The following is a 71,880-nucleotide window of genomic DNA, read 5'->3' as shown; positions in this document are numbered from 1 at the left end:
ATTTACAGACCTCTCTAAGTGATTTACAGAGTCAGCACATTGCCTCCAATATTTTACGCACCCTGGAATGTTGGAAGTGTCAGGCCAAAGCCAGAACCCTGGGATGTTTTCGCCTACCACATTATGCTATCTTCTTTTGAAATGTTTCTTGCTGTGGGAAGACGGGAGGGACGGTTGCATGAGGAGTTAGAGGTAGACAAAATAAATTCCTTTAAGAGTTTCAAGGTCATCTTTTGTCAGCACCAGGCTGGAAGAAGATGGGCCTGTATGGACCTGGTGGCAGAAGATTAGTGGTCCATGTGACAAACTTGTGCGTGTGGGACATGAGAATGAACTGTAACCTGGAAGTAGAAATCCTGGGGAAATCAGATCCGGGTTTCCCCAGATACATGCCAAGATAGCTCTGCAAATAAATGGGAACTTGGAGGAAGTATTTGCCTTGGCTCTGATTTAAACTTGGATGTTAGTTGGAATGCTGACATTCTAACGCTAAATTAACTTTGAACCTGGTGAGATTTGAACTGCCAAATTCTAGGCAGATGGCAGGCAACAGAAGTACTCTGCAGTATTATATTTTAACCACTATGTCACCGCAGCTCTTTAATTCTGACAAATCAGCTATCAATACACACATAAATATTAATATGTATAAACTATGCAAAAGAAACTTTCACCAAGCTCAAAAAGGAAGAAAATGACCCAGATCAGCATAGATTAACTTCAAGGTTGACATCAAGTAAACAATGCCCTAATCAAGAAATGGCCAAGAAGCCAACAGGAAATAGCCCAACCAAAGAATCGCTTAAGACTTTCCCGATCAACCTTGACAGGCAAGCCACCAGAATATAAACTGACAGCAAACTGCACTCCTTACCAGCACTGATGATGTTACCTAGTTTGGGTGATGAAACGTCTGCAAGACAACAAGCTCCGAGAACCCCAAGGACCCTTCATGTCACATGGAAGGTGTTGTGGTTAGCACTGGCCCAGTTCCTGCCCCAAGCAATGTGGAGGTGGAGGTGGGGGAGACATCCACATGCCGCAGGCCTGTTTTGCTTCCAGTAGAATCTGTATCCTCTGACCAAGGAAGTGTGAGTGACAGGGAAGAGGGGAGTTTGGCAGACAGCCCAGGAGGAGATCAGTCATCTGTATCACCCCTGGATTCTGAACAAGAATTAATGACACATCCATGCATGCGTAGAGTGATGCATAGGAGACAACAACTGAAGGATTATTACAAGAGAAAATGAGGCCACCTGTGGTTGGGTGGGGCTGCTGTAATTAGTGCTACAGATAAAAGTGCAGCCTGGTGTGTTAGCCTCATGGCAGTTTATCTGATTCATTGTTTCATCAAGATCGTGTTTTTTTGCTGTTCAGGATTGTGTGTGTGGACTCTCTGGACTTTAGAATTGGACTCAATTCCCCAGTTATTGGGTGAGCAATTGGACTGCATTTAACCTGTGCCTTGTGTGTACCAAAAAATCCCTTTGACATTTAAAAAGGGAGCTGTTTCTGTTTTTCTGTTTATAAAAACTTTTGGGTTTTTCTTTTATCGTGTGGTGTGTGTCTTCCTGGACTAATTACCCTGTAATTACGGGCGGTTGAAACACGCCAGCAGAACAGAATGTACATGGGTAGCATTTACGATAGAAATGAGCATCACAGATTCTACAGGTTACAATGCATATTTTTTTGTCCCACATTAAAGACAAAGACAACAAAATTGGAAAACAATATTTGTAAGCTGTTATTAACTCAGATATCACCTAGGACAGTGATGGTGAACCTTTTTTGGAGGGGGGGGCTAGCATGCATGCATGTGCCCACACCCCTTCCCTCTCCTCCCCAGCATGTGCACCCCTGCACTGCTCCCCATGCATGCGCACAGGCCTTTGTCAAGCCTGGTAGGCAGTGGTGGATTCATACCACTGTAGTCCTGAGAGCTGTACCGGTATGAACCCACTGCCCCCCCTTGTCTTAATGCTGACTTTTAAACTTCGTCTAAAGCACAGCTGAGGGCTTCTTTCACACAGAGACGCCAGGGAAAAAAATCACCAAAACCCAGTGGGTTAATACCATTACGGCTCTACTCCACCCACCACCACCACTGCAGTTAGGTTAAAAAAAATGCCCAAATGGACAAATCAGAAGTGCGTTTTTCCGAATTTCCGGTTTGTCCATTGAGGGATTTTTTTTCCCTCTGGAGCTTCAAGGAAGCTTCCCTGAAGCATCCAAAGGAGGAAATGGCCTTTCCAAAGGCCAAAAACCAGCTGGCCAATGCATGCATGCACGTTGGAGCTGAAACTTAGAAAAGTCTTGCGTGCCCTCCCATATGACTCCGTGTGCCACCTGTGGCATGTGTGTCATAGGTTTGCCATCATGGATCTAGGAAAAACGTGTTATTCACACCCGTTCAACTTGCACACTTTCAGCAGAATGTTAAATGTATCTGTTGGCATGGGTGCCAAGATAAGAGTGTTTATGCATATGCTTTGGGAATGCCCAGTGGTGCAGAACTTTTGGCAAAAAGTGCAAGAGGATATTAATAGGATATTAAATATAAGATGGACGATTACTAAGGAAATGGCAGTATTAGGTAAAAGTAGTGAGATGGGAGAATACAGAGAAATGAAACAAGCAGCAATAGAAAGCACTCAGGCGGTAATAGTCTTGGGGTGGAAAGACGTGACAAAATGGACAATGCAAAATTGGTATAGGTATATGGTGGACCACATTCAATTCGAGATTATGGATAAAAGGATGAATTCAACTAATGAAACTGATTTGCAACAGCTGATGGGGCGATGGGACAAGGTAAGACGATATATGGCGAGTAGGATCTGAGACCAAGCTATAAGAAACAAGTTGGAATCACTCTATAATATGTAAAGAAATATTTCACTCTTGGGTTTAAATGATTTATACAAGAAATACCCTCAACTGGTGGTGGGGTATGATTGATTGTCTGGTAGTGGGCACAATCACTGAGCACATGTTATATGATATATGTTGTGTGTGTGCTTTATATTATAAAAATCAATAAAAATATTAATTTTTTAAAAAGGAAAAAACATGTGTTATTGAGAGAGGTAGGGAGAAGAATAGCCAACAATAGCAGAAACAAATGAAAGCATTGCTGTTAAGAAAGCACTGATTATAGACAGAGCACCTGGAAAGATCACGGCAGAAGAAGTTTGAATAAATAGGTGGACAAGAGATTATATAAAAATATGTGGCTGCAGAAGAAGTAAATACAGAACAGGAAAAATGAAACAGGAGGAAGAAATACTTCTAATTTTGGTTACAGAAAACGTCCAGACACAACAGTAGAAAATCAATGGTAAGAAAATTAATGCAAGTTTTAGTTGAAGTTCATTGACATACTTTATTCTTATATCTTTTCTTCTGTCCTTTCTTTGATATATATTACTACATGTTTATTCCCTTTAACCTTCATTGTGTATTGGGCTAAATAAATAAGTAAGTAAGTAAGTAAGTAAGTAAGTAAGTAAGTAAGTAAGTAAGTAAGTAAGTAAGTAAGTAGTGGAAGAAAAAATGTATATTATTATATTAATATATTATATTATATATTATATATATTATTATATTATCATCTTAGTCATATAAAGTAGAATACCAGCCATAGTTATTGTTGAGAATATAGAGATGACCACACAATAACAGATTATAAATTTTAAATAAAAGGATTTTTTTCTTGGTTTATTTTTATGAATTGCTTACAGTTCCAAAATAACTAATTTCTCAAAAGGATATTGAGAAATCACTTGAAGTAAAAACAGATAAAAAAGATGAAGTTGCTACTAAATCAAGAAAGAAGGAAGATAAAGATGATGAGACAGAAATATTAAGTAAAATCCTTACATTAAGGAAGAAGAGAGGCATGAAAAACTAACTCAGGATATGCTAAGAATTGGGAAAAGCAATATGGACAGGACCCAGATTGTGGGGGCAATATGCTGGCTCTGTTAAAAAAAGTGCTGTTGCTAACATGTTGTAAGCCGCCCTGAGTCTAAGGAGAAGGGTGGCATAAAAATTGAATAAATAAATAAATTGAATAAATAAATATTTAAAAAGTTAAACTTTATCTTGCTTAAGCAAGATAAAATTACTGAGTCACAAACCTGAGAACTACATCCAAGTTTTTAGTCTGTACTTTGGATTTCATGGGACAAAGCTATGCATGTGGGCAGATACAATATGTCACAGAAGTGAGTAAACCCCTTCACATTTTGTAAATATTTAAGTATCTCTTTTCATGTGACAACACTGAAGAAATAACATTTGTCTACAATGTAAAGTAATGAGTATGCAGCTTGTATAACAGTATAAATGTGCTGTCCCGTCAAAATAACGCAACACACAGCTATTAATGTCTAAACTGCTAGCAAGAAAGGTACACCCCGAAGTGATAATGAACAAATGGGGCCCAAAGTGTCAATATTTTGTGTGGCCACCATTTTCCAGTACTGCCTTAACCCTCTTGGGCATAGTTCAACAGAGCTTCATAGTTGCTGTTCTGTCGGGCTCTCTGGTAGAATCCTCCCAAAAATTCACAGGTACAAATTTCAGACACACACACGTTTGAAAATTCAAAACAATGTTCTTTATAATGAAAATCCAAGCCCTCTTTTGGTATAGCAAAGAGCACTTGTCTCCAAACAAACTGGTAATTTATACAAGTCCCTTATCAGTCCTGTGATACTTATCTTGCAGCTGTGAGGCAATTCACAGTCCTTCTTCTTTCACAAAGTGAAACACACTTTGCTCTGGTTTAGTTTCAAAGCAGGGAAAAATCAGCACACAAGTCAGTCAGTAAAGCAGTCATGAAACACAACGATCAGATAATCCTCCACAATGGCCAAACCCACAGGCTGCTATTTATAGCAGCCTCGCTAATTACCACAGCCCCACCCAACCACAGGTGGCCTCATTTTCTTTGATAATAATCTCTCAGTTGTTGTTGCCTATGCATCGCTCTCCGCATGCGTGGTTGTATCATTAACTCTTGTTCTGAATCCAAGGAGGAGCTAGATAATTGATCTCCTTCTGAGCTGTCTGCCACACTCTCCTCCTCCCTGTCACTCGTGTCTTCTTGGTCAGAGGAGCCTTCATCATCAGATTCCACTGGGGGCAAAACAGGCCTGCAGCATGTGGATGTCTCCCCCACATCCACAGTCCTTGGGGCAGGAGCTGGGCCAGAGCTAACCACAACAGTTGCCACTGGAGTACTCTTCCAATCCTCCATGAGGACGTCATGGGTATTCAACAACACCTGTCCTCGGAGAGGGGCGACATATAAATCCAATTTAAATAAATAAATAAATAAAATCATTCAATTTCTTTGGTTGGCTATGACGAGGCCTGTTCTGAGTGGTTCTGTTAAACCACTGAATGGTCTTGGCCACCGGGCTACAGCTCAGTTTCAGGGTCTTGGTAATCTTCTTATAGCCTAGGCCAGTGATGGCGAACCTTTTTTCCTGCCAAAAAACCGTGGGTGTGTGCCAGAATACCTACGGGACCATCTTCTTGTCTTCCTTTTCTCTCACCCCAAAACGATCTCTTCCAAACAGTTTCCTTTACTTTATGAGCTCAATGTGTCCTTGCCTTCCTTTTCCCTAACCCCAAAACAATCTCTTCCAGATTTCTTTGTACACATGCACACTCTTTCAGCACCTGAGGAAAAAAAGGTTGGCCCTGACTGTTATAGGGGAAGAGCCTTCTCTGTGGTGGCCCTGGCCCTCTGGAATCAACTCCCCCCAGAGATTAGAACGGCCCCCACCCTCCTTGTCTTTCGCAAACTACTCAAAACCCACCTTTGTTGCCAGGCATGGGGGAGTTAAGATATTCCTTCCCCTAGGCCATTACAAGTTATGCATGGTATGTTTGTGTGTATGTCTGGTTTTTTATAATTAGGGCTTTTAGTTGTTTTATTAAATTGGATTGTTACATATTGTCTTTTACTATTGTTGTTAGCCGCCCCGAGTCTGCGGAGAGGGGCGGCATACAAATCCAATAAATAATAATAATAATAAAATAATAATAATAATAAAATAATAAAATAATAATAATAATAATAATAATAATAATAATAATAATAATAATAATAATAATAATAATACTAGCTCAAGATCACAATCAACCCGAGCCCTACACCAAGTTAAGTTATCCTTAGCAGTGCCGGTGTTAAAGTAGTGTTCTTACCTTTGGCCTGACAAGATTTTAATATAATCGGATACATCCAAACCTTCTGGCTCAAGATAATCCACTCACTATTGAGGACGTGGCTTCATAGTGGGGCCTCCTCCTTGTGGAAAGCAAACAGCTGAGATGCATAAAGAGGGATTACCCCAGTATATGTTGAACACTTTAGACTAGTACAGAAATATTTTACTTTCCTATCCTTGAGCTGTTCTTCCAAAGCTACTCTGCTTCCAACAGTAAGGCTTTCTGATTCTTTCAAATCATATCTGCCAGATCCCTAAACTGCTTCTTGGTTTAAAGACCTGGATCATCGGGGAAGCAAATAACCAACATAATAATAATAATAATAATAATAATAATAATAATAATAATAATAATAATAATTTATTATATTTGTATGCCGGCCCTCTCTGAAGACTCGGGGCGGCTCACAACAAGCGATAAAACAATATTGTACAGGCACAAATCTAATATTAAGAAAAAACTAAAAACCCTATCAATTTAAAAAACCAAACAACACATACATACCAAACATAAATTATAATAAGCCTGGGGGAAAGGTGTCTCAAATCCCCCATGCCTGGCGGTATAGATGGGTCTTAAGTAGTTTACGGAAGACAAGGAGGGTGGGAGCAGTTCTAATCTCCGGGGGGAGTTGATTCCAGAGGGCCGGGGCCGCCACAGAGAAGGCTCTTCCCCTGGGGCCCGCCAGACGACATTGTTTAATCGACGGGACCCGGAGAAGGCCGACTCTGTGGGACCTTATCGGCCGCTGGGATTTGTGCGGTAGTAGGCGGTTCCGGAGGTATTCTGGTCCAATGCCATGTAGGGCTTTAAAGGTCATGACCAACACTTTGAATTGTGACCGGAAACTGATCGGCAGCCAATGCAGGCCACGGAGTGTTGTAGAAACGTGGGCGAATCTGGGAAGCCCCACGATGGCTCTCGCGGCTGCGTTCTGCACGATCTGAAGTTTCCGAACACTTTTCAAAGGTAGCCCCATGTAGAGAGCGTTGCAGTAATCGAACCTCGAGGTGATAAGGGCATGAGTGACTGTGAGTAACGACTCCCTGTCCAAATAGGGCCGCAACTGGTGCACCAGGCGAACCTGGGCAAACGCCCTCCTCGCCACAGCCGAAAGATGATGTTCCAATGTCAGCTGTGGGTCGAGGAGGACGCCCAAGTTGCGCACCCTCTCTGAGGGGGTCAGTAGTTCCCCCCCCAGGGTAATGGATGGACAGATGGAATTGTCCTTGGGAGGCAACACCCACAGCCACTCCGTCTTGTCTGGATTGAGTTTGAGTTTGTTGACACCCATCCAGTCCCCAACAGCCTCCAGGCACCGGCACATCACTTCCACTGCTTCGCTGACTGGACATGGGGTGGAGATGTACAACTGGGTATCATCCGCATATTGATGATACCTCACCCCATGCCCTTGGATGAATAGGAGTAATAGGAGAAGTGGAAAAGAAGGAGAGTACTGTCAATACCACCTGTCACCTGTTGTTTAGACTGCTTTTGAACATAGGTTTTGTGCTTTTCTTAGAATAATAATAAACCAGTATTGAGAAGCAGCCCAACTATCAATGGGATGCTTTGAACAGCAGTAGCAATAGCATTTAGACTTTTATATTTAACTTCACAATGCTTTACAATTCTCTCTATGCGCTTTACAGAGTCCTCATAGTGCATATAATTGCATATATAAACCATAGCAGAAGAAAAGTGAGCACTCCACACAAAGCCAACATTGCAAATACTGTGACAATGGTGCCCACATGTGTCTGCCCAACATGTGGCAGAACATTTTGTGCCCGTGCAAGCCTTACCAGCCACCTGCGGACACATCGAGGGCAGCCCACAACCTGTTAGATGTCAAGGTCCTCTTCAAACTTGATGGACAATCATCAATATTATCACCAAGAATCTGGATTCTCAATCTGAATCCTCACATAAAAACAAAACTGGAGTGAATTCTGACATTTTTAAACTTCCCAAGCTGGACCTCAATCCAAATCATCACCTGCTCCATCTTCATCCCAAATTCAGGGTTAGAATATAGATGAGGGGTGGATGTTAGGGAGGAAAGAAAAGGGGAGAAACAAAATTGAGGAATCTATTTACTTATGAAGTGTTATGGGTAATAAGGTATTAGTGGTATTATTCATGACAAGAAACCCTAAATATCCACTTATGAACCACTTAATTTAAGAGATTTTGTGTCGCATATTTTAAAAGAAGATAAGGTCTTTCTTATTATATGCAAATTGTGTTAGCTTGGAATATTGTTGCGGGTTTTTTTAAGCAGCAAGAAATAGCAGAACAAATGTATATTATGTTCCACAATGTTTACCTTTAGAGAATATTATGCATAGAATATGGTACTGTATACTTTAACCAGAGATCAGAGGAATAAAAAAAATTCCAACTTCCCTTTCCTTTTAAAAACTATAGTAAACTGCCAGCAGAGGGAGCTCCAGTGCCACAGTGCCATATAATCTGTCCTGCATCATTAGATGTGATACTGAAATGATAATCCTAAAATTAATGTAACTTTCATGGAAAAGAAAAAGGAAGAGTATAAACAAATGGGGGCAGTTATTATTACTGCTAAAAAAAATCACATATAGATAGATAGATAGATAGATAGATAGATAGATAGATAGATAGATAGATAGATAGATAGACAGTATAGATAGATAGATAGACAGTATAGATAGATAGATAGATAGATATTGATAGATATTGATAGATATATATTGATAGATAGATAGATAGATATATGTAGATTGTTCTGAGTTCGGGTTTTGCCCCGTGTAATATTTTGAATGTCTATGTGACGTTTCGGTGAAATCACATTCACCATAATCAAGCTGAAGTTGTTAGCTTCATGCTGCTGTAAATATATATTGGATTATCCTGATCATTATAACATTAGGACCAGTGATGGGCTACCAAAATTTTTACTACCACACTGTGGGTGTAGCTTATGCATTTTGTTTCAACAACTTTCAGTGCAAATTGGGTGCTCTGGGGTGGAGCTCCAAATTTTGTTACCGGAACTGCGTTCCTGACTGTTCCCGTAGGAGCCCATCACTGACTAGGACAATAGGATGATGATCTGGTCAGCAAAAGAAGTAGAGATAGAACCTGTTTATTTCTCTTTATTAAGTGATTAATATTGATTTTTGATATGTATAAACAATTTTTTATGCTTTTTAAAGAATAAAAATGCTAGGTTTTGCTGAAGAAATACTATGTATTAGATTCTAATTCATTTCTGAATTTGCAGGTACTTGTGCTTATTCTACCTAACTAAAATCTCTATTAACACCTTCTACTCAATTATTGTAGCCTTGAATCTGCAAAGACCAAAAAGAATTGTCTTTTAAAGTCAATAAATGGTCTTGCTTGTTCTGCTTCAACAAATTCTGTGTACAAACATTGAGGACATAACAAGCATGGGTGGGCTACTAGCTGGAACGCCTAGTCGGGCTCGCTTCCGTGGGTCTGGAGGTCCCATGAATTTCAGCAGAGTTATGCTGCTGCACCCATGCAGATAGCAAAACCATGCACAGAGACGCAGGTGCGCCTGTGTTCCGGCAATGTTTTCTGCTTCTGTGCATGTGCATGTGCAGAAATTTAAAAAACTCACCGGAACATGGGTGGACCTACGTCTCCGTGCACGATTTCGCTACCTGCACTGGCACAGCAGCATAACTCTGTTGAAACTCATGGGACCTTCAGAGCCGCGGAGGTGAGCCCGATTAGGCGTTCTGGCTAGTAGCCCACCACTGATAACAATGAATTGTTATCCCATTAATTTGCCATTATGTGCACACATATTTGGGCATAAAAATAAAAATGTAAAAATATTTTTTTAGCAGCACTAATTTCCTGCTAGCATTCTGGAAATGTCTGTGTAAAGCTTTTTAACAACAATACAGAGTGATTTTCTGGGCTGCTCCTACAGCGTTAGAGTTTAATACAGTATATAACTATAGCATTCTTTAGTGAATTCCTATCTGAGTATTAACCAGGCCCAACTCCACTTAGTTTCTAAGCCCAGTCTCAGTGGTCTGAGCTCCAGACCTAAACCAGGATGAAAGCGCCACATGCTTGTACATTTAATTCACTTTATGCAGCCAGACTCTGGCACACGTTGAATTCTAGCAGCAGCAAAATAGCAGTCTGTAAGGATGCTAAGTTAGCACTGGGAGCTTTTGCTTTATTTATTTATTTATTTATTTATTTATGTATGTATGTATGTATGTATGTATGTATGTATGTATGTATGTATATATGTACCCTGTTTCCCCGATAGTAAGACACCCCCAATTGTAAGACGTATCGGGGGTCTCAGGGGGGTCGGCTAATATAAGCCGTACCCCGAAAGTAAAACATATGTCTTACTTTCGGGGAAACACGGGGGTATTGGCGGGGGGGAGCCCGATGACGTCGCTTCCAAGCTCCCCGCGCACCCCTGGCCTTCGCCTCGCCGCGACGCCACCACCTCTTCCCCGGCTTTGCAAAGCGAAGGACGGCGCTGGTCCGAAGCGAGCCGAGCGGGCGGCGGCTTGCAGCGAAGGCGCTCGTCCCAGCAACCGAGTCCTGCCGAGGCTCGGCTGCAAGCGGCCAGTGAGGCCGACCGGCTCCGAGGCGAGCGGCCGGAGCTGCGCCCTCCTTCGCCCGCCTCCTTTCCGGCAGGCAGGTGGGGCTGCCCAACTGCGCAGAGCGGCTCCTCCCGTCCAGACACATGCTTCCCCGACACGCGTCTGCGGCTCCACGCGTGCACGCCGCTTGGAGCCCTGAGGTTCAACTTGGAAAAGGGCTCACGAGGCTCCTGTCCCGCGGCTGCCCTTCTGGACTCTGGGGAGATGCCTTCGGGAACGCGACCCTTTCAATTTTTTTCCAATGTAAGACATACCCCGAAAGTAAGACGTAGTGGGGCTTTTGGGGGTAAAAAGAAAGTAAGACACTGTCTTACTTTCGGGGAAACATGGTATGTATGTATGTATGTATGTATGTATGTATGTATTTATTTATTGGATTTGTATGCCGCCCCTCTCCGTAGACTCGGGGCGGCTAACAACAATGATAAAAACAACATGTAACAATCCAATAATAAAACAACTAAAAACCCTTATTATAAAACCAAACATACACACAAACATACCATGCATAACTTGTAATGGCCTAGGGGGAAGGAATATCTCAACTCCTCCATGCCTGGCGGTATAAGTGAGTCTTGAGTAGTTTATTGAGGCAACCCATGCCCTCTCCTCCATGGCTTCCCTATATGGGTTTTTGTGGTCAGGCAAAGTCAGGCAGGTTTTAATATAGTTTTCTATGCCATGTGGCATTCTGGGCCACCAGAATTGTCATGGCACCTCTTTAACACTTCTGGTGCCAGGGAGCCGGATACATACAATTTACTATCTTTCCATGCCACCCTGTCCTGGTGGGTAAGCAGGGTTTGGTGTTCCCGGAACCAAGGATCCATTATGAATTTGGTTTGTAAACAACAGGTCAATTCCTCTGCACTTACAACCAGTCGCTGGGCGGGAAACCACACAGCTTGTTGCTATGAGGGAGGAAATGATGGCATGTACCACTTTCCCCCTGCGAGTGTGTTATTGCAGCATCTTAGACAATGTGTCAGCCAGGAAGTTCCTTGTTGAAAGTACTCCACCCACCACACCTGTTTTGCGCAACAACTCCCAGTTATCCATTGGGGTTTGGTGAAAATCACACTTTGACAACTTAACATATAGGTTGGTGCCCAACAGCTTCTTCAATAACTGCTGAACCAGCTTGGTGTGCTCATCCATAGTCTAAATGTAAATGAGGATGTCAAGATAGATGAGCACCCCATGATACAAGTGCTCATATGACATCTCATTGATCAGCTGCATCACCAAGAATTGGAAACTGCCTAGGGGACAGTTGAAAACGGTCTTCCACTCAACCCCCTCCTTGATTATTACATGGTAGTACATTTCCCACAAATCTAATTTTGTGAATATCCTCCCTTTAGCCAGATGAGACAGCAGGTCTTTCATAAGGGGTAAAAGGTACATATTCTCCACACACACCATTGATGTCTCTGAAATCTACGCATAAGTGGGCCTCTCCGGGTCCCATCAACTAAACAATGCTGCTTAGCGGGACCCAGGGGAAGAGCCTTCTCTGTGGCGGCCCCGGCCCTCTGGAACCAACTCCCCCCAGAGATTAGAATTGCCCCCACCCTCCTTGCCTTTCATAAGCTACTTAAAAACCACCTCTGCCGCCAGGCATGGGGGAATTAAGATTCCTTCTCCCCCTAGGCCTTTACAATTGTATGCATGGTATGTTTGTATGTATGTTTGGTTTTTTATATTAAGGGGTTTTTAATTCGCTTTTAGTATTGGATTATTATTGTATACTGTTTATGATTGCTGTTAGCCGCCCCGAGTTTTCGGAGAGGGGTGGCATATAAATCCAATAAAGAAATAAATAATAAATAAATAAATTAAAACATTGTTCTGTCCTTCTCTTTAAAGATGATGGGGCCGCAATCCATGAACAAGCAGGTTGACTGAACCCTTAGGTCAAGTTCTTATCAATGTACTTCCACTGCTCTTCCATCTGTTTCAGCATCGTTGGGTACCATTCTGGGCTTCAGCAACTTTGCCCTGGGAAGGATCTCAATACCACAGTCAGTTAGGTGATGTGGTGGCAACATGTTTCTCCCCTTCTCGCTAAGTACCTCTGCTAAGTCCTTGTAGACCCATGGGAAGGAGGCTCAGGATGGGGTTTGGACTGAAGCGGATCCAAACCGCTCCCACAGTATCTCCATAATGTGGCTGCTGGGTGCAGTTGAGTAGCTGACATCATCGCTGTCATCACCAGTCAACTTTTGCTCCTGCTCCAGAGTCTCCTGCACCTTTTCGCAAGAGTCTATCAGGCTTGGAGCTATTAAGTACTTGCCCGTTGGCAATGAATGAAATGTATGGTTGTTGTGTGAATGGGAGAGAGTGATTGGAAATAAAAGGGGGTTCTTAAACTAGTTAATTTTAAGCTAATTGGATTTACGATGTTTTTATTGTCTTTTTCATATGTTGTAAGCCGCCCTGAGCATAGTTCCCTCTAAGCTGAGCAGTGAGCAATCGCTCACTTAAAAATCATCATCAACTCAGAGTTTTCCAAACCTGCCCAGAAGCTGAGAGGGAAAGAGTGAGAGGGAAGGAGAGAGAGAGGAAGAGAGGAAGAGAGAGAAACAGATAGAAAAAAGAGAGGAAGGAAAAGAGAAAGAAAAAGAATGGGAGTAAGGAAGAGAGAAAGAAAATCAAAATCTAGTTTGAAACTAGCTCAACTATTTATGTGGCATTTTGATATTGATAGAGTTGCCCTATTATGAGCTCACTATTATAGACACACAGTACAGTATTTTATTTTGAAATTCTCTGAGGCAAAACAGGGTGGGTTTTTTATTTGTTTGTTTATTTATTTATTTATTTATTTATTTATTATTTCTGTGCCCCCCAGTCCCGAAGGGACTGCCGCTCAGACACTATACTTTTCTGCCAACCCCCCCAAAAAAAATTAGAGGGAACACTGGCCCTGAGTCCTTGGAGAGTGGTGGCATATAGACCCAATAAATAAATAAATAAAATTTAATTCTTATTGCATCAGAACAATTAGTTATAGATTTTTAGCGATATTATAATGGCATATTATTTTTTTAAAAATGGTTTAGAAGTGACTACTCCTTATAGTAAGTTTCTATACTGATCTTAATATTTATTGAATAGCTGTACCAGAAATACTTAATTGACAATAATTCCACAAGAGTAGGACTAATAAAAATGGACCCTTTAAAGCTATTTATGAATGAGAAAAGTGCTGTAAGAGTAATCTTAGAAGCTATCGTATTTTTTGGAGTATAAGACACACTCCCCCCCCCCATGCACACAAAAGAGGGTGAAAATTTGGATGCATCTAATACACCAAATGTTGCCAAAGCCCCATCCACCTGCCAGCCCCTACCCTTCGCCCGTTTTTGAGCTTCACATGTCATATATTTGGCCTCCGCATGCTCTGTTTTTAAAACAGCACATTACTGCCTCAGTGCTTTGCATTTTTGGCCTCCATGCGTCATGTTTTCAGCTGCTGCCTGGAACAGCCCAAAAAATGCAATGCACAGCAGAGACCAAAATTGGGGCATCTGGAGGCCACAAATGTGATGTGTGGAGGCTGAAGATGCATCATGCAGAAGTGGCAATTGGAAGTGATGTGCTGTGGCGATTCCCACAGCCTGGGACAGTTCTAAAATGGAATGTTCAGTGGCCAAAAATGTGACACATGTAGGCCAGAAATGTGAGGCACAAAGGCCAAAAATGCGAGGCACGGAGATGGCGATGGTCTGTGGCAATCCCTGCAGCCTGGAACAACTGATTGGGGGTATTCTGGGAGGCCAACCCACCCACCAATTGGCTGCTTGGGCTGAATGAAGCTGAATCAGGATGTTAGATGAATACTGATGGATTCTGGCAGATTTTTTTCTTTCTTTCTTTCTTTCTTTCTTTCTTTCTTTAATTTGTATGCCGCCCCTCTCCGCAGACTCGGGGCGGCTCACAACAGCAGCAGAAAAACAGTGTAAAATACAAATTCAATAATTAGAAAGCTAAAAACCCATAATTTAAAAAACATTCACACAACATGCCATACATAAACAGTATAGGCCTGGGGAAGATATTTCAATTCCCCCATGCCTGATGATAGAGGTGGGTCTTAAGGAGTTTGCGAAAGGCAAGGAGGGTGGGGGCTGTTCTAATCTCAAGGGGGAGCTGGTTCCAGAGGGTCGGGGCCACCACAGAGAAGGCTCTTCCCTTGGGACCCGCCAAACGACATTGTTTGATCGATGGGACCCGGAGAAGGCCAACTCTGTGGGACCTAATCGGTCGCTGGGATTCCTTCCTTATTTTCCTTCCCCAAAACTAATCTTATACTCCAGAGTGTCTTATACTCCGAAAAATACAGTATGTATTTTCTGTCTTCAAATAAGAATTATTTTTAATGCTTTCATTTCAATGAAGGATGCATTATCCTAATTCATCTTTTGATTATTTTTAATGAAGTGTTACTATATAAGAAACAGTTGTCTTATAAAGAGTGGCAGCCTTATCTTGTTCTCATTCAATGTTTTCTAGTTTCTTGAACTTGTTTGATATTAAATAATGGCAACCCTTAAAATAGGAAAGTTCATAAATAGATGAGAACCTCCAAGGTTCAAACTGAAATAGTTATTTTGTTTGTTCAGCTGCATGTATCATGGTAGGTCTGAGCTCATTGCATATTTGGTATATTTATAAGCCACTCCATTTAAAACTTATCTTTCATGTCTGTGCATTATTTAATATTGGTGATCTTTAACCATTGAGAGTGCCTGATTTTTATCAGTGTCAGAATGGTACAAAGGAAATTTCTGTAATTATTCTGATAGGAAAAGCACTTCAAAGGAAGACTTCACCAACATTATGATTTCACTGGTTCCAGTGTAATTTATCTTGAAACTGTTTCACAGATGTAGGACTCTTCATCACCCATGTGAATACAAATCCTTCCTTCCTTCCTTCCTTTCTTCTTTCCTTCCTTCCTTCCTTCTGTCCTTCCTTCCTTCTTTCCTTCTTTCTTTCCTTCCTTCCTTCCTTCTGTCCTTCCTTCCTTCCTTCTTTCCTTCCCTCCTTCCTTCCTTCCTTCTGTCCTTCCTTCCTTCTTTCATTCTTTCCTTCCTTCCTTCTGTCCTTCCTTCCTTCTTTCCTTCTTTCCTTCTTTCCTTCCTTCCTTCTTTCCTTCCTTCCTTCTGTCCTTCCTTCTGTCCTTCCTTCTGTCCTTCCTTCTGTCCTTCCTTCTTTCTTTCCTTCCTTCCTTCCTTCTTTCCTTCCTTCCTTCTTTCCTTCCTTCCTTCCTTCCCTCCCTCCTTCCTTCCTTCCCTCCCTCCCTCCCTCTCTCCCTCCCTCCTTCTCACTCTCCTTTGGCAAGAACTGTAGTTCTTGCTTTCATTTTCAAAGATCTAGGTCAATGGTGGCTAACCTTTTCCAGACCAACTGCCCAAAGTGTGCATGCGCACCCTCAAAATGCAATGCACGTGCAGCCCCCTGTATGCATGCGTGGGCCCCTAAATGTACATTCCACCCCCACACATACAGGGGCAGAGACGCAAGGACCAGCTGGCCGGTGGGAGGTGCATGCACCTGTGTGGCAGAGCTGAACTGGATTGTCAGCTTGCGCGCCCATAGAGAGGGCTCTGTGTGCCACCTCTGGCATACCATAGGTTCGTCACCACGGATCTAAGTCATTTTGATTTCATGTGGATGTCAAAAAGGAGTGGAGAGAGTACTGAGCTCTGTGGTAGGCCAAGAGTTGGACTTCCCCTATCAGCACTGATTTGTATAGACCTTAGAATAAGGAGCCAAACCATAGGCCTTGAAATAAGGAGCTTTTGAGACATAACACGGAAGATGGAATATAAATCCATATGAATTGGTCTTATTCTGTTATTGTTGCATTTTAGACATATAAACAAAATGATTCACATGATTCTGGACTAAATATGTTAAAGATGAATATGTTCTCTAGGGCAGTGTTTCCCAACCTTGGCCACTTGAATATATTTGGACTTCAACTCCCAGAATTCCCCAGCCAGCGAATGCTGGCTGGGGAATTCTGGGAGTTGAAGTCCAGATATCCTCAAGTGGCCAAGGTTGGGAAACACTGCTCTAGGGTACTTAAACTCTATGGAGATACCAAAGATTATGCATTTGGAGGACAAAGGACTGACTAAAACAGTTATTATGCAGTGGTAGAAAAAGGCTATAAATATCTCTGTTAAGCAATTAATTGCTGATATATGTAATTTAGCAACATTAAGGTTTTTAAGATTGTATCTTTAATACTATGTACAGTACGCATCAGTGCTTTTATTTTGTTAATATTTAATATAGTCAAATAACAATTAAAAAACCATAATATAGGTTGGCATCAAATCATTTGAAACAATAATAGAGCTTAGTGCAATCTCATCTGATTTATTTTAAAAAACACTTCTTATTGCAATACATTAAGCCAACCGAATTTAAATGCTGGCGTAATCAAAAAAATATGTTCATTTTTATCAATTTTATTTAATATTTATTACAATGTTATAAGCAAACTATAAGGTTCAATTGGCTCTAGTTGCATCGACAAGACTAACTAACTTGATTGCAACAGTATTAGAAAGGCACTTTATCTGATGGCTATGTGGGCCCAGCTTTGGTAAGATTTATGAATTTGTGTTCCATACAGCTAAATTTGATGTTTTTCATTGTGGAGAACAGATAGGTTGGTGGGGGTAGTGAGGAATTTTTAAAGTCTGTGGTAATAAAAAAGATACAGGCCTGATATAACTTTGATGTGTTTTCTTATTATGAAGTGGATGCTTGCTTATAAAAAAGATAGCTAGTTCTGAAGATGTTACCAATGTGTAACATCTTGGCTAGTTCTGAAGATGTGTCTATCTAAAACCCGCTATTAGTAGTTCAATATTTTAGGCAGTGTAATGAAATTCAGGAATAAGATTGTTTTTTAAAATTGTTTTTAATGAAAAAAATATTGTGCGAATAGAACAGCAATATAACAAACACATTTTAGCTGATTCATGGAAAACAAGTTTGTGGAGAAAAAGAAGGAAACATTTAAAATATTTTTCTAAGATTAGCCATTTCTTCTAGAAAGTTCACCAAAATATGAATGTAAGACTTAACTATTTTTTTTATCACAAACCTAAACAAATTACCAAAAAGCAAATCCCAACCTGAATTTACTTTCAAGTCATATGTGTAGGATTGAAATTCCAACGGACAATCATATAATAAAATAATTCACCTCATATCTCTGTGTTACTTTTCCGTTGTTTTTTTTACAAATAATTTCTAGATTCTTGATCCTAGCTTCATGTGTTTAGAAGTAAGGCTAATTTCATGCTACTGAATTTATTTTAAAGTTATGTATACAGTAGTACCTCTAGATACGAGCTGCTCCACATGTGAGTATTTCAAGATACGAGCCACGAGGGGAGAGAAATTTCTGTTCCAGTCCCAAGCTCAAATTCGGGATACGAGCCGAGCATCCCCTAGGTGGCGCAAGAATCCTTGCTTTTGGTTATCTCGGAGGGGAAAAACAAAGTCTAAAGCAATTTGTTCCAGATATGAGTTGCTCGACATACAAGCTCCCTTCTGGAACGAATTATGCTCGTATCTAGGGGTACTACTGTATTTAGAATCATATACATTTCAATACAAATTCTGGTTTGGACTAATCCTCAGCCTATAATTCTGGAAGGATATGATGATGGCATCATTTTTCTGTACCTGACATACATATATATGTATCATATTACATTTCTTCAGTTTCTGAAGTCTCAGAACAATAGATTTTTATAAAGTAAAACAAACTTTATTAAGTTTGTTATTTGACAGCAACACAAGTTTTAACAACACCATGAACAAAACTGGCAAAAAGATTTTCCTTAGTGGCAATTTTTGCAATTATTGCAATTATGATGGTAATGCTACTTTGTGTAAACCACATTGATAATTCAGTTTATGACCAAGTCAGAAAGAAAACAGTTCATAGACTGTGTTGACATACAATTGTCATTGGTGGAATAGAATCATGGCAGTTTGGCTGGTGAGGAAAGGCAGGGGAGAATTTTGAGAATTCCTCTTTAAGAAGCTAATCTTTAGCCTTATTTGACTGTATGGGGAGGGAAGATGGAACAAAATTACTGATAAAATTTGCTTTTGAAGATCTTATTAATTTACTTGCATGGAAATGTATAATAATTCTTTTTATTATACTGTTGAAATAATTGTGTCTTTTTCCTAGTCTGAAAAATAGTTTCAGAGCACAAGTTAGATGAATGATCCCTATTCCTTCCTTCTGATTATTTTGTGGTATTGAAGATCCTTTACAAAAAAGAGAAAAGGAAACAAACTGATCCAATGTGGTTTGGAAACAGGCTGATTGTCTCAACACATTTAGCACTGCTTTTATAAAATCACAGCTGAAAGACTACTTATGCTATACACAAAAGGGTAACAATTTCAATTTCTTTCTAAAAATGTATAATAGTTAATTTTGTTACATTTTGAATTTGATGTCAAATATTAAATCCTCAAGGCTTCATTTGGGAATAATGCCTAGCTAAATTTCAAACCAAAAATGCCATTAAAATCAACAGGATTTACTTTGAAGAAGTTTAATGCCATTGTACAACATAGCCCTGTCTCTTTATTGTTTACAATGTACATATTACCTTGTCAATTTATACTGACATTCTAAGAGAATCTATTCAGAATTGAAATATTATTAAATATCTTGGAGGTTACTATCAAATAATTTGTTTATAGATTTTTAGCTGTAGCATGATAAAGAAAATGATTTAGGTAGTACGTTGCTAACTTTTAAATATTCTTCCATATTTGAGTACCTTTCTATCTCTCTTGCTGGGTTTTCCTCCCAGTTTTCTTAGTTCAAATTTAGAAGACAGCATTGCTACAGCCTGCCCCATTTTAACATTCCTCCTGCCATACATCTTAGTGTAATGCACCCTCCAACAGAGATGACTCATACCAGTTTCTAATGCACTTAAACCTTCTTAAAACTGAAAGAAATATCTTTAGAACAGAAACCTGATCCATTTGCATATATAATAGGGACTGATAAGCCTCTAACTATGCTACTTGAAATAAAATATCTAATATCCATATTTAGCTAGTGGCTGGAAAGCATTACATTAAATATAGATGCCTGTATAGTCTGCAAGTTTAAGTGCTCCAACTCTTTAGAAGGAATCTTTGAGACAGAGAAAGAAAAAAAATCCATTTACCCAGCAGACTCAAGATTTGCATTTTTTATTGGCCCAGATATGTTGATTCAGGCTATGATGATCCCTGTCTCTTTTGATACTGTATTCTAAGCTTCTCCAGCTGTTCGACACATTGTGTCTGGGTCAACGTCAGTGTCCGGTTCTCTTCCGTCAGATCTGCGTACTCCTTCGTTAATTGTGCAGCATCCCTGTTCTCTTTTTCAGCTTCATCTAGCCTGGTGATCAATTCTTTTCTGAAAAGGAAAACAAAAATTAAATGTCTTTTATTTTAAAAGATTATATTAAAGGTGAACACAGATATCGTGGCTTGGATGCAAAGCCCCATGAATAAAAGAAGAAAAAGGATAATTGCTTTCTGAAAACATCAGTTAGTGGAAAATGTATGAGGGTTTTTTTCCTGGGAAAACTCAGGTTGGTGTGTGAGTTCAATATGGCAATCAACATGCTCATCATTATAACGGATCCGTTGTGTATGATTTCACTAACAGCTGTAGCTAAATTTGAATTAAAAGGAAATAATAGTTGTCTCATAATGTACGTACATACGAATTTACGTATGTATGCATGCAAGTATGTATAGTATTTATACACATTCTTTGCATAACCCCTTGATTTCCCCCCCCCTTTCAGATACCCCTGCTGCAGTTGTTATTAATGGAAAGCAACTATGGATAGGACTGAAGGCTCTTTTAATCATTAGTTCTGGGTTCTGTTTTTAATTAACAACAGTGATAGTATGGCAAATATTGGTAAAAAATCACTCATTTGAAACTTAAGCACGTAACCTAACATATAATATTATATATAATATTAAGTTATAACGGTCTTGGTATATTCGGGTTTCTTCCCGTGTAGGATTTGGAAATTTCTGGCGACGTTTCGATGAGGTCCCACTCATCATCTTCAGGCTGGTGTTTCTGTCCTTGTTCTAAGGCAAACACTGCGAGACCTAAGCTGCCTTCCTTCTATAAATACTGGTGGCTGGGTGTGGTTTGATGGCTCAGCAATTGCCTGCTGTGTAGAAACTTCCTGGTGAGTCAGTGGGGTAACATCTGGGGTCGTTGATGTAGCTGAAGTATGCTGATTAGTTAATGGTTGTTGATTAGGCGTGATATCCTGAGTAGTTGGAGCTTGTAGGCTACTTGATTGTTTTGCAATATGTGTTCTGAGTCTAGTTTCTGTTTTTATGGCTGGGTTATATTAAGTTATATTATACATAACATATAATAATATATACTAAAGGATAAAATTAAACATCTAATACTGAGTTTACCCAAACTCTCATTAACAGACACAATGACATTTTTTAAACATTATTTTTCAGTGTTCATTGTGAGAAATTGGATTGTATCCATTGTTCAGGTAGTTATTTTTCAGTCTATATCCATATGCCAGTGGTGTTCAAATTAGGCAACTTTAAGGCTTGTGGACTTTGACTCCCAGAATTCTCCAGCCAGCATAGCTTGACTCCTTTGAAGTAGATAAGTATAAGGCCATAGTTTCTCTCATTCAATAACTCTTTACAATTAAATACAGTAATTACAATAACTGTTTTCCTCCCTTGTAATTGTACACTTTCAGGAATAAATAAAACAGGAGCTGAATTTTATTAACAACACCCACCATGAAAAAGGGGAGAGGCGCTGAAGCCAGGCAATTCTGTGTTACATCTCTCTCAGTTGCTTGCACTCTTGCTCCTTGATATAGGAAACTACTGAGAAAATTTAAGTGCCATGACTTCTTTTTTGTGTTGTCCTGCAAATGGGTTCACCTGTTTCGTATGCTTGCAGGTGTCCACGTGAATAAATGGAAGATGCTGTGTGTATTTGGATTTGTGGTACTGTACTTGAGAACAAAAGGAAAGAAGCATGCTGAACCATGTCCCACCACCATCTGACTAGGATTCAGAGGTGGGTTCCTACCAGCGCTGTTCTGATAGTTGTTGCCGATGATGCAATTTTGGCACGACGGCTCCAGTGCTATCTTTGCCAGTCCATGCGCACCGCCATTTTTCCCTAATTTGTGGACAATTTTCATCTCTCTGAGCATGTGCAGAAGTAAAATTGTCCCTCTGCGCATTCATGGAAGTAAAATTGTACCAGGGGATGCGTGCGCACAAGCGTAGCAAATGTGCACACACAAAACTTCATGATGCACACTGGTAGGAGGGAGGTAAGAGGAACCCACGCCTGCTAAGATTGTCTGTTCAATGGGACCTTCACTACACAAGAATGGAGTGGGAGGAGATTTCTAGTCCTCTGAACCTAAAACAATATTTGAAGTCAACCTATGTAAACTACCTCCAGAGCACTACTGGTTCCATCCAACTACAATGATGAGTAGTACTAGTAGGTTAAGTATATTTTATACAGTGGTGGGTTGCTCCCAATTTGGACTGGTTCCTGTAGCAGTGCCGGTGGGAAGCTCTGCTTAACCGCCTGGGATGCTTCTGCATATGTACACAAGCATCACATGCACACGAACCAGTAGCAAACTAATTCTCTACATGGGGCTACCTTTGAAAAGTGTTCGGAAACTTCAGATCGTGCAGAATGCAGCTGCGAGAGCAATCATTGGCTTCCCAAGGCATGCCCATGTTACACCAACACTCCGCAGTCTGCATTGGTTGCTGATCAATTTCCGGTCACAATTCAAAGAGTTGGTTATGACCTATAAAGCCCTTCATGGCATCGGACCAGAATATCTCCGGGACCGCCTTCTGCCGCACAAATCCCAGCGACCAGTTAGGTCCCACAGAGTTGGCCTTCTCTGGGTCCGGTCGACTAAACAATGTCATTTGGCGGGACCCAGGAGAAGAGCCTTCTCTGTGGCGGCCCCGACCCTCTGGAACCAGCTCCCCCCAGATATCAGAGTTGCCCCCACCCTCCTTGCCTTTTGCAAGCTCCTTAAAACCCACCTCTGTCGTAAGGCATGGGGGAATTGAAATTTTCCCTTCCTCCTAGGCTTATAGAATTTATACATGGTATGCTTGTTTGTATGATTGGTTTCTTAAATTGGGGTTTTTTAGATTATTTTTTAATATTAGATTTGTTACATTGTTTTCTTTATTGTTGTTAGCCGCCCCGAGTCTTCGGAGAGGGGCGGCATATAAATCTAATAAATAGATAGATAGATAGATAGATAGATAGATAGATAGATAGATAGATAGATAGATAGATAGATAGATAAATAATTCAGAATCCACTACTGATTTTATCACATAGGTCTTACTGTTTTCAAATTTACTGCATTGTGAATCAGTTCATATAGCACGCAAATTCACATCTGGTTATCAAAAAGAAACACATTTTCATTAAGACTTTATTCCAGATGTATCCTCTCCCATGGGAGATTACCACATTGAACATCATATTTTGTTTTAAATGGTTTCTTTTAGATTTTTACAACCGAAAACCATCTAACAGTCCTAGACGCTATAGAATCAGGTTGAAGAAAGCTGATTTCTCCATTCGTTAATTAAAGCCATGAAAACTTGCTCTTTTGCAAAAGCCAGTCTAAGTTATTGGATGCAACATTTCAATGTATTCTTAATGCTTTGAATGCCAGTATTTCTCTGGGTTTCTATAGCACTTTCAAAATTATTGCTCTGTAAGTAAAATCAGACCAGGTGCTGTCTTGGCAGAGAAACATGAAACATTGTGAAAGTATATATTCTATGTTTATTGTTACTTTATTTATTTCATTTCTACAGCTGTCAACCTCAACAAATAACTCTTGCTACTTTCAATGCAAGTCACATGTTTTACCTATTCACAGAGATAAATGCACTGAATTTTTATTTCACTTTAGTTAAATCGCTAAACCAGTTTATGACTCCATGACAAACTGAGTATTTGTGAGATGGAGGAGGGCAGGGAAACAAACTTACCTTCTTTCTTCAAGCAGTGCAATTTCTTTTTTGACTTCATAGTATTCTTCTGCTATTTGGCAATGCTGTTTGAACACCTGCATAGATTCCTTTGAGTCATGGCAGGGAGGCAGGGGCTTTATGAACAAAGAAAAAAAAGGTATTAAAATTTAAGTAGAATTTAAATAGAGATGTCACTTGAACTATAAAGAAGAGATGCTTTATTTGAAAAGGTTGTGAAAACCTTTACCTTTCTCCTCCTCCCTGGGAAAAAAGATATATGATCTGGCTTTTTATTTAAAGAAAAAGTAATTAAACTTCATTCTGAATAGCATTTTGTACCTCATTAAACAAAACAGAACAAATATTAATTAAGAAGCAATGCAATAACCAAAACAGAAAAAAGAGGAAAAACTGAATAAAATAATGCATTACTAGAATCACACTTGACGCTATCGCATAGAATTTTTATTTCAAAGGTATTACTTAATAATTTAGCATGTCAAATTAGGTGAAGAATTGTGAATACAAGTTCACCATGTGTGTGTGCATGTGTATGTGGGTGTGTGTAACATATTTTTGCTGATAATGAAAATTACGGGATATATATATAATTGGAGCTGTGATGTTCCTTCAATACACCAGGGTGATTCGACACAAAAATATGTAACCCTTCCCTGGTGCAGAGCTGAAGGGATTGGATACTGTAGCCTAGAGGTTAATTCTCTGCCTTACAAGGCAAAGGTTGCAGGCTCAAGTCCCAGTGAGGGTATGGCTAGCTGATGAGGCCAAAATAAGGCCGAAATAGATCTATCCTAGTCTCCCTTAATTTTCAAATTCAGCAAAAAAACATGTGACCCATACAGATAGAATTGTCAGCTATCAATAAAATTAACTGCCTTGGAAATGGCCCTAGGTTGGGCAGAGAGGCAAAAATAGGAGCTGTGATGTTCATTCAATACACCAGGGTGATTCGACACAAAAATATGTAACCCTTCCCTGGTGTAGAGCTGAAGGGATTGGATACTGTAGCCTAGAGGTTAATTCTCTGCCTTACAAGGCAAAGGTTGCAGGCTCAAGTCCCAGTGAGGGTATGGCTAGCTGATGAGGCCAAAATAAGGCCGAAATAGATCTATTCTAGTCTCCCTTAATTTTCAAATTCAGCAAAAAAACATGTGACACACACACACACACACACATATATATATATAGGCAACAGCCATCATTGCAATCTCCGGAATGGTTAAAATTTATTAAAAATTACTAAAATTAACTAAGCTTTTGTTAGTCCTCTACTAACGTTGTCAGAGTGTTAAAATCCCCATTGAAGACAGTCGATTTTATATAATGCTGCTCAATTTGCTCATTGCCTGCATCACAGGCCCACACTCTTTCTTACCTCCTGTAATTAGCTTTGTTGTTGCTAGTTTAGTCATGTAAACAGGTGGAATTGCTCTTGCTTCTTTATCTTTTGTGTATTGCCTCTTTCTCTTTCCTCAGGGTAGAGTAGGGTTATGAGTCACTACTTTGGGTGTACTAATCATTATTTTTCCCCCTTGTTGTTATTCCTCCCTTCCTTAGCTATCCACATTGTCTCCTCTAACATCTTTTTTTGCCCATGAGCGTGTATTGGGTCTGCATTGTTCTACATGCCCCCTGTCTCTATGCTCTTCCAGCATGCTCTCTTGCCTACAGTTTGAGTTTGCCCCACCTTCAGAGAAGAGAAAGAAAGAGAGGAAGTTGCAATACAATAAAACATAGAAACATAGGAGTCTGAGGGCAGAAAAAGACCTCATGGTCCATCTAGTCTGCCCTTATACTATTTTCTGTATTTTATCTTAGGATGGATATATGTTTATCCCAGGCATGTTTAAATTCAGTTACTGTGGATTTATCTACCACGTCTGCTGGAAGTTTATTCCAAGGATCTACACTCTTTCAGTAAAATAATATTTTCTCATGTTGCTTTTGATCTTTCCCCCAACTAACTTCAGATTGTGTCCCCTTGTTCTTGTGTTCACTTTCCTATTAAAAACACTTCCCTCCTGGACCTTATTTAACACTTCCCTCCTGGACCTTAGTTACTGTGGATAAATCCACAGTAACTGAATTTAAACATGCCTGGGATAAACATATATCCATCCTAAGATAAAATACAGAAAATAGTATAAGGGCAGACTAGATGGACCATGAGGTCTTTTTCTGCCCTCAGACTCCTATGTTTCTATGTTTTATTGTATTGCAACTTCCTCTCTTTCTTTCTCTTCTCTATATTCTTATTAACCTCTTCTATATTAACCCTTTAATATATTTAAATGTTTTGATCATGTCCCCCCTTTTCCTTCTGTCCTCCAGACTATACAGATTGAGTTCATTAAGTCTTTCCTGATACATTTTATGCTTAAGACCTTCCACCATTCTTGTAGCCTGTCTTTGGACCCATTCAATTTTGTCAATATCTTTTTGTAGGTGAGGTCTCCAGAACTGAACACAGTATTCCAAACGTGGTCTCACCAGCGCTCTATATAAGGGGATAAAGAAGGAATGTTTTGGGATTGCATTGACGGTGCCTATTACTTTTTATATTTTTTTGAATATTTTTTTATTATTTTCAAAAAAGGACAAACAAAGACATACAACATTAAACATTTAAGGAGCTGCCATTACTCCGCTTGTCATAGAAGTCTAACTAATACAGAATATAAAAAACCCTAACTGTTACCAGATCTATGCAGAAGTACCACACTTGTAAATTACATTCTTGTTGAATTTAATTCTATATTTTTAATATTAAACTTGTTAATTAAATTTATTTGTATTTTAAAAAGTTATATACAGTGGTACCTCGAGATACGAGTTTAATTCGTTCTGGACCTGGGCTCTTAAGTCGAGCAGCTCTTATCTCGAACGACTTTTCCCCATAGGAATTAATGTAAATAATTTTAATTGGTTCCAACCCTCAAAAAACTCACAAAGTTAGTCTAAATTATGCAGAAAGACATGTTTTTAATGAAGAAATGTACATGTACATATAAATGAATAATGAAGTTTCTTTCACTTAACTTGTAAACTTTCTTAAACTTTTAAATTTACATATGTTCAACTTCTCTGCCACCCAATCCTGTAGGACAGAGGTCCCCAACCCTTTTTGCACCAGGGACCGGCTTTAAGCGATCAAGAGAGGAATGGGTGAATGAATGGACGGAGGGTGGGAAGGAAGGAAAGAGGGAAGGGACAGGAACAGAGGAAGAAAGCAAGGAAACTTATGAAAGGGGAGAGTAAGAGAGGAATGAGTGAAGGGAGGGAGGGAAGAAGGTGGGAAGGAGAAAGAAAAGAAGAAATAGAGGAAGGGAAGGTAAAAGAGAGAAAGAAAAAGAGCAAGAAAGAAAGCAAGAAAGAAAGCAAGAAAGAAAGAAAGAAAGAAAGAAAGAAAGAAAGAAAGGGGGAAGGGACAGGAACAGAGGAAGGAAGCAAGGAAACTTATGAAAGGGGAGAGTAAGAGAGGAATGAGTGAAGGGAGGGAGGGAGGGAAGAAGGTGGGAAGGAGAAAGAAAAGAAGAAATAGAGGAAGGGAAGGTAAAAGAGAGAAAGAAAAAGAGCAAGAAAGAAAGCTGCAAGCACCCCCCCCGAGCCCCCCAGGCCGGCTGCAACCTTTTAAAACACGCGCGCCGCTTCGCAGCTGTCTCCTGAAGCCGAACGCGGAAGTTAGCGTTTGGCTTCAGGAGACAGCTCCTTGGCGCTTGTATCTCGAATTTGGGCTTGTAAGTAGAACAAAAATATCTCTCCCCTCCCAGCTCTTATCTCGAGTTGCTCTTAAGTAGAGCAGCTCTTATGTCGGGGTTCCACTGTACTTGTATATGTATATATATCTAAAAAGAGAAATAAACAAATTATTAGTAATACAGTGATCCCCCGGGTATTGCGCTCCCGATGATTGCGAAATGGCTATATGGCGATTTTTGAACCCGGAAGTAAAAACACCATCTGCGCATGCGCGCCCTTTTTTTCTATGGGCACGCATGCGTAGATGGCGCCGGGCAGATCAGCTGCTGGGCTGCTTCCCTGGGTCTTCCCCCGTTCGCCACTCGCCCGCCCTTCGCCCGGCCACCCGCCGTTCGCCCGCCCTTCGCCCGGCCACCCGCCGTTCGCTTGCTGCTCGCCTGGCCACCCGGGTTCGTTTGGCTTCGGGACATGCCGGCGGCGACATTTTAAAACAGCCGTGCGGTTTACCAACTGAGTCCCGAAGTCAAAGGCAAACTTCGGGACTCAGTTGGGAAGCTGCGCGGCTGTTTTAAAACGTCGCCGCCGGCATGTCCCGAAGCCAAACGAACCCGGGTGGCCGGGCGAGCAGCAAGCCCGCCCTTCGCCCGGCCACCCGCCGTTCGCTCGCTGCTCGCCTGGCCACCCGGGTTCGTTTGGCTTCGGGACATGCCAGCGGCGATGTTTTAAAACAGCCGCGCGGTTTACCAACTGAGTCCCGAAGTCAAAGGCGAACTTCGGGACTCAGTTGGTAAACTGCGCGGCTGTTTTAAAACGTCGCCGCCGGCATGTCCCGAAGCCAAACGAACCTGGGTGGCCGGGCGAGCAGCGAGCCCGCCCTTCGCCCGGCCACCCGCCGTTCGCTCGCTGCTCACCCGGCCACCCGGGTTTGTTTGGCTTCGGGACATGCCGGCGGCGACGTTTTAAAACAGCCGCGCGGTTTACCAACTGAGTCCCGAAGTCAAAGGCGAACGTGGGCGGCGGGGAAACCCCAATCTTCGGCTCCTCGCTGCTGGGAAGTAAAAACACCATCTGCGCATGCGCAGATGGTGTTTTTACTTCCGCAGCACTACTTCGCGAAAACCCGCTCGTTGCGGGGGGTCCTGGAACGGAACCCTCGCAATGATCGGGGGATCACTGTACAGAGAAAAGAAAAAATAAACACTTCTAAGTTTATAATATAAACTATTTCATTCTATCTTATAATTCTTCAAATAGTCATTTATTCTTATATAATTAATTTTAATGCTATTTTAAAAATTCCATAGCCTATTACTTTTTATACTACCTTTGTTTGCTTTTGCCACAGTTTGATCTACGTCTATATGGAGGTCTTTGTATTTCCTCCAGTCCTGTCTTCTTTTTTACTATTCCAGATACTGATACTGTCACTATCCAAACTTTTTTGTCTTTCTTATTGACAATTGTTAAGTCTAGGCTTTATGTGGCAGTTGCTTGTCCATTTTAATTTTAAAATCCCAGAACAATTTAGCTTCTTCATGATATTCCAATGCACCATTGCTGCTTCTTTATCATGCTGTTGTTTGTAGTCATTCTGTACAATCCTTGCAAGATTGTGAACGCTTGTTTCTTCAGCTTCTTTATAGAGGCAGCACTTGCTGTCTATTACTGTCTTCTCAATTCTGGTTTTGTATGCATTTGTTCTAAAGTCTTGGTGTTGTGTAGTCACAATTAGCTTCTCCGTCTCTTCCTTCAATTTTCTGACTCTTAGCCCCTGCCAAGTCTCATCCTGAGATTTACCTCCGATTTGTGGCACTTCAATTATTATATTTATAACCATTTTTGAAGTGACTGAAGTTTTTTACACTTATGACCATGGAATGTTCAATGCTCATGTGGTCAAAATTGGGGTACTTGGCAATGTATTTATGACAGTTGCAGTGTCCCAGGGTCATGCAATTACCATCTGAAACTTTCTGGCAAACGAAGTCAATGGCGAAGCCAAATTCACATAACAAAGTGTTACCAATTTAACAGTTATCACTAACATCCGAGTCTCCGGAGAGGGGCGGCATACAAATATAACAAACAAACAAACAAACAAATAAACAAACAAATAAATAAATAAATAAATAAATAAGCTAATAAGCTAATAAGCTAATAAGCTAATAAGCTAATAAGCTAATAAACTAATAAACTAATAAACTAATAAACAAAGAACACTGACTGAATTGGAGGGAAATGGCGAATTAAAGGTGGTAGACCCAGATGACAAAATAGGTAGTAAAGGAGGCAGCATTAGGATAGTAATATATACCTAGAAAAAGAAGAAGTTATATATATATTATTTGTGTAGATATGGATATATGTATATGTGTGTGTGCGTCACATGTTTTTGCTGAATTTGAAAATAAATAAATAAATACATACGTACATACGTACATACATACAGTCATAAAATGGGACAAAGCTCCCTTAACATAATCTTGCTTTGCCAATAAATTTTGGGGTCAACTGTGGTCATAAATTGAGGACTACCTGTAGGGTGGTCTAACAAGGATAATAAAACAAAATAACAATGAGAGAACTGTATTAGACTCAAGGAAGAGAATGCAAGAAAAGACAGTGAGAAATTTCTCTATGCAAAGATGAGAAGCACAGAAAGAAGGGATCAGCATCCCAAAGGATAAAAGAGGCAGTATTTGTCTAAGGCACCAAGGGAATGGCCTTGAGGCATAGATGGAATTGCTACTACAAACAACTGCCAGATGAAAACAACCTGAGCCCAGGGCAGAACTGAAACTTGGGGGGGGGGGGATTTCATACAAGACTTACTTCTATAACTCAGAAAGGTAACAGGAGGGAGGGGAGTGATTAAGATGTGCATTGTGCATTAAATGCATTCTGAAAAAGCTTGATGAACCATTTCAAGCACATTCAGACTTGCAAAATTCTGAAAGACTTGAGATATAATAAACTGATTGGAGGAGGGTTGTCTAATATCTAATACATCACTATTGTTGCATACCACAACAATTTAATATTCTTGGCAAATACCTGGTTTATCACTTTAATAACTCATTGACCACATCTACATTCTAAAGTGTGATACCATAATGCCTGATAACATTTAATTTTTTATCGTCCTATTTCTTTTTTCTTTTTTGTCTTTTGTCATGAAAAAGCTCAAGCCAATATACAAATTATTTCTGCCTCTAATTTTATCCACAAAACAGTCTTATGAGATGTCTGGCATTAAGATATATGATTAGCTCCATATTACCCAGAAAACGTTTTAAGTGAGAACTTGAGATTGCATTCCAAATTCAACATTCTTGTCCCTATGCTACATAACTCTGAATGCTCAGTCTAACACCAAACAGAACTTCTAGTCTTGTGCTAATTTAAATTACATTTAATCAATAATAAATAAATATCAGCTATAGGTACATAGTATAATTATCACGACTAAAATTGAACCTTTAATCTTGTGAATATGCCAGACAGAAATGCTATACAGTGTTCCCTCAATTTTCACGGGGGATGACTGCCCGCGAAAGTCGAATTTCCGTGAAGTAGAGATGAGGAAGTAAATACACAGTATCACAAGCCTTCCCTTAACACTTTAAACCCCTAAAGTGCAATTTCCCATTCCCTTAGCAACCATTTAGATCATTACTCACCATGTTTATTTATTAAAGTTTATTAAAAAAAATATTTATTAAAGGCAGATGAAAGTTTGGCGATGACATATGACATCATCGGGCGGGAAAAACTGTGGTATAGGGGGAAAACCCGCAAAGTATTCTTGAATTAATATTTTTGAAAAACCGTGGTATAGACTTTTCGCGAAGTTCGAACCCGCGAAAATCGAGGGAACACTGTACATCTTGCTAGAGTGTCAGGAAGGTAGCAGCTCTTCTCATCACAAATGTGCCCTGTGTATGTCAACAATGTCTTGGAAGAGTTCATTTATTTAGATGAATAACATCTTTTACATTCCAATAACAATATTTGGGGATGTGATAGAATGATAACATTCTATCAATATCTTGAAGCCATCATTCTGAGGATCCATTTAGGCTTATTATTAATAATAAAAACAGTGCCTTCAGTTTTAAACCTTTTGTACAATAAATACATGCAGACAATTGCTGACTATTGTGGGTTTTTCTATTATGTAGCCATGCTTTAGATAAAAGTATTTGGAAGAGATTCACATTGCTGAAATAAATTCTAGTTTTCATACCTACTGGATAGGATCGACAATAATATACTGTTTGAAGAGGGCAGTTTTAGAAGGACGTTCCATGTAAGCATTAAAATTCATGCTACACAATCACAAGCATGAACAATCCAAGAGTGTTTCAGCATCACTGAGCCTTAATGTAATATAATTGGGGTGGAATGGAAGATGCTGTTAACATAAGAATGCATTGTCTAAGTTTTCTTCTATTATCTCTTCTGGGTCTTGTTTTGTGATAGGCTTAAATCATGGCCTGGGCTAAGAGAACGCCACCATCATGGAGCCTGAGATAAAGCTAGGCTACTTGGCGAAGAAGTGCTCTACGTTTTATAAAGCAAAATCAATTATATGATTTCTAATTTATAAAATACATTATGTGATTTAGGATTTTATGATGAGACTGCTTTCCTCCATAGTGTCTTGCTGGTATTTGCAGATATAGAATAGAATAGAATAGAATAGAATAGAATAGAAATCTTTACTGAACAAGTGTGATTGAACACACAAGGAATTTGTCTTTGGTGCATATACTCTTAGTATACATAAAAGAAAAGATACATTTGTCAAGAATCATGAGGAACAACACTTAATGATTATCATAGGGTACAAATAAGTAATCAGAAAATAATATAAATTGTAAGGATACAAGCAACAGGTTACAGTCATATAGTCATAAATGGGAGGAAATGGGTGATAGACTAATAGTAATAATAATGCGAACAGTTTGACAGTGGTGAGGGAATTATTTGTTTAGCAGAGTGATGATGTTTGGGAAAAATATTCTTGTGTCTTGGTCTTCAGTGATCTATAGCATTGTTTTGAGGGAAGGAGTAGAAACAATTTATGTCCAGGATGTGAGGGGTCAGTAGATATTTTCACCAGTCTCTTTTGACTTGCACATGTACAGGTCCTCAATGGAAGCCAGGTTGGTAACAATTGTTTTTTTCCTGCAATTCTGATTATTCTCTGAAGTTTGTGTCTGTCTTGGTTTGGTTGCAACAAATGAGACCAATTACTGTTGTATGATCTGCAAACTTCAGTAGTTTAACAGATGGATTACGGTATTTTGAGATGCAGTCATTGGTATATAGAGAGAAGTGGTAAGAGTACACAGCCTTGGGGGGAGGGAGGGCTGTGCTAATTGCACAAGTATCTGATATGATTTTGCCTAGCTTCACCTGCTGCTTCCTGTCTACTGGAAAGCTTGTGATCCACTTACAGGTGTGTTCAGGTACCACTAGTTGATTTAGTTTAGTTAGAAGAATGTCCAGTATGATGGTATTTGGGGTGGGCTACTGCCTGGACAGGGGGGGGCAGTGTGGTAACGAAAATGGAGCTGCATCCCAGAGCACCCAATTTGCACTGAAATATGTTGAAAGAAAATGCAGGGCGTCCTGCATAAGCCACGCCCCACAGTGTGGTAGTAAAAATTTTGGTAGCCCTTCACTGCTGGTATTGATTGCGGAACTAAAGTCTATAAAGAGGACCCTTGCGTAGATCTTTGGAGACCTATCTATATATCCAAATAGTTCTGACCTAATTTTGAACGCTATACTTTGCTGCTACAAATAGGAGTTACAAATAGATGATAGTTTAGATTCTCATATTAGATTCTCATGATGGTTATGGGAGAAAGGAGAAGTGCAGGTACACTGCACTTATCTAAAGGAAGAAGTTTTAAAACCCAGAGAATGACACATTAAGATTTAAAAAGCGAAGGACACATTTAGATTAAAAAAGAACACTGGGGGTGGTGGTGGTGCAGGAGCTTTATTATGGCCATGATTGTAGGCAGCTAAGGGTTTAATAGTGGTTAAAACTGCCTTGGTTCTGATGGATGTGGAACATTATATCTTAATCCAAGAAAAAATATCTAGTGATCTTAAAGTAGATGGTTCATGTTTTTTTGTACTACTGAAGGCTTATCTGTTCTTGAGTGGAGGGACATTCATAAAATATTTGAGGGGGAAACCCAGAGGAAGGTTCATGAAGAAAAGTACCATGGGACCTAACATGCCAATTCAGACACTAAGCCTGTTATGGGTGTGTCACAAGACAGACCAAAGAAAGATCAAAGATTTATTTATAGGAGAGTCATCACTAGATCAGGTCAGATGCTGAGAGACAAATTAAAGTTTGCGTCCAGGTTCTGCAAGTTCTTTTCTTAAATATAGATATTATTATTAAATCTCCATAGGAATAGTTTTACAGTTTGATACTACAAAAGAGTATCTGGAAGGAGAGGGATTTGCTTGCAAAAGAATGCAAAACAGTCAAGCAAGAAAAGTGAAATGATTTGACAGTTCTAATTGAAGTTTAGAACAGCTTGTGCTGTTCTAAACTGAAATGCAGCTAAACTTGCATCTTGGGGTCTTTTCTGGCAATAAAAAAAGTGGGAACTGCTCTGGGACCCTGAAGTTTTTAATTAGAAGCCTCAAAGCCATCATTTCATAAATTCATTCATATAATATATTTTTGTTTAATTGGACTGACCATCAATACTTTGATTCAAATTGATGGGTGGGTTATTTTTACCTAGAACTATGTAAAACACATTTCTATAATGATTAAATTAATTTCTTGCCAGACTATGTTTTGAGTCAAGAGCAAGGACTTATTTAATTTTATCTACGGTCCTGTTAATCAGCACAAGCGTTCCTCTGTTATAAGAAAGAAACTATTTCTATCTCTGCAACCTTGTTTTAGATCCCTCTATTTGTGGAGGAAAATGCTTAGAGTCCCTGTGTGGGGAGTGGCACAGAATATTTATACTCAGATTGACCCTTTTAAAACGGTACAATATTATTCTCTAACCTTTGGTATGTTATTTTAGTAAGTTTAAATAAAAGAACATTTTTGACTAATAATTGGTCCATCACAACAAATACAGATAATAACAACTGATATCTGTTTGTAATTCCCTTTGATTTTATTTATTTTATTTATTTATTTATTATTTAGATTTGTATGCCGCTCCTCTCCGCAGACTTGGGGCGGCTCGCAACAAAGTGAAAACAATTTACAAGAAATCTATTATGTACTGTGCTGTTTTTTTAATTATTGTTGTGAGCCACCCCGAGTTTGCGGAGAGGGGCGGCATATAAATCCAATAAATCTAATCTAATCTAATCTAAATTACTGTTTAAAAATATTTAAAAGACCCCATTTTCTAAACACACATACATACAAACAAACATACCATTCATAAATTGTATATGCCCGGGGGAGATGTCTCAGTTCCCCCATGCCTGACGACAAAGGTGGGTCTTAAGGAGCTTACGAAAGGCAAGGAGGGTAGGGGCAGTTCTAATCTCCAGGGGGAGTTGGTTCCAGAGGGCCGGGCCGCCACAGAGAAGGCTCTTCCCCTGGGCCCCGCCAACCGACATTGTTTAGTTGACGGGACCCGGAGAAGGCCCACTCTGTGGGACCTAATCGGTCCCACAGAGTGGGCCTTAAATTCAGTCTTTGAATTTAAAACATTACTGTTTCCATAACATTTATCAGAATATGAAAGTATCTTACCAAAGTCTCTGCTTTTTACAATAACTCTAGGGAGCTGATCAACGTTCTTCTAATCATTTAATGGGTTTAGCGGTTATATGAAATCTCTTGGTATAAAGTTTGCCTGGGAAGTTGTACTGAGACTGCTTTGTCTCGGTGAATGATGACCTATAATTTAAAATTATCAGATCATAAGAATAGGATCCTGCTAGTTTTTTAAACTTATCAGTAACTTCAAGTAGCATCAAACATGGTATCCTTTTTTTTTTGCTGTCCTAGATGCTTTGGTGTCGGAGGCATTGTTTTGCAGTAGAATTAGATGTTCCTTTTGGGACATGCATAGACTCTAGTGAATGAACTATGGTGGCAAAGAGTTTTATTTTATCTTCTATACTGTTTAACCTTGGTTCCAGTTGCCCACTGGACATGATTTAAAGGGGTGGAATTGACTTTAAAAATATATATATTATGTGTCAGCTAAATTTAATGGCAGAATAAATTAATAAATGATAGAAGGCTCAATAATTGTGGAAAGTGATTTTCACACTGTGAAATGTCTTGGTTAGTTTATATCAGTAGGAAAGATTTTTGAAGATAGCCCCACTTCCAGCGCGGGTACACAGGAAAGAATTTTTCATCAGGCATGAAATGAATACTTCTAAAAAGATACATGTGTCAAAAGCACTGCTTTTGTGAAGTTTTAGTAATTATATTTTCATATTTTACTTTAATTTTGCATTTGGCATCAATTTTATTGTAATATTTTATACTTTATATTTTCAATTTTTGTAACCATTTTAAATTAATAGAATTTCTCTACAAAATCAGTCTACAGACTTTGCAACCCCAGAAAATGTAAAGAAAAGAAATAAGTGTTCTTCTTCCTATTTTTAATTTTTTACAACACCTTCTACTTAGTGATTTTGATTTTGATCAAACCAGACTGAAGTATTTTTCCCCACTGTTGATGTAAGTTTGAGTACTTTGGTTGACCTATCACAAGACTTTCACTTTGTTAGCACTATGTACAAAACAGTTGGGTTTGCAATATATAAATAAGCTAACAATGAATGATTGTATTGAAGTACAGTGTTCCCTCGATTTTCGCGGGGGATGCGTTCTGAGACCGCCCGTGAAAGTCGAATTTCTGCGAAGTAGAGATGCGGAAGTAAATACACAATTTTTGGCTATGAACAGTATCACAAACCTTCCCTTAACACTTTAAACACCTAAATTACAATTTCCCATTCCCTTAGCAACCATTTAGATTATTACTCACCATGTTTATTTATTAAAGTTTATTAAAAAAAATATTTATTAAAGGCAGATGAAAGTTTGGCAATGACATATGACATCATCGGGCAGGAAAAACCGTGGTATAGGGGAAAAAACCGTGAAATTTTTAATTAAGATTTTTTAATTAAGATTTTTTAAAAACCGTGGTATAGACTTTTTGCGAAGTTCGAACCGGCGAAAATCGAGGGAACACTGTACTATAACTTTAAGAGGTTGTGTTGCAAATTGCCATGAGAGGGAGCCAGAAGCATGATTCTCTCTCTCTCTGCTCTCTCTGCTCCTTCTTCTGATTCACAGGGACTGATGTAGTAAGCTCAATGATAGTGTGATGTATTTGTAAGCTGTAATGTATGTCTGCTATGTAAGACAGGCTTGTAATATTATTATTGTATTGAGAGATGTTAACTGTTAAACCTGACTGTGCTATTTCTAAAGTAAGCACATTAATGTATCTATCTTGTATGACTGAATAAATACTCCTGGATATCTGCTGGAATCCCATATTTTCCTCTGTGCATGTCCTTGATAACTCAAGGGTTCTGCACACTCCTTAACAACCCACATTTGATCCATCACATGACCCATCCTCCACCTGATGCGACCTCCCATCACAAGACCTACTGATTACATGAAGCATTTATAAGCAGAAAACACCAATGCTGGCATTCTCTAAATTCCACTGAAGATTTTACCCAGCCTGGTAAAAAAAGTTTGGAACCTCCAGGCTCACTTTGGTTGTATAGAGTGAATGAAAGAGGATCAAATTACAAAAATGTATAAAAGAATAAGGATCAGGAAAGTTATGATGACTGACAATATCCTTAAAAAGAGAAACACAGAAACACACAATACAGCAGTGTGTAGCAGTGTGGTGGATGGATTTGATAGGGGAAAGGGATGATTTGCATGCATAGAAAGATAGGGATATGGTATTTGTAAAATTACATTTTGTTAGACATAAAAAATTAAGTCTATAGGCCATTTGAAGGGCACAGATGTCTATTGAAACAAAGTTTATCAAATTTGAATGTACACAAGGTACATACATTTCTATAAAATGTATGAACATTGTTTATAGTCTTTGGAAATAATGTACCTTGTTCATTATATAGGAGGGAAAATGTGAAATCAAATTCAGAATACTGAATTTGCAGCTTACCAAATTGGAACATGGTACATGAAATCAAGGTTCTACTTTTCTTCATATCATTCCTTTAATTTCTTATTCTTCTTCCCTACTTTGCATAACACTGCTTACCATGAAAAGATGTGGAAAATAAATTATCATCGACTATATTCATAGTATATTTGAAACAGAATTAGCATGACAAAAATATAAAACAAAAATGTTCAGTAATCAGAATATAGATTTGAAGCAAAGCAACATCTGTGGTATCAACTGCAATAAAAAAATATTAAGAAATGTAAATCTGACTTTTGGAAATGGATCCTCTAAATAAATATTTATTTACATGCAATTAAAGTCTAGTATTCCAAAACAAATTATCAATTTTCATTTAAAATATTTATTTAAATTATACATTAATTATAAATCCTATAAATTAATATTCTATTTTAAATTTTAAACTACCACCTTTTTTCACTAATGCTCATTTTTTTGGCTCCAATTATAATTCTTTAAGTCTCAATTGCATCGTATTATATCCACCATTCACATTCATTCACATCTATAATATCTATATCGTTAAACAGTGTTCCAGAAAAGACCATCAAAATGGAGTTTGAAAACCAGTAATTTGGATTATTCTACTGCTGCAGTCCAAGAAAAGGAACGTGAAATGAACAGAAAAATTCAGAGGAATTATTGTAAAATGCAGGGTTATCTGAATGAATTTTACAAATAGTGATTTCATTACTGAAGAGTTGGTTACTATGGTCCTTAAGAAAATTAAATTATTGTTTAAGTGTCGTGCTCGTTTAATTATTGTTTAAGTGTCGTGCTCGTTGTTAAACAACCAAGAAGAATCAGAATTTTATGCTATTTGGCAGAAGGTATATACTTGGTGGGAAACAAAGAAAAAGAAATAAGTGGGCTGTTGTATTACTTTGAATATTTGAATTTAGTAGTTAAATTGTATTAGTTGGTGATTATTTACAATATAAATGTAAATTCTTCCTTCTTCTCTTAAAAATTGCTATATAGATTTTTATAAACTTTTATATACATTGATACTTATTATTTTAAAATTGATAATTTTACATATTTCATAAATGATGTTAAATAACAAAATATTCTTTTTTTTCCTTCTTTCTTTTTTATTATAATGATGACTTCCACTTTGAGCGGAGCGACTGTAGCTCCGCTAAATGTTGTATGTCATGTTTGTCATGTTTGTTTTTGAAAATCAATAAAATATTTTTTTTTAAAAGAAAATTTAATTATTCTGAGAAAAATATATCTGGATCCAAAAGATTATAATAGATGTCCATGGGTAAATGCCATCTTTTTGGGAGGATGATTGCAAACATCGCTGTAACCTAACTATAGAAATTATGTTAGCATATTGCTTGTCTAAAGATCTGTCTCAGAGCTTTTTTAATTAGTATTATTTAGAGACAGATTTGGCTTGGATCATCCCAAGGACTATTTTAAATATCTATCGGGTAAGGTCACTTGGATCTGCTCAAAGATAGATTTTGGCTGGGCAGCCTAGAGAATGAAGCTGCTGGGTGAGATAATCTATCAGCAGGGGGGAGATATCACAAACATGCTGCTAATACCCAGGTGTACATCTGTGTACTGGATTGTACAAATGATTCAGTAAAAGTGCTTACCGGTGCTAGAAGTGATGAGGGATGGACATTCCAACCCAAGCAGAACCGAATGTCTCCAGGTTTTAGATGGCATATTCTGGAGTTGTTTTATCAATAACCCAAATAGAGTAGCATTCCCCAGAGTTGGTGCACAACATGAGAGTCCTCATGGATTTTCAAGTCCTGCCCGAGGAGTAGGTGATGTGATCATTAGAAGAGTCTTTATGCAAATCCATCTTGTGTAACAGTTGTGTCCAGTGGTGGGAGTCAAATAATTTAACAACCAGTTCTCTGCCCTAATGATCAGCTGAGTAGCCATGGCTGGATGGTCATGTGTCTGGATGGGTGTGGCCGGGTGAGCATGACACGGGACTCATATAGTGTGAAGGCAGGATTTCCATGAGAACCTCCCTCCCTCTCATTATGCAGGTAATCTTCCGGTTACAAATGTGATAGAGCCTGCCAATTAATTTGTAACCTGAGGATTTGTTTGATTGAATCACATTAAATGAACATGATCACTCCTTGCTTTCCCCAATGCATTTGTTAATCGAATGCTCAGGTCATCAAATTTATTTATTTATTTATTTATTTATTTATTTATTTATTTATTTATTTATTTATTTATTTATTTATTAAATTTGTATGCCGCCCTTTTCCGTAGACTCGGGGCGCCTCACAACATAATAAAACAATTCATAACAAATCTAATAATTTAAAATTTAAAATTTAAAGTAGTTAAGAAAACCCTATTTATAAGCAGACATACCTACAAATATACCATACATAAATTATACAGGCCCGGGGGAGATATCTCAATTCCCCCATGCCTGACGACAAAGGTGGGTTTTGAGGAGTTTACGAAAGGCAAGGAGGGTAGGGGCAGTTCTAATCTCTGGGGGGAGCTGGTTTCAGAGAGTCGGGGCCTCCACAGGGAAGGCTCTTCCCCTGGGGCGCGCCAACCGGCAATATTTAGTTGACGGGACCCGGAGAAGGCCGACTCTGTGGGACCTAATCGGTCACTGGGATTCATGCAGCAGAAGGTGGTCTCGGAGATATTCTGGTCCGATGCCATGAAGGGCTTTATCTCAGAGTGCAGAACATCATGTGGGACCTTGTGCTGGAGCATCCAAGGCCTCCCCCAATCCACTGAGAAGCCTCATGCTACCCTGGGGTCCTGACAACTGCTTCCCCCCACATCCAGCTCCATCAGGTTCCACAGATTCCTAGCATCCCAGATTCCACTTACTCCTCCTCACCCCATTTCCCATGGATTAATTACTTTTTGAAGATCTCCAGAAGTCCAGAAGAGGCTGACCCACTGAAAGAGAATCCAAAGTGTTTTATTCAGATGATGGCAAACATGTAAGAACGTTAAATCTAAGGAATTTTTTTTTTACCAGCTTCTGAGTAAAAGACTTTTGCTTGGGGCCATGTGGCCAGCAGGCCTCTTGCTTCAGGACAGCTTCAGGGACTGAACTATCAACAGCAGCCAATCAACGAAGAGCTTGTTTCCTTTGTCTCATTGGACTGAATTGCAAACCCCTTGTTGATTGGCTGCCACACCCCAATCCCTGAAGCTGCTCATTCGAACTGGGCCAGCGAACTGGCCCCAAATCAGTGAAGGGCTGCAAAAAAATTTACTACCACACTTTGGGCGTGGCTTATTTTGTGGGTGTGGCTTGTTGGCCATGTGACCAGGTGGGAGTGGCTTGACAATAATGTGACTGGGGGGGTGACTTAAAGGTCATGTGACTGACTTAAAGGTGGCCAACTTGACGTCACTCATGTCAAGGGTTTGGGTTAGGGATAGGGTGCCTGGCCTCTCCTTGCCTCAAAGAATACAATTTCCCTATCTATTTACTATTACTGAACATCCAAAATATACTATTTAATTCTATGTACAGTATATATGCCATATGTGTACATACACATTACACACAGGCACACAAAAATATACATTATCTGCAATATAAATTATATGTGTATGCACACACACACACACACACACGCATGCACAGCTCTTCTAAAATGATATACATTCAAACTCATTTACTGTGATAGGAAATACATACCAGAAGGGGGGAAAAGAAAAAAAATCAATATTTTCCTACCAGTTCTGCATACCTGACTGGACCCGTAGGAGCCCATAACTGTCCCAAACTAAGCATGCAGCCCTCGTGGTCTTTCATGCAGATGCAGAAAGCTGTTTCCCTTACATCTCACTTTCTTACAGCTTCACCTGCTTCTGAATAAAAAACTTTGGCTTCTCTGCCATGTGGGTCAGCCTCTTTTGAAAATAAGTATAGCAAAGCCATGGAAATGGGGTGTGGAGGAATAAGTGGATTCGGCCCACAGAGGCTCCATTTTGGCCAGCAACGCCCGGGCAGAGTGCTTCAGGAGGCTGTCCAAGCTAAAAACGTTTGCTCCCATGGTGCAAAATGGTTCTAGGAAGTTTGGGAGGCTCGGGCAGCTGGGAGGTAAGGAGAGACTGGGAGGGAAGGGGAAAAGCTTCAGCTGGTTTGGCAAACTAAGCAAACAGTTAACAATTGGTTCTACTGCACTGGTGCAAACTGGCTGAATCCCACCATTGGTTATGCCCATTTCTGTATTCAGAGACTATGCTCAGGATCACTCCCATAGTATTTTAGTCTTTATATGGGTCTGTCTCTAGAAAGCCTTTGGAAACTTCAACTGATTAAGAATGTGGAGGCTTTAAGGACGAGTCATTAGCATAGCTCAATATATATGAATTTTGGGCTGGGAGTTATTTGTAAGTTCTCTCAGCTTTTATATTTATTATATTTGGTTTTAATTATACAAAATACACTGGTACCTCTACTAACGAACTTAATTCATTCCGTAACCGGGTTCATAAGTAAAAAAGTTCATAAGAAGAAACAATTTCCCCCATAGGAATCAATGTAAAAGCAAATAATGCATGCAAACCCATCCCAAAAGTCACTCTTTTTGCCTTGCGCCTCTGAGAATCCCTGCCTCTGGACTTCCGTTGCCATCCGAAGCGCCTGTTCTTACGCTGCTGGGATTTCCCTGAGCCTTCCCTCACTGGGAATCCCCATCTCCGGGCTTCCGTTGCCACCCGAAGTGCCCATTCTTGCATTGCTGGGATTTCCCTGAGTCTTCCCTCGCTGGGAATCCCCACCTCCGGTGCCCATTCTTGTGCTGCTGGGAATCCCCGGAGTCTTTGGAGCCTGGGAATGGCTAAACACAAGCCTACTGGGCCCACCAGAAGTTGGGAAACAGGCCGTTTCCAGCCTCCAGAGGGCCTCGGGGCGGGCAGGGGAAGCTGTTCTTGCCTTCCCCAGCCATTGAATTATGGGTTTAGCACTCGCACATGCGTGATAGTGCTCGCCCACCCTCTTTTGGCACCCGAGAAAAAAAAGGTTCGCCATAATTGATATAATATTTCATTTATTTGATTAATTTTCAGTTCAAATTAATGATCTTTTCCCCAGTATTTACAAAAGGACTAAGTGTATACTTTTGATTTGAACACTATGTTCAGCTTCTCTTACATGTTTAGGCTTTCATGAATGTTTCTATTGTTATCCACCCTGTAAATCCTGTTTCCAAAACTAGAAAACTTTTTTATTCCTGACTTAAGCAGCTCTTATCTTTTCCCCTCTTTCTATAAAGAGAAAGGCAGCCCATCTGTCTAACAAATCTGTCATTTCCCTCTTTCCATGCTTCTCATTCCCGTAATGTCATTTTTAGTCAACCAGTTGTATGGATTCAGTTTTTAGAATTTTAATAGCTCAAGTTGTCTCCACCAATGTTACATCTCATATCTTTAGAGTTATCCGTTTGGTATAGTTTGCCTTCTGTTATGGTCAGAACTATAATTGAGTTAGAAGATGTATACTCTTGGGTCAGATTCCCATCTATAACAAAACCATCTTCCAAAAACCAAGAGTATACATAGAAGTAAATTCCTGAAGCATTAAATAAAAATTACTCCTAAGCATACAACTTTTTAGCTTTGGCCTTCTTATTTCATTTGTAAATACATACTGCTCTATTTCCAGGATAACAGGTAGCAGGTGATTATGAAATTAAACTGGTATAAACCAATGAATAATTCAGCGTTCTTTGTAAAAACTGGACTACAGTTACAATAGCAGAACCTCTGTCCCTAATTCTTTTTCCTCCTCCTCCAAAACTGTCACATAACAAAACATGAAAAAATATACAAAAATGTGATCTTGTTTATCTCTGAATTAACAAAAAAATAATTATATTCTAGACTTCAGATACGCTGTTCTTTTGCAGAACTGTCTTCATTGTGAGACCAAAAAAAGTCACACATGAAGAAGGTCAAGAATTTTTTAATATTTAGTAAGAAATCTGTTTCTAGAGGTTTATACCATATTTGATCATATAAGAAATAGACAGTTAAATGGGGGGGGGGGGGGACCAGACATGTAGAGTAATTTAGAACATCCTTTTATTCTAATCTGAAATAATCACATTAGGAAACACTGAATTGTATGAGTATCAAATACCCGTCCCTACATAAACTATAACATCAGACTGTATAGTATATACAGTGTTCCTTCGATTTTCGCGGGTTCGAACTTCGCGAATAGCCTATACCACGGTTTTTCAAAAAATATTAATTAAAAAATACTTCGTGGGTTTTTTTCTGTACCACAGTTTTTTCCGCCCGATGACATCACACGTCATCGCCAAACTAATAATTTTTGCAAATAAATAACAAAAAAAATAATTATTGTTAATAAATAATTATGTTTATAAATATCAGGATCACTAAGTGTCTTATTCAATGGTGAGTACCAGTAATAATGATGAGTAAATGGTTGTTAAGGGAATGTGAAATGGTAATTTAGGGGTTTAAAGTGTTAAGGGAAGGCTTGTGATACTGTCCATAGCCAAAAATGGTGTATTTACTTCCGCATCTCTACTTCGCGGAAATTCGACTTTTGCGGGCGGTCTCGGAACGCATCCCCCATGAAAATCGAGGGAACACTGTATAATGGTTCTGCATATCATGCCCGCCAGGCCAGATAAGCCACTGCAGTAATCAAAACAGCCTTCTTCAAATAATGCTGGTTGGGATTAAGAATTGAAATCCATTGCATTTGGAGGATAGCAGTTTAAGAATTATTTATTTTATTTATTTATTTGATTTTTTTTTTAATGCCACCCTTCTCCTTAGACTCAGACTTTACATGTTAGCAATAGCACTTTTTAACAGAGCCAGCCTATTGCCCCCCAAAATCTGGGTCCTCATTTTACCCACCTCGAAAGGATGGAAGGCTGAGTCGACCTTGAGCCGGTGATGAGATTTGAACCACTGACCTGCAGATCTAGAAGTCAGCCTTAGTGGCCTGCAGTACCGCACTCTACCCACTGCACCACCTTGGCTCATATGTAAATTTAAACACAATTGTAACCAAAATAGTTAACTAAAAGAAGAACAAGAAAATGATTCTCTTATTAACTATGCTACCTACTTAGCACCTAAAGAAAAGCTATAATAAACAAAATATAATAACAAGCGTTAAGAACAAATGTATGCAAAACTAGACCAGAAAGAAGATGATACTATCATAATTAAGGAGAAAGTTGTTGGAAAATAGGAAAATTGATTATAGAATTAGACAAAAATCATATTAGTGAAAACCATATGATAAATGCTTCTTAAACACCACTTAACCCATCCCAATGACAGGACAAACAAAGATGTATTTCATTTCTTCAACATCTTTGCCTTTCTTTTTCTCACCTGCTGCCACATAAATGACGTACACAACCCAAACGGACCTCTTTTTTATCTCACAAGGCTGTCACATAATTTTCTAATGGTGCTATACTAAGGGACTCTAATATCATTTCCTATATTCTTCCTTTCTCCTTGGACTGAACTGTGTATTACATTCCCACCCCCCTCTTTTTAACACTGTGGCACTACAAGCTTTTAGAATTTATTTATTTATTTACCTCTGGAAGAGCTCATAATTGTTCTAAGTAAAGTTCCTTTATCCTTTGCTCTAGAACAGAGCTGTCAAGCAGCAAAGGGAGAAAAGTCACAATATGTCATGTGACAACCATGTGATGCCACGAGTTTGACACCGCTGCCCTAAAAGAATATAAAGTATTGTCTCTTAAATTCTCTTCCTTGCATTTTACCTATTATAAATCCTATTAAGTTCTCTTACAGAACAGATTATTTTTAAACATTCTCCATAATGACTATCTGTACCAAACACTATCTGAGAACATCTTAATATGTTAATTGCATATGTACATTCGGATTTAATTAACAATAGTATATTATTGATAATTTCCAAAAATATGTTCCATATTATAGCTTTTTAAAAAGCAAAATAGAGGTACCTGAAGTTGCTTTTCTAGATCTGGAAAAGCCAAAGGAAAGGCATTCTCTGGTGGTGAATCATCTGAAATAAAAATATAAAGATTATGAACTAATGATATAAAGGTTACAGTTGCTGATCTTTGTATCCTTATATATACAGAAATAACATTTTGACTGACATTTTATCATATTTATCATATCAGTGACCAATATAATTGATCACTGAAAGTATCATCCTTGGATTTTTTTTTAACTGCCAGTTATATCCTGAATCTCTTATTGGATTCCTCAGTGTTGGAACAATGGTTAGGTATTTCTCCCTTCTCTCTTGTAATTGATATTGCTTATTAATCAATTAATCGTGCAGAATGCGGCCACAAGAGCTATTGTGGGGCTTCCTAGATTCGCCCACGTTTCTACAACACTCCGTGGCCTGCACTGGCTGCCGATCAGTTTCTGGTCACAATTAAAAGTGTTGGTAATGACCTTTAAAGCCCTACATGGCATTGGACCAGAATACCTCCGGAACTGCCTTCTACCGCACGAATCCCAGCGGCCAATAAGGTCCCACAGAGTTGGCCTTCTCCGGGTCCTGTCGACCAAACAATGTCGTTTGGCAGGCCCCAGGGGAAGAGCCTTCTTTGTGGTGGCCCTGACCCTCTGGAATCAACTCCCCCCGGAGATTAGAACGGGCCCCATCCTCCTTGTCTTTCGCAAGTTACTTAAGACCCACCTATATCGCAAAGCATGGGGGAACTAAGACATATCCCCCAGGCTTTTTATATTTCATGTTTGGTGTGTATGTGCTGTATGGTTTTTAATTATTGGGGTTTTTATATATTTTTATTATTAGATTTGTCCCATTGTTATACTGTTTTTATTACTGTTGTGAGCTGCCCTGAGTCTTCGGAGAGGGGCGGCATACAAATCTAATAAATTATTATTATTATTATTATTATTATTATTATTATTATTATTATTAATAAAGTTTTCTGTTCTAATTACACAATTGCCAATCCACTAAAGATGGGGAGAAGAGTAATGTGAACCAATCTCCTCTGTGATGTTGCACCTTAGTAGAAAGAGGTTGTCTTTACTACTTCTTTGTAAATGGAAAGGACAGTTGCTGAGGTACTAGACATCATCATGCAATCATTCCATATTCGAGGATCCACCAAGTCTGTCTACAATCACAGCAAACCTTGGTGCTAGTATATTTTACAGTACAACTCTTAGCATTTCTTTAGTCCCCAAATGCTAAACACTATAGACTATAATGCTAAACATTGCTGCCAGAGGATCAGAAACCAGGGAGCAGTCTGTAATCCGAAATATGGTCAGAGATGGAAGCAATGATCAGACACCAAGAATAGTGATGGGCAAACCGAACCCGCACAATTCGAGTCCGTAGTGAATTTTGCGGTGTTCGGTATGCCGAACACGAAATTTTTTCAAACTTCAGGCAAAGTTCGGGGTTGTGTTCAGTGTTTGGAGCTTTGACATCACCAGCAGGTTGCTAAAGACGCCAAGGTGATCACTTCCTGGATTCCATGGAATCCAGGAAGTGATCACTTTGGCATTCTTAGCAACCTGCTGGTGACGTCAAAGCTCCGCCCCCGGAATCTCTTCGTGGGAGGGATTCCCCGTTCAGGTTTGAGTTTGGGTTCGGTTCGGGTTCGGCTGAATTTTGTGTAAAGTTCGGCCGAACTTGCCGAACCCGAACACCGTTGGGTTCGCCCATCACTAACCAAGAAGTATCAGTAACACAAGGTCAAAGGCTTGGAAAACAGGGAGTGGAAAAGTCAGCATTAGTATATAACTAACAGAATTCTTAAAGAATAATGTAGCCATAGCCATTCTGAATACTTCTTAGGTTTTAACTGGCTTACAATTATGCCTCAAGCAACTGATGATGGTGCTGTTAGCTGGTTCTAGTTGAAACTCGATCAACTCATCCTCTGCTTCTGTGTTTATTATTATTATTATTATTATTATTAATAATAATAATAATAATTAGATTTGTATGCTGCCCCTCTCTGTAGACTCGGGGCGGTTTATGTGTTCTAAGATAATGGTTTAAATAATCCACAATTCTGTTCACAACATGCAAAACCTAAATGCAAATGATTATTTGTAAATAAATATTAGCCTGTTGGGCAAAACAGAAAATTCTATTTATATGTTTTGTAAAGTATGTCTTAAGAGACTGTATCAAGAGAAGCAGCAGCCATGGTTTTTTTTAAAAAAACAACCACTGGGACGTGGCCAAGGTGATGACTTCTTAAAGGGGTTCCTAAAAACACTAAGGTCTTTGCTTGCCATGTATTAATTTATTTTACATTTCTTCCTTACTTTTATTCTGTGTTACAAATATTGTCTTACATTGCTGCAGATGGGCTTCTTTTCCTTGGATAAAATATATCGAGTCCTTTGATTTTTTTTACAGATCCCTTATTCATTATTAATGTACATTATATAATATTAGTAATTTAATTTAAATTACTCTCCCAAAACCACTGAAAGTTAGCAGCTTTTGTAATGTCTTTGGAGAGGGGCGGCATACAAATCTAATAAATTATTATTATTATTATTATTATTATTATTATTATTAAACTAAATATTATTTCTTCTTGAATCTTAATGGCACCATATAGTTTTCTGGATTTACAAAATTTGCCTTGCTGAAATACAGTTGTTTACATAAACTGAAAGAGAGACTTCATATACACAAATATCACACTAAGCCCTAATGTTATTTCTTCAGTTTTATTCCAATATGTTGTGTGAAGTCAGACATTGTTCAGCTTTAATTCACTGCTGTAACTTTTCCATTAATATATATTTTCCTGGTGTTGGGACTGCCTTTGCTCATATTGCATATAAAGTTGTTTTTCCTGTAAAGGGAGAAACTGTAAAGATTCATTAAATGAGGAATGGTGACTTCATATTTGCTTCATTATTTACATTTATTATAAAAAGATGAAGAGCTAAAAATACCTATGTGCCCACTTCATACTAAGATACGCAGCAGATGTATTTTCTACTCTGGGATTATGTTGCAATACAAAAAAGCCTTGTCTGAAGTGTCCTAAGAGCTCCAGGAGGACCATGAAAGACTATTGGGATGTCAAGAATGAGCAGCTGGACAATAGTAACATCCTCTTTTTCTTCTGGAATGAGAATGGAATGAGCAGATCTCTGGCAAATTGCCATATGGCTGGCAGCCCAAACCAGTCTGGGTAAGGGGAAAACATTGATGGATTCAGTGGTGAGCATTATGTTTACTCTTCCAATGATTAGTTTGAGGTATACCTCAGTGACATGTTTTTAATGTATGTTATATGGAATTGTATCTAATCAAATCAATTCTGAAAAATCTTGCCAAAAAACCTGCAGGGACTTGTCTTGGCAGTCTCCTAGAATCAGATATGATAGAACAGAAAAAAAATATGGAATTGTATCTAATTTTTGGCAAATAAAAAAAGGCATTTTGTTCAGCATTCCTTTGGCTGGCTAATTTATTTTTATAAATAACATTGACTAGAAAATAGAATAGAATAGAATAGAATTTTTATTGGCCAAGTGTGATTGGACACACAAGGAATTTGTCTTGGTGCATATGCTCTCAGCGTACATAAAATAAGATATACATTTGTCAAGAATCATGTGGTACAACACTTAATGATTGTCATAGGGGTCAAATAAGCAATGAAGAAGCAATATTAATAAAAATCTTAGGATATAAGCAACAAGTTACAGTCAGGAAATGGGTGATAGGAATGATGAGAAAAACTAGTAGAATAGAAGTGCAGATTTAGTAGAAAGTCTGACAGTGTTGAGGGAATTATTTGTTTAGTAGAGTGATGGTGTTCGGAAAAAAACTGTTCTTGTGTCTAGTTGTCTTGGTGTGCACTGCTCTGTAGCGACGTTTTGAGGGTAGGAGTTGAATTCCTCATACATAAGGCAAAAATGTTTCTTCTTAATACCAGTGGTTTTCTGAACAGAGGTAGAAGCTATTATTTTGTTTGCTCAAAGGAAATCTTGGTGAGTTGATGTAATTTATCCCAAATATGTGGATAGGACATCGTCTGAAAAATTAGCATTTACTTGATTAACTACATCATTGAGAAAATGTAGTAGTAGAGATTTTGACATAAAAATAAGGCTATATGTTTATTTTCTATGTATGTTAATCATTTGTTTATTTATTATTTGTTTATATTATAAGAATGCTAAACCCTAACTAAAAGCTGAGGAGTGAGTGAGTAGGATGGGCAGTGAAGGGCTACCCAAATTTTTACTACCACACTGTGGGCGTGGCTTGTGAAGGATGCCCTGCATTTTCTTTCAACATCTTTCAGTGCGAATTGGGTGTTCTGGGGTGGAGCTCCATTTTTGTTATTCCACTGCATTACACACACACACACCCCGTCTAGGCAATAGCCCACCCCTGAGGATGGGGGGATACTGGGATCTATTATTAATCTATTAACCACCTCCAATGTGAATCTCCCCCATTGGAGGTTCAAGCCACCTGCCAGAGCCAAGTTTTTAAGCTCTTATGGAAGTTCAGGAGGGTTGGAACTGACCTCACTCCGAGAGGGTTGGCTCCAACTTGCCTGATCTTCTGCAAGAGCTTAAAGAGCTTAAAGACCTGGCAAGATGTTTCAAAGTATAGGAGTGACAGCATAGAAGGCTATTCTGCTGGACTCTGCAAGCTGAATACCCTGGACAATAGGGCCCATAGCATGACTCTGCTGCTGGGACTGATGGGACAGACCATTCCAAGTGGGATGAGATGGTTATCCCCATGAAGCCTTTTTGGAGAGAGGGAGAGAGAGTTACAGTCACACAGAAATATAATTTGTCTATAAAATTTATTGATCATTTGGATGAGGAAATGATAATGATATTATTATTGCTAATAAAGATATTCATAGATAACAACAACAATAGCAATATTCTGCTTTGATTGTGACTTGCAGAGTTAAGAGATATGGGTAATATTTAGATTTCAAGTCATATTGTCTGAAGGTTGGTGTGCACACATTCCTATATACACATTTCTTTGTCCTATTATCTGGCAAACAAAAAGGGAGAATACCCTCTCCCATCTATACTTGCAGCTGAATAGCAGGCTGCTATGGAGTACTTCCACAACAGACCATATAAGCAGTGCTCTCCTCACACTTTTTTCCCCTTAGGATAAATATTTTTCACTCGATCATTTGTTTTTCAGGATAGAAGCATTTGTAGCAACAGCTGGACATGTACAAAAAGGGCACCAGGAGTGAGCTGCAAGGGAGAGACCACAAAAACCATACATGGTCCAGGAATATTTTCCCACTGCCTTTGAATTAACATCATGTTTGCTTTGGTCTGCAAAGTTATTACTCACACGGAAATTCTGCCTTACAACTAAGTGTAGAGAAGTTGTCTACAAGTTAAAGCCTGAAGACAGTATGCTTTGGCCAAAAATAGATTTTCAGAACAAATGTGTATTTCTTAATAATAGCACAGAAAAACCAAGCCAGCAGTCTTAAGCATCCTGAGCAAATAGTGCCTATCATAAAACAAAAATGATGAGTATAATGGTATTTAAATCTCTGCAACTTTTGATATGGAATAATGACATGAATTTTGATGGCTAATATCATGGCAAAATTTATAATTATATTGTCTAAATCATGAATGGATATAAAAATAAATGATTTACGGATGTGATTTTACACTACCAAGAATTTCTAATTTCTATAAATGCAAAATGCAGCAACTGTACAAAAATTCCTACCCTATTAGTAATCTGCAGATTTGGTAAATTCCTATTTTATTCCATCTAAGTCATTTATGAAGATATCAAAGAGAACTTGGCCTAAGATGGAACTTTGTGTACCCCACTGTTTACTTCCCTCCAAGTAGATGTAGTACCATTAAGGACTACTCGTTGAGTATGGTTTGACAGCCAGATACAAATCCATCTGATGGTGATGCTATCTATCCCACTTTTTTATAGCTTACCAAAAAGTAGGTTTTGGTTTACTTCGTTGAATGCCTTGCTGAAGTCTAAGAATAGAATAGAATAGAATAGAATAGAATAGAATTTTATTGGCCAAGTGTGATTGGACACACAAGGAATTTGTCTTGGTGCATATGCTCCCAGCGTACATAAAATAAAATATACATTTGTCAAGAATCATGTGGTACGACACTTAATGATTGTCATAGGGGTCAAATGAGCAATGAAGAAGCAATATTAATAAAAATATTAGGATATAAGCAACAAGTTACAGTCATACAGTCAACATGGGAGGAAATGGGTGATAGGAATGATATGAAAAACTAGTAGAATAGAAGTGCAGATTTAGTAGAAAGTCTGACAGTGTTGAGAGAATTATTTGTTTAGTGGAGTGATGGCATTCGGAAAAAAACTGTTCTTGTGTCTAGTTGTCTTGGTGTGCAGTGCTCTGTAGCGTATATTACATCCAAAATATTTTGCTGGTCTAGTAACTTAGTCACTGTGTTGAAAAATGAAAGAAGATTGGTTTGGCATGATTTGTTTTTACAAACCTGTGCTGACTTCTAGTTATAAATTATTTTCATAAAACTCTACTTAGTTAGTACTAGGTTTTTGTAGAAAGTAAAACACATATGGAATCCTCATATAACAGTGATAGCGAACATTTTTGGCACTGAGTGCCCAAACTTGAATGCGCATGAGTACATGCACACTGGAGCCTTGGAAACCTGTTGGCAAGTGCACATGTGCGCGCTGGCCACCTGATCTTCTGATTTCCAGCGTGCCAGCCACCTGATCTTCACGTGTGCCAGAGCGCTAGAAACCCGAAGACCAGGCATGCGCACCACTCAGCTGATCTTCAGGTTTACAGGTGTCTGGCCAGAAAACAGAAAAGCAGATGGTGATGGCATCCATGCCCAGAGAGAGGGCTCTGGCCCATGTGCCATAGGTTCGTCATTACGGCTATATAACGTAGAATAAAAGAAGTAACTGAACATGTTTGGAACTAACCATGCAAGATTATTTTAGTACATTCCTATTTTGTTAGAGAGACTTTGGAATGTTGGTTTTGGATATAAAGGTAGTCCTTGATTAATGACAGCAATAGGCACTGGATTTTCTGTTGTTATGTGGGCAAAAAAGCACAATGTCACATGACCATGCAGCTTAGTGATAGAAATTTTGGCCCTAATTGAATGAATCACCTGTGAACATTAAGCAAGTAAGTCACCTGGCCACCATTTGTGACCTCCTGCCTGCTTCCCCATTGACTAAAATATAGCAAACATTAAACAGCCCAAAATATTATATTAAACACCGTCTTTGCATTTTAACTTACAGTTCTCCTTTTTTTTGTTTTTGCAGTTTCAATATGGTAATTCTAGTTAAATGAAAATTATATCTGTAATGCCATTCGAGGATGAGAAGCTTCAGGTTCAAATTCCCCATTTCTCTCATTTGCTGACTTTATGTTAGTTAAGAAAAGAGAACTATGTATGATATATCAAGAAGGGCAGAATATAAATCTAACAAATAAATTAATAACAATAGCACTTAGACTTCTGTACTGCTTAACAGTGCTTTACAGCCCTTTCTATGCAGTTTACAGAGTCAGCATATTTCCTCCAACAATGTGGGTCCTCATTTTACCTACATCAGAAGGATGGAAGGCTGAGTCAACCTTGAGCTTGGTGAGATTTGAACTGCTAACTTGCAGGCAGCCAGCAGGCAGCAGAAATAGCCTGCAGTACTGCATTCTAACCACTGCACCACCGCGGCTCATGTTTGATATGTATAATATCAAACATTTAAATACAATATTAAAGTACAATGGTGAATGAAGTCAAAGCTTTGCTTTTTTCCTCTCTGTTATAATCTTATGAAAATTAAATCCCTGATTCCTATTAGCCGCAGATAAAAACCTGTGGCTAATAAAACACTAAAATGATGGTAGTTGGGGAAACACTCAATTTTATTTTCTCTGTTCCTAGAGCAACTATTGAAAAACAGGCACAACAAAAATGGTTTATGCAAAATTAATGTTATATCTGTCTGTATCTCAACAAAAGCATTCAAAAATGTTTAGGCTTGACAATTTGCTTTCATACTTGAATGCATATTTTTTGCTTTACATGCCGTGGCCTCCTACAATTTCTTTTTTTTTTAAAGACTATTGTTCTAAAAGAAGAAAGATGAATCATAGAAAAGCCAAAAGGAATTAAGAAGCATGACTCAATCTCCTTAATGGGACAGCTGCTGTAATAATATTTGACTGGTAATTGTCAAATGCTTCAACAAAGACATAGGATCAAAACTACATAGGACAAAGGGTTGTTTTGGCAATATGAGCAACATGCCACAAGATGTGCTACTCAGAAAAAAGCTTCTGTAATTTATATCTTTTATAACAGCAAAGGCCTCCCATTCAAAACTCAAACCAGTCCTCCATCCTATCAATCCATTCTTCTTTACCCATTTCATACAAATTTATGTAGCAACCCTTTCTTTCAAATAGATATATATTGCTTATTTTTAAACTTCATAGACAGATACCTCAATAGTAGGAAAAACAATTTTAGTGTACCAATGGTATATTGCATACTATCTTATATTTCTTATCATGGGCCTTGTTTTGCTACTTTCAAAAGCTATAAGGCTGTTTTGTTTTGTTTTAAAACTATTTTGAAGTTTGTTGTTTAATTTTTCCAACCTAAGTAGTACAGTATAGAATTAATCACTACTGTGGAAAACTGACACCTAGAAGATGAGATAATGCTTACTTCACCTAACATGCTAAGCTAGGGATTTTCAAACAGTGGCCCCCAAATCCCTACAAAATCATAATTTAAGAAGGTTGTTGGGTTTGGGGCAAATTGCACATGTGACCAGAGCCTCTGCCAAAATTTATCCCTTCTTTTCCTACACAAGTTGATAAGCTATATTACCCAAGGAAGGCCTACAGAAGTAATGACAATTTTGACTTCGCTTGCACCAGGGAAATATTGAGCAAAGCCAGGAGTATGGTTAGGCAGACCTCTAGTTTTGAACTTGTAAAGCTGGATGTCTATTTCACCTGTTCTCAATTTTGTAGACCATCCTAAAACTGGCTTGTTAAAACAAAATGAACAGTAGTGTTTGGAATAAGTACTGACACAGCTTCTGTTTTATGTTTGAGTATGGCTTGTGTTAGTACAGGGTACATGGTTGTTCGGGATTGCCATTGTAAACTGCATATTGTACACTTGTACCAAACTTGTACTTAAAGAGTTAATGTGCACTCAAAGAGTTAACTTGTACTTGAAGAGTTAATATTCAAGGCTGTTTCGTCACTTCCTCATTGAAACTATAAAAGCTCATTATTTTGCTCAGTCACTTCCTTTACTTTTGCCTGAGAGATGGGAGAGTCGTGTTTAAGCTTCGTGCTTGTATAAGCTTTGTGCTTTTATCTACATTGTATTTTAGCTTCGTGTATATTGTATTTTGCTTTGTGCTAATCTTGTAATTGCTCAGTGCGTATTATTCTGTATTTGCTTTGTGCTTATTCTGGATTGTTCATATATTGTTTATATGTTAATAATACTTATTTAACTAAGTCTGTGTCTTGGCTTTATCACACATCCATGCTCTGTTAAAATTCTCTGCTCAGTGTTGTCGAAGGTTTCATAGCTTAGCTAACCCAGACAAGCCAACAGCTTGCTTATGCAAAGCTCAATTTTTCTCTAAATTTAACCTTGATGTCCCTACGTGTAGTCTTTGACTTACGACTGTCCATGATTGTTCAAAGTTACCGTGGGGCTGAAAAAAGTGATTTATGATAGTTATTGTACTTACAATCATCGCAGCGATCCCATGGTCATAGGACAGAAATCTGAGTTCTTGGCAATCGGCATATATATATTATGACAGCTGCAACCTTCCCAGCTGGCTTCCAACAAACAAAGTCAATGGGGAAAACCAGTCTCACTTAACGACCACAAAAAAGGTTGTAAAATTTTGCATGACTCACTTAATGACCATATCAAATTGAAGCCTACCTACCGTATATGACATTGGAATTTGTTTTCAGCACAGGTGATGGCCAACCTAGACTAAGAAGCATGCAAAGCAAGCTTCTTGGCCCAGAAGCATTTATTTATTTATTGATCAGATTTGTATGCCGCCCCTCTCCACAGACTTGAGGCGGCTCACAGCAATAATAATACAATATAAACAAATCTAATATTTAAGTTAATTTAAAACCCCAATTTAGAAACCAATCATACATACTGACATACCATGCATAAATTTTATAAGCCTAGGGGGAGGGAAAGTCTCAATTCCCCCATGTCTGACGACAGAGGTGGGTTTTAAGGAGCTTACGAAAGGCGAGGAAGGTGGGGGCAACTCTGATATCTGGGGGGAGTTGGTTCCAAAGGGTCGGGGCCGCCACAGAGAAGGCTCTTCCCCTGGGTCCCGCCAAATGACATTGTTTAGTTGACGGGACCCGGAGAAGGCCAACTCTGTGGGACCTAACTGGTCACTGGGATTCGTGCGGCAGAAGGCGGTCCCGGAGATATTCCGGTCCAGTGCCATGAAGGGTTTTATAGGTCATAACCAACACTTTGAATTGTGACCGGAAACTGATCGGCAACCAATGCAGACTGCGGAGTGTTGGTGTGACATGGGCGTATTTAGGAAAGCCCATGATAGCTCTCGCAGCTGCATTCTGCACGATCTGAAGTATCTTGCTGCATCTGTCAGCAACTGCTACCTAATATAGTTTTTTTTTCCTATTGGGGAGCTGGTCCTGGCTCAATTGATTGATAAGAGCAGGACTATGATAAGTCCATATATACAAACTTTTATGTATGAGAGAGTATAAAAAAAATGTTAGCCTTGCTAAATGATGAATAAATAAATAATGTCCTATTCAAAAGTTAAACATTTCCCCTGTCCGGTTATGTCTGATTCTAGAGGATGGTGCTCATCTCCATTTTTTAGCTGAGGGAGGTCAAGTGGCCAGCATGACTATTTGCCAAGCCACATGGAACACTATTACCTTCTACTTGCATTTGAATACTCTCAAACTGCTATATGGGAAAAGAGATGGGGCAAGAAATGGGAACCCACCCCATCATGTGATACTCAGGAACTTGGGCTCTCAGCTTTCCAGCTGACAAGCTGGGTGTATTTAATCCTAAGCCTAGCCCTGTTAAATTTCACATCAAAAGGCCTTTAAAAAATATCACCTACATTAGAAACATAGAAACATAGAAGATTGACGGCAGATGAAGACCTTGTGATCCATCTAGTCTGCCCTTATACCATTTTCTGTATTTTATCTTAGGATGGATATATCTTTATCCCAGGCATGTTTAAATTCAAGTAAATTCAGGTTGGATTTACCAACCATGTCTGCTGGATGTTTGTTCCAAACATTTACTATTCTTTCAGTAAAATAATATTTTCTCACGTTGCTTCTGATCTTTTCCCCACCTAAACTCAGATTGTGCCCCCTTGTTTTTATATTTACTTTCATATTAAAAACACTTCCCTCCTGAACTTTATTTAACCCTTTAACATATTTAAATGTTTCAATCATGTCCCCCCTTTCCCTTCTGTCATCCAAGCTATACAGATTGAGTTCATTAAGTCTTTCCTGATAAATTTTATGCTTAAGACCTTCCACCATTTTTGTAGCCCATCTTTGGATCTGTTCAATATTATCAATATCTTTTTGTAGATGATGTCTCCAGAACTGAACACAGTATTCCAAATGTGGTCTCACCAGCTCTCTATACAGCGGAATCACAACCTCCCTCTTCCTGCTTGTTATACCTCTAGCTATGCAGCCAAATACTCTACCGGTTCCACAAGTCAGAACAGATATCACCCCTATGGAGTTTAATCATGGTGCCAACTGAATCAAAGGCCAATGAAAATAGACAAATGGATGTTAATTCCATGACACATGTTGCTCTTTTTGTCAGAAAGGAAGTCCAACATGTGACCACCTTTCTATAACAGGCAAATTTTGCAGTGCCAAGTTTCTACTTCATGGAATGGTTAAAGATAGGAAGGTGATGGCAGAAAACAATGCTAAATTTACTGCTGACCATTTATATTAATACTGCAGTCTTAAACTCTCTTACTAGAGAGTCAAACCTTACCAAGTATTAAGAGCACCTAGTCTGTCTAAACTAAATTACCAAGAGGCAACATAGAGTTAAAAGTTCTGTGGTTATTTTTTACTGTCCCATAGGCAGGAGTTGGTTCCTCCTGGTTTGGGGTAGTTTGCCTGACCCACTGGTGACATCATCATGATGTTACCGACCTATTTCTGTCAGTGTCCATGGGTGCTGCCATTTTTTTAAAAATAAAAAAAATCATTTAAAAAATAATTACTTCTGAGTATTCACAGAAGCTGAGTTTCTGCCACTGTGCATGCTGTCGTCATCTTGTGTTGGACCTTTTAAATTTATTTTTTATAGATTTAATTGGCCCTGTACATTCATATGGTGCACCCACATAGCACAGAATGAAGTGAACTGGCAGTGAGATAAGTTAGAACCTACCACTGCCCATGGGTGTAGTTCAAATAGCAGCAGTTCAAGTCAAGTACTCCTAGCTTACTTTTAAACATACATAAGATTCTGAATGGTTTGCTTTTTTATTCATAGGTTTTTCCTAAAATACTTTTACAAGCTTTTTCTTTGGTACAGTTCAAATGGTTTATTTATACTTCACTGCCTTTTTAACATCATATCTGGATTTACACTATTAGATGTCCAGAATGGTGATGTCTGAAAGTTAGATTTAGGCTACTTGCAAATTCCATTTTCAACATGGGACACTCCAGATGGTTCTGGGCCTGGGAAGTTTATCAGTTTGGCCTTCCTTATAGGACTGGTCCCCAACAATTCTTATAATGAGGTAATGAATATGAGAATTAGTCAAAGTTGCAGAAAAGGCAGGTACAGTCATACCTCGTCTTACGAACCTAATTGGTTCCAGGGGGAGGTTCGTAAGATGAAAGGTTCGTAAGACGAAACATTGTTTCCCATAGGAAACAATGTAAAGTCAATTAATCCGTGCAACCCCCCCAAAAAAACCGCAAAAAAACCGCTGCCGTCCGGCTGTGACCTTTTAAAACAGCCGCGTGGCTTCCCAGCCGTCTCCCAAAGCCGAACGCCAAACCCAAACTTCCGCGTTTGGCGTTCGGAGGCTGCTGGAAAGCCCCCCAGCCCGGCTGTCACCTTTTAAAACAGCCGCGTGGCTTTCCGGCAGCCTCCGAACGGTTCAGAAAAAATTTGCCTCTCCTTACGAACTTTTTGGGTGTTACGAACGCCAAACCCGAACTTCCGGGTTTGGCGTTCGGAGGCTGCTGGGAAGCCGCGCGCCTGTTTTAAAAGGTGACAGCCGGGCTGGGGGGCTTCCCAGCAGCCTCCCAAAGCCGAACGGCAAACCCGAAATTCCGCGTTTGGTGTTCGGAGGCTGCTGGGAAGCCCCCCAGCCCGGCTGTCACCTTTTAAAACAGCCGCGCGGCTTCCCAGCAGCCTCTGAACGCCAAACCCGGAAGTTCGGGTTTGGCGTTCGTAACACCCAAAAAGTTCGTAAGGAGAGGCAAATTTTTTCTGAACCCCGGGTTCGTATCTTGAGTTGTTCGTAAGACGAGGGGTTCGTATCTTGAGGTACCACTGTCTTGGACCTTCCAATAGATTTTTGGACTTGAATACATATATTTTAAGAACTGAGATTGATCCCATCTTTTAAAGAATGTGGTTAAAAAGTATACATTGCATTGGTTTCCGATCAGTTTCCGGTCACAATTCAAAGTGTTGGTTATGACCTATAAAGCCCTTCATGGCACTGGGCCAGGTTATCTCCGGGACTGCTTTCTGCCGCACGAATCCCAGCGACCAATTAGGTCCCACAGAGTGGGCCTTCTCCGGGTCCCGTCAACTAAACAATGTCATTTGGCGGGACCCAGGGGAAGAGCCTTCTCTGTGGCAGCCCCGGCCCTATGGAACCAACTCCCCCCAGAGATTAGAATAGCCCCCACCCTTCTTGCCTTTCGTAAGATTCTTAAAACCCACCTCTGTCATCAGGCATGGGGGAACTGAGATACTCTTTCCCCCTAGGCTTCTACAATTTATGTATGGTATGTTTGTATGTATGATTGGTTTTAAAATAAGGGTTTTTAGTTGTTTTAGTATTGGATTGTCGCATGTTGTTTTTACCACTGTTGTTAGCCGCCCCGAGTCTACGGAGAGGGGTGGCATACAAATCCAATAAATAGATAGATAGATAGATAGATAGATAGATAGATAGATAGATAGATAGATAGATAGATAGATAAAATCAAATACACTTTTGAAAGTAAAGACAATTTAATTGGAAGAAACAAAGGCAAGCAAAATAATATTTTGGTAGATTATTACCTGCTGAATCATTTAGACTGAAGGCAATTCGTATCCGTTTATCAGCAGGTACCCTTGCTGTGGTGATCATGTGGGCACTCGAACCTATGCGTCTAGTTGTATGTTTCACCTAGAGAATAAAACAGCAATTTTTAATAGGTCATGCAAATTCATTGATGGTGCATATTAGATATGTTCCTATAGCATGTTTAAAATTATATTCAAGTAGAGATTTCTATCCAGATTTTTCAACAATTTCTGATGCTCTCTCAATATGTTTTCCTTTTCCTTAATGAAATTATGGATCCATAATACCTTGTTGGTTATATTCAAATGCAAACTAGAGAGATTTTAAAATTAAAAAAAAAGTTTACTTTGATAACCCTCTATTTAAATATTTGATATCAGAAATGTAGAGCAAATTATAGAGTTGTATTGTGTGTGATAATCATGAGCAAATTATTGATTGGCTTATACAAGCCAGTTCCTCTTTTAATGATCTCTGGTGTTTTGTTTTGTTTTTTACAAAATTAAAAGCAGATGGATTAAACTTTTTTTTCTAAATTAGCTCATCATTAGACAAAATAAAGCAGTTGTCTCCAGCAACTGTTAATTAGATTGCTGTATCAAGTGACAGATATAATTCTAATGCTAGCATTTGAATTAAATGGAAGTGCTGATCTTATCAAATTCTGTGCATTACGCTTTTTAAATTTTTGGTCTTCTGTTAATGAATATGTGTTTACTTTAAAAAGAAAGACTAGTCATTGTACTGATGCAGTTGACTTGTTTTAACTTTAACTCTAATATGGAAGCAAGGATTAAAACAAACCACCATAATTTAGTTTAGCACAAAGTGTAATCTGAGTCAACAAATGCAACCTAACAGCTGTTAAACTGACTCTCACTATAGAATGTGGTAGAATCATGGGCAACGTGGATGGAATTGCTGTAGCTTTTTCTTATCTTATGTCTTTTGAGGGAGTGACTTTCTATTTCTTAATACATTTCTATAGTTTGCATAATGTTCCCAAAATGGAATAGTGTTATGGGCATACATGTAAATAGATGCAACTACAATATAATAGATAAACAAGCTAACAGACTGCATGATAACAATGAATTCATATTAGTTCTGAATGATGGGAGCTTGCTAAACAAAATGCTTATGACATTTCAAACCTATGCAGACAGCTAGCATAGCTTTTCTGGAACACCATTCCAAAAATTGGGTTACTAGGTTAGGCTGATCTGTGGATAAGCTTTGATCAGAGCCTTTAATTCCTATGTAAATTATGCTTTTCCATTGAGGTTCATCATGGTGACTTTAATACAAGATGTAGGAAACCACAGAATCAGCCTCATGAAATGAACTACAGTTCACGAAAAGACATTCCTTTTAATAAAAATTAATCTTTAAAAAATTTACCAAATCCTTTTGATTTGAAGCCACCATATACTAACACCACTTTTAATACAATGTCAGTAGGGCTAGTTACCGTATAATTCATATGCCAGCAGTGACTTACAGTAAAAAAAATAACTCTTCCTCCTAACTCCTAACTAGAGGCACATAGAGTCATGACATTCTAGGGAAGTTTATAGATAGCTCTCAACTTACTTATTTATCTATCCATCTGTCTGTCTGTCTGTCTGTCTGTCTGTCTGTCTGTCTGTCTGTCTGTCTATTTATTTGATTTGATTTGATTTGTATGCCACCCCTCTCTGGGGTGGCTTGCAACAAATAAAAAACAATATATAATATACATATCTAAAATCCAAATAATTTAGCTAATTTCCTTTAAAAACCCTAATAACATTTAAAATCACTCATTCCCATTCAAAACAGCAAAACATATCTACACTCGTCAGCCAGGGGACTAGAGTCTAATGGCCCTAAGCCTGGTGGAGGGTGGGGGCAGTACAAATCTCCAGCGGGAGCTGATTCCAGAGGGCCTGGGCCACACAGAGAAGGCTCTTCCCCTAGGCCTCACCAAGCAATATTGTCTTGTTGACGGGACCTGGAGAAGGCCGACTCTGTGGGACCTAACCAGTCGCTGGGACTCATGCGGCAGAAGGCGGTCCCGCAAGTTGTCTGGTCCAATGCCATGTAGGGCTTTATAGGTCATAACCAACACTTTGAATTGTGTCCGGAAACCAATCACCAGCCAATGCAGTTTGCGGAGTGCTAGAGAGAAATATGGATATGCCTTCGAAAGCTCATAACTGCTCACGTGGCTACATTTTGAATGATTTGAAGCTGATAAGGGCATCAGTGACTATGAGTAGAGACTCCCTGTCCAAATAGGGTGATTGTTTAACAATGGTTCAGTGTTACAACGGTCTTGAAAGAAAGGATTTGCAATCCGTACTTCCATTTATGATTGTCACACCATCCCATGTTCATGTGATTGCATTTGCAGCATTTGGCAACTAGCTTGCATTTATGACCAGTTGCAGCAGCCTGTGCTCATGTGATCACATTATGCAACTTTTTTGCTGATTTACAGCCACACAAAAAAAGGCCATGGGAAAAGTTGGATTTATGTAATGGCCATGTGATTTGCTTAATGATCTTTGTAAAATTTGTCAAAAAATTGGGTTGGATTTACCCCCACAACAAGTTACAATGGAAATTCCGGAGAGAGAGAGAGAGAGAGAAAACACACCTTGTGAATGGTTTTTTGATTGGCATCACAAGAAACTGACACTAACCTTTCCTGCACAGGTACCTGTTCTGTCGGCGTGTGCCAACCACCCTTAATTACAGGGTAATTAGTCCAAGCAGACACACACACACAATTGAATGCAAAATAAATGTTCTTTATCAACAGAAGAAAAGAAAAAACTCCCTTTTAAACTGCAAAGGGATTTCTTGTACAAAAAAGGCACAGTTTAAATGCAATCCAATTTCTAACCCAGTAACTGGGAAATAGAGTCCACTAATGTTCTCCAAACAGTGATAAAAACTCACAATGAAGTATAATCCAGAGTCCAGGAATTCCACACACAGTCTTGAATACAAACAGGAAACAACAATTCAGTCTTGACGAAACTACGATCAGATAATCCTCCACAATGGCCAAGCCAGCACATTGCTCTTTTATCAGCAGCTCTAATTACTGGAGCCCCATCCAAACACAGGTGGCCTCTCTTATCTCCTGTAATATTTCTTAAGTTGTTCTCTCCTATGCATAACTCTACGCATGCGTGGGTCTGTCATACATTCCTGATCTGAATCCAGTGAAGATAAAGATGATTGATCTCCTCCTGAGTTGTCTGCCAAACCGCCCTCTTCAATCTCACCCACACTTCCTTCGTCAGAGGATACTTCGCTGGCAGACTCTGTCGGGAGCAAAACAGGCCTGTGGCATGTGGATGTTTCCCCCAAATCCACCTCCACATTCCTTGGGGCAGGAGCTGGGCCAGAGCTAACTACAACAGGTACCGTCAACTGTTACTCATTCCTCACTACACTGTCATGAAATGAATGATAAACCCTATGTTGATCCTTACAGATAAACATAGCTCTTGATAATTTTAAAAAAAAGTCCAGTCTAAGTATCCTCGGAGAGGGGCGGCATTTTATTTATTTTTATTTATTATTTAGATTTGTATGCCGCCCCTCTCCAGCATACAAATCTAATAAATTATTATTATTATTATTATTATTATTATTATTATTATTATTATTATCATCATCTTCTTGTTCTCCCTCCCCAGGCATGTCCTTCAAACAGCTCAATTATTCCTTCTCCACCATCCATTTCCCCAAACTTCTGTTTTTAAAAGAAAGTTATTTAATATGTAATGAAGAGAAAGACTATAAAGCAGTGATGGCTAACCTTTTTGTCGCTATGTGCCTGCACACCCATAGTGCAATGTACATGTGACCCCACACACACACCATGTGCCCCACCCCATGCATGAATTTGTGACCCCCTTGCCCTCCCCCATGCATGCACATGTGACCCCTGTGGGCACCCCATACTTGCATGTGCGATTCTCCTGAGGCCCCCTTGCCCCTGTGCATGTGCATTCATCTCCCACATGTGCCCCTCCCCCCACATGCACAGCAGAAACCCCCAAACCAGCTGGCCAGCAGGAGGTGCTCGTGCACGCATGGCGGAACTGAGCTGGGGTGATGGACCATCTGCCCGCAGATAGGGCTCTGAGTGCCAGCTGGGGCACGAATGGTATAGGTTCACCATCACTGCTATATAGCATCTTTTGTCTGTCCTCTCTTGATTCAACAGATTGCTGCAAAGCACAAAACAAAATACAACTGGCAACAATGGAGGTAGGAAAATACTACAGCGATCCCTCGATTTTCGCGATCTCGATTATCGCGAAACGCTATACCACGGTTTTTCAAAAAATATTAATTAAAAAATACTCCACGGTTTTTTTGCTATACAGTACAGTGATCCCTCGATTTTCGCGATCTCGATCTTCACGAAACGCTACATTGCGATTTTTCAAAAAATAATAAATTAAAAATACCAAGAGTCACTTCTCTGTCTCTTTCTCTTTCTTTCCTGTCATTCTCTGCTTCAATCATTTCCTCATTTCTCTTTTTTCTCCCCTTTTTTCTATCATTTCTCTCTCTCTTCCTTCCACTCTTCTGTCTCTCTTTCTTCCTCTCTCTCACTGTCTTCCTTCCTTTCTCATCTTTCTTTCTCTCTCTCTTTCTCTATCTTGCTTCTTCCTCTCTCACACTCTCTTCCTCCCTCTCTCATCTCTTTCTTTCCTTCTCTCTCTTTCTCTATCTCTCCCCCTCTTGCTCTTGAGTGGCAAACGGCGGCCGGCCGGCCGGGTGAACAGGTGAGCGGCAAACGGCGGACAGGCGAGCGGCAAACGGGGGACAGGCGAGCGGCAAATGGCGGACAGGCGAGCGGCAAACGGCGGGCGGGCAGGTGAATGGACAAGTGACGAACGAGCGGCGGGCGGGCGAAAGGACGAGCAGCAAACGGACGAACGAGCGGCGGGCGGGCGAAAGGACGAGCGGCGAACAGACGAACGAGCAGCGGGCGGGCGAAAGGACGAGCTATCTAATACTGTATTAGTCGCTCCCCGGCTCCACCATCTGCGCATGCGCGGCCATTGAAAAAAAGGGCACGCATGCGCAGATGGTGTTTTTACTTCCACACCACTATATCGTGAAAAATCGAGTATCGCGAGGGGTCTTGGAACGTAACCCTCGCGATACTCGAGGGATCACTGTACCGCGGTTTTTCCCACCCGATGACGTCACTCTCTTCCTTCCTTTCTCATCTTTCTTTTTCTCTCTCTTTCTCTATCATGCTTCTTCCTCTCTCACACTCTCTTCCTCCCTCTCTCATCTCTTTCTTTCCTTCTCTCTCTTTCTCTATCTCTCCCCCTCTTGCTCTCGAGTGGCGGGTGGCGGGCGGGCGGGGTGAGCGGCGGGCGGGCAGCAGCGAGGAGCCGAAGATCGGGGTTTCCCCTTTGCGTTGGTGGCGGGGAAGACCCAGGGAAGGTTTCTTCGGGCGCCCAGCAGCTGATCTGCTAGGCAGCGCTGCTGCAGGAGGACCCATGTCCGAAAGCCGGTGAGAGGGGTGGATCGGGCGGGCGGGCGAGCGGCGGGCGGCGGGCGGTAGCGGCGAGGGCGCCGGACGCGCTGGGGGGGGCGGGGGCAGCCGACATTCAAAGCAATCTTTGTCGGCTTCCGCACTTTCATTGCTCCCCGGCTCCACCATCTGCGCATGCGCGGCCATGGAAAAAGGGCACGCATGCGCAGATGGTGTTTTTACTTCCACACCACTATACTGTGGAAAATCGATTACCGCGAGTGGTCTTGGAATGTAACCCTCGCGATAATCGAGGGATCACTGTATATCATTTACCCACTCATCCTACTGTAATTTTATTTTGAAAATGGTAAATGATTTTGTAAAGTGATGGTAGTACACTCTTCCAGTTTTAATTCCTAAACAAAATTCAGTCCAGTCAGACAGATGGAAAGAGATAAGTTGTACATACGTCTACTTATTTATTTTACAAAACTATGTTCTGCAGTGCTTCCAACAAAGTGAACCTAAAAGGAGACTGGTCATGTAATGATTGTTTCCAAACCTTGGAGCCTTCTGAAGCAGCACCTTTATCTGAAGACCATAGCTCCAAGACCACCATTATGGAGGAACTTTTCTACACCCTAGGGCAGGTGTAGGCAAAGTTTGACTCTTCTATGACATGTGGACTTCAACTCCCAGAATTCCTGAGGTAGCGTGATTGTCTCAGGAATTCTGGGAGTTGAAGTCCACAAGTCATAGAAGAGCCAACTTTGCCTACCCCTGCCCTAGGCATATTCCCAGCTGTTTAAGGATCTATACCAAGCACACTGAATTTGATCTGGAAATCAGTTGGGAGCCAATGCAGCTTAGGCAGAGTAGATAAAATATGCTCTCACCAAGACGTACCTGAGAAGAGTCTCGCTGCTGCATTTTGAATCTGCTGTAATTTGCCAATCTCTTTTAAAATATCCCCGTGGGGACTTTGCTATAATTGTAATGGCAAATGACTAGGGCAAATATCACAGTTGCCAGATCAGGCAGCTCCAGGAACACTCCAACCACAAAAGACAAGAAGGACTTCCAAAGTGGTGAGGTTCCCTGGATCTAAAACGAATGGGGTTGAAAAGGGATATGGAAAACACCAGATCTTTAAATAAACCCCAAAATATTTCTTAGGAGTGGAGGGGAGGAAAAGTATTTGAGATACAATTTAAAATTGTAACAACTTAATCTTAAACTTGTCTTGGAAACTGTGTCATACAGACAATTGCTACTGCTGTAATTGTTGTGTAAAATAAATCTTAGATATATTACCGTATATATTGCTCCTATCATTGAATATCAAGTATGCTTTTATATCCATAAGTGTGCAGTTTTTCTTCTGAAAAATCTATGCTAACTAGGCCACTGCAATTTCACTGGTGTCAGAATATAATTGTGTGTAGCTTTCTCTATTGTTTTGATAGAATTAGTCTAAAAAAGAAACCTCAATAGCCAAAAATGATAGTGTATAATTAGAATTTTCTGTATTCCTTTTCAGCTCAGATAAGATAGCTATTGTTATAGTAACAGATAACTCTTCATGGAGCAAGATTCTATCCTTCCAAGGTCGGTAAAATGTAGACCCAGATTATTCGGGGCAATATGCTGACTTTCTAAACAGCTTAGAGAGGGCTATAAAGCACTGTGAAGTGGTATATAAGTTTAAGTGCTATAGCTATACAGGTTAAAATATAAAACAGAATTAAAAGTGGTTTATTGGTGAGATGTAAACTGAATAAAAATTGAGCATGACATCTTTTAATGTGTTGACCAATATATGTGTCATTTCCAATTTACCTTGTATCTGATTATGAAAATAAAAATAATAATAATTAACTATATACTTAATCCAGGAATCTTTGTCATTCATTTCAGAATAGTACTAGTATAATTTGTAGTAGTGGAGAACTAATACATTTGACATTTTAAAACTATATTAATTATCTCATATTTTATTATACTCCATGATATAACGGAATACATATTATTGGATTGCCTCAAACTATTTTTTTTTGCACCTAACAAATAACAAGTGGTAAAATGCTGTTAAAATATCTTGCTGATGGCCCCCCCTTTCCCCACTCCCAAATACGGATAAGGCTACTATACTTAAGTTGCAAAAATTCAGGCTGATGCTAAGTTGAAAGAAAGAGTTACTGTTCTATATCTCTATGCTACTAGTTGGTTTCTGAACTTTTGCTGCCCATGCATGTTAGGTACTGGAATTACCTAAATGAGACAAAGATGCTAATAAACAGTATTAGATCCTGTTGATTCTGAACACAGTTTAAAAAAAAAATTCTACTTTGCTAGCCTTGCAAATAAAATAAAATTCAAGTAAATATTTGAATTATGTCATATTTTAGATAAAATTATTTAAAACAAAATTTGGATTAAGAATATCTGAAATACAGTACTAGACTTCAAAGTGTAAGAAGAAAACCTCGTATATCATGTTTAGATAAAGAAAAGTAAAATTATGTTTTGCTGTTCCATTCAGTGAATACAAGTCTAGTTTATTATGACTTCATATTCCAGATGGAAGCTTCAGAGATGCTACAAATGTAGTCTCTAATTTATTCCATTAATTCTGTGGCTTACTAAAAAGTTTTTTAAAAGCATGAAAGTACTACATGTTAAAAAGACATGAACTCTATCTTTAATTACATTATTACGTTTTTTTAAAAAATACAAAGATTTTAGCCAGAAACTTGAAATAAATTGTACTACATTCTTTTCTTTTAATAAAGCCATAAAAGGATTTCCAAACATCTATTTTTAAGCCTTCCCAAGAGATCTGTACAGTACAGATTTATTTTTCTCTAATATATATGTGTGTATGTTTGTATGTGTGTGTGTGCATGTATACATAAACACATATGTATATCCAAGAGGTTTTCCTCTTAGGAAAAGAAAGCAAAAGGAAACTGTAGAAAGAACAGAGCGAAGATATAATGTGCATGAGGAACTAAATAAAACTGCTTCACGCATACCCCTTGATCTTTTCTTTTGTGTAAAAGAAAAGCTTTGATTGTTGTATTCTATCTCTGAGACAGTCATCTAGGAAACGGCTCTTTAGTATGCTTATCTGTGAATCTGCATGCACTGTTGTACTTATATCTAAAAAACTTCAGCCCCGAAACCCAAGTGTGGTTACAACTCAATCAGTTAGTCCAGTTTTCACACCTGTTGCCTTACCTCACTTAGTGGTGTCTGCAGTTGTATAAATCCAGGGCCAGCCTCTGCCTTGACTTGTTGTTGCCTTTATGGAGTAAAGATTCAGGAAAAGAAAAGGCTGCACCTGCTACATAGCAGTGAACTGACAAGGTCTGAGAAGCTGAAACAGCTGTCAGGACAACATGCTGCTACCTGCACTTCCCATAGGCTTTTTACGCCCTCAGGACCACCCTTTTCTGTCTTCCGTCCCAATTCCACCGTCCCTTCCCTTCCCTGCAATGAAAGATTACAGCATTGTCATGCTTCCTTAGCAACCCCCTCCCCCCCCCTTTCAGGAACCATATAAAAGTAGCCAATTGTCTGGAGGCCAAGATGTTTAATTCATTAGTCCTGCCAAACCTAAAATACAAACCGACTTGCTTCATAGGACTGGAATGTTTTCAGCATGACCCAATCAGTGTCTATGTCTATTCCAGCAAACTGGAAAAGATAGCCTGACTCCAGTCAGCAAAAATGTCTGCTGCTCCTATCAGCTTGGAGTGGGGTTGCCAATTTGAGCAAGCGGCAAGCAAGCTCAGAGTTGATCACTGCTGCTACAGTCAAGCCAAGCAACTGGACTAGTCGTTTTCCTGTCAACTCTTGGAGATGTCAAACAATACTCTACTGTCCAGCAAATTAGAAAGTAGACTAAAGAATATAATAAATGGATATTAGAGTTTTTATTGTCTTAAGCATATTCACCTAACTTGGGATGCCTAAATCAGATTTACATCTACAGAGAGAAGAGAAATAGAGTGTTCTATTTATCTCTGGCATTGTCTATTGGCTGCCGGAATTTTTGCAGTCCAATTACAGTAGCCCTCATTCACAGATGTTTTGGAAAAATATCATCTAACATAAGTTTGGTTTTCAAGGGAAGTTATGGACTGCATTTCCCTAAAATATACGGCTTGTAATTCATTGTTGGTATACATAAGCTTATATTTGGTATACATAAGCTTATATTTCAATAGCAGTATTCAAATGTGAATAACGAAAGTCCCATGTTTTTGATACATTTTGAAACTTTCAGGACAATATTATTAAGTAACTGCTTCTAATTGTTCTGGTATGCAGTGATCTATATGACGTGCAATATAAAGGTCCTCAATGGAAGGCAGGTTGGTACTACCGGTAATTGTTTTTCCTGCTGTTCTAATTATCCTCTGAAGTCTATGTCTGTCTTGTTGGGTTGCACAATCAGTTGCTATCTGTATTGTTTGTCAACATTTGCAGCAGTATTTTTTCTTCAACAAAGGTATAAAGAAGACTTTTGAATAATTTAAGCAATTGTGAGTATTGCAACAATAGAACTTTTAAAGGTTTTTCTGAAAGATTGTTTTTTTTTAAAAACTAAATGAATACAATAAATGCAATTACATGACAATGTCTTCTGCTATGGAAAAGATAGAAAAGTTGCAAATTCCTATTTTTTCCTGGGAATGTTCTATTTCTTGCTGAAGCACTGTAGTCATTCAATATTTGGTATCCAAGCAAAATTATTTCAATCGTGGATCGGATTATGAAACTTATCTCTCTAATATACAACATATCATGTTTTAGTCATCACACATCCCAATGTTATCATTCCCTGAATTAGAAACATTACAACTTATTTACACACTAGAGTTAGAACAAGCTTGTAACTTATCAAGGTCAGTTAAATATCCATTAAAAAAAATTCTAATAGGAGAAAGTGTACTTTGATGAAAGTGTTTAAACAGACACTGAATTGCCATCTGTCAGGGAGCTCTACTACTGGATTGATACCGCTTCCCCTCAGGGTTTTTTATTTTGTTACCAATTTATGTATGTTTCACAATCACAACTCTGGGAAGTGACCACAGGCTTAAACATGAGCAATACAACAGAATAAATAATTAAAAATAACACAATAATAGCACAATGGTGACTGAGCTAAATGCTGTTGCTTAGATTAAAATGGTATGTGATTTGCGTCTCATGGCAAGTACATGAATGCAGAGAATGGAAGTAATTTATTATAATCCAAAAATATGGATTCCCCCCCCCCCCCAATTTGAACTCATTCTTTGTGAAACTGAAATCAACAGGGAATTTCAACATAGCACCAAATAGTACCAAATTTTGTATCTGTCATGAATATGAGGCTGTCCCTCAAAATAGTTTGAAGGACACTGCCTGAGAATGTTATATTATGTTTACATTGCTGGAAAATCAGCAGGTTCTCCTACCCTTTGATATTTTTCTGCACATATTTGCTATCACCTGTAACAGTTTCTTTAACAGTACCAGATAAATAAGATACATAACCTATATAATCATTCTGCTTTCCAACACTGCCACCAAGAGAACATAATGTGTCCTTGATATGAAAAGATAACAGAAAGCTGATCATTTTTTGCAAGAAAGCTGAATAACTTTATAACTGAATAACAGCTAATTCCCACAACACTGTCAGATAATTTACTAAGAGTGTATTGCTGTTATCTATCTCTTCTCACATTACTATAACCATGATGCTCATCTTTCAAGTTATATTGTTTTTGTTTTCTAGTATGATTTGATAGCTTATTAGTAATCTTGACTATCACTAAGTGTTATAACTTTTTATTCTTAATGAATATATTTATTCTCATGTACACTGAGCGCATATGCACCAAAGACAAATTCCTTGTGTCCAATCACACTTGGCCAATAAAAATTTCTATTCTATTCTATACATAATCAAAAATCATTTTTTAAAAAATTCATATATATTATTTTTTTAAATGTCTTGTGACAAATTACAGCTGC

The 71,880-nt window shown here is 39.0% G+C and overlaps 1 protein-coding gene across 1 annotated transcript; it reads right to left on the bottom strand.

Annotated features, from left to right (window-relative positions):
* Positions 1-17,825: 17,825 nt before the first annotated feature.
* On the bottom strand, positions 17,826-69,356 carry MAP3K7CL (MAP3K7 C-terminal like). The gene is made up of 5 exons (XM_070750306.1): positions 69,088-69,356; positions 60,338-60,446; positions 45,922-45,983; positions 24,027-24,142; positions 17,826-20,370 (listed from the first exon to the last, which is right to left on the bottom strand). The coding sequence occupies exons 2-5, from the start codon at positions 60,405-60,407 to the stop codon at positions 20,190-20,192; spliced, it is 429 nt and encodes a 142-aa protein (XP_070606407.1). The 5' UTR covers positions 60,408-60,446; positions 69,088-69,356; the 3' UTR covers positions 17,826-20,189.
* Between the last annotated feature and the right edge of the window lie 2,524 nt (positions 69,357-71,880).

Source organism: Erythrolamprus reginae, chromosome 4 (assembly GCF_031021105.1).
Source record: "Erythrolamprus reginae isolate rEryReg1 chromosome 4, rEryReg1.hap1, whole genome shotgun sequence".
Lineage (NCBI taxonomy): Eukaryota > Metazoa > Chordata > Lepidosauria > Squamata > Dipsadidae > Erythrolamprus > Erythrolamprus reginae.
Note: the sequence above shows the minus strand (reverse complement) of the source record. Positions and strands in the feature narration are given on the sequence as shown.

Bases quoted from the DNA above. Each gene is read 5' to 3' on its own strand.
- MAP3K7CL (XM_070750306.1), bottom strand. From the start codon at position 60,407: ATGATCACCACAGCAAGGGTACCTGCTGATAAACGGATACGAATTGCC. The intron at 24,143-45,921 runs GTACCTCTATTT...TTGTTCATAAAG, and splicing joins ATCTAGAAAAGCAACTTCAG to CCCCTGCCTCCCTGCCATGA. The intron at 20,371-24,026 runs GTAAGTTTGTTT...TTTCCTTTTCAG, and splicing joins GCACTGCTTGAAGAAAGAAG to AAAAGAATTGATCACCAGGC.